The sequence below is a fragment of the Martes martes genome (assembly GCF_963455335.1).
Source record: "Martes martes genome assembly, chromosome: 2".
NCBI classification, from domain to species: domain Eukaryota; kingdom Metazoa; phylum Chordata; class Mammalia; order Carnivora; family Mustelidae; genus Martes; species Martes martes.
The window spans coordinates 60850765-60922853 of record NC_137889.1 but is presented as its reverse complement, the minus strand read 5'-3'; the positions used below and the strand labels follow the sequence as shown (position 1 = coordinate 60922853).

At 36.1% G+C, this 72089-nt stretch overlaps 1 protein-coding gene across 1 annotated transcript; it reads right to left on the bottom strand.

Moving 5' to 3' along the window:
- Nucleotides 1-23530: 23530 nt before the first annotated feature.
- On the bottom strand, nt 23531-56902 carry USP38 (ubiquitin specific peptidase 38). Its single transcript, XM_080796603.1, has 10 exons — nt 55694-56902; nt 53955-54090; nt 47157-47286; nt 45344-45445; nt 41566-41724; nt 38924-39117; nt 36072-36165; nt 33459-33565; nt 30697-32059; nt 23531-25605 (listed from the first exon to the last, which is right to left on the bottom strand). Exons 1-10 carry the CDS (start codon nt 56373-56375, stop codon nt 25444-25446), a joined length of 3129 nt encoding a protein of 1042 aa, XP_080652729.1. The 5' UTR covers nt 56376-56902; the 3' UTR covers nt 23531-25443.
- Nucleotides 56903-72089: the final 15187 nt, after the last annotated feature.

The following is a 72089-nucleotide window of genomic DNA, read 5'->3' as shown; positions in this document are numbered from 1 at the left end:
ATTGACTTTATAATTTTTCTAGGCTTTACAATTTTACCTAGACTTTTGGGATGGAGAATTTGTACAGAGAACACCAAACAGATAAAGAATACTTTTCATTTACATTTTTTATTTTGAGCCTAATTCTTACTCAAAACAATCCAATACATAAAGAATATCCAATGCATAGCCATCAAAAGAAATGAAATCTTGCCATTTGCAATGACATGGATGGAACTAGAGGGTATTAGGCTGAGCGAAATAAGTCAATCAGAGAATGATAATTATCATATAATCTCCCTGATATGAGGAGTTTGAGAGGCAAAGTGGGGGGTTTGGGGGATAGGGAAGGAAAAAATGAAACAAGATGGGATCAGGAGGGAGACAAACCATAAGAGATTCTTAATCTCACAAAACAAACTTAGGGTTGCCGGGGGGAAGGGGGTAGGGAGAGGGTGGTTGGGTTATGGACATTGGGGAGGGTATGTGCTATGGTGAGAGCTATGAAGTGTGTAAGCCTGATGATTCACAGACCTGTACCCCTGGGGCAAACAGTGCATTATATGTTAATTAAAGAAAATGTTAGGGGCACCTGGGTGGCTCAGTGGGTTAAAGCCTCTGCCTTCGGCTCAGGTTATGGTCTCAGGATCCTGGGATCGAGCCCCGCATCGGGTTCTCTGCTCAGCGGGGACCCTGCTTCCTCCTCTCTCTCTGCCTGCCTCTCTGACTACTTGTAATCTCTATCAAAAAAATAAATAAAATCTTAAAAAAAAGAAAATGTTAAAAAAAAAAGAATATCCAATGCATAAAGAGGTGATATATACACACAATGGAAGATTATACAGCCACGAAAAAGAATGAAATCTTGCCATTGTGATAACATGGATGGACCTAGAAGGTATTATGCTAGATGAAGTAAGTCAGACAGAGAAAGACAAATATGGTAGGATTTCACTTACATGTGGAATCTAAAGAAACAAACAAATGAACCAACAAAACAGAAACAGACTAATAGATACAGAGACCAATTTGGTGGTTTCCAAAGGAGAGGACCACCTTGGGATGGGTGAAATAAAGGAATGGGATTAAAAGGTACAAACCTGGGATGCCTGGGTGGCTCAGTGGGTTAAAGCCTCTGCCTTCGGCTCAGGTCATGATCTCAGGGTCCTGGGATCAGGCCCCATGTCGGGCTCTCTGCTCCACGGGGAGCCTGCTTCCTCCTCTCTCTCTCTCTCTGCCTGCCTCTCTGCCTACTTGTGATCTCTGTCTGTCAAATAAATAAATAAAATCTTTTTTTAAAAAGGTGCAAATTCGTAGTTATAAATAAATAAGTCACAGGGATATAGTGTACAGTATAGGGAATATAGTTAATAATATTTTTAGAACTTAGGTAATAGATGGTAGTCAAATTTATCTTAGTGATCATTTCCAAATGTATATAAATGCTCATTATGTGGACATTTATACCTATGTTGTACACCTGAAATTAGTATAATATTGTATGTTGATTATACTTCAGAAAAAAGTCTAATAGTCTTTTGGCCTCACATTCTTTTTTTGTCCAATTTGGGGATAGTTGGGTTGTACTAATGTGTTTATCCATGCAGCATGATAGACTTTTAATTAAAACTATTCTCAGTAATGAACTTACTGAGCATAAGGATGTCTCCATAACACATATTCTTCATTTGTTAGCTTCATGCAAAGGCATTCTGGCAACCATAGAGCTGCAGCTCTGTGTTCAACCTGTAGTTTTAGGGTTTGACTAAGCCTTTTAATTTTAATCTTCTTTTCCCTATGACTGATTATTCTTTATTACAGAGGATTAATATAAGGGAAGGATTAGTCTAGTAATGACCATTCCCTAATTGCATTTTATACTATAAATAAGGAAGAAAACCATAATTGAAGTACACCACCCATCAAATTAAGGGCAAGTAAACACACTGAAAAGAGATATATTATCAACTTTTGTTCAGTCTTTTCCAGATGCTACTAATGTATTTGAAAGTATTTGCAACTTGGGAGGTGGGTGTGGGATGGGCAAGATGGTGATGGGCATTAAAGAGGGCACTTGTTCTGATGAGCACTGGGTGTTGTAGGTTAGTGATGAACCACTGAATTCTATTCCTGAAACCGATATTGCACTGTATGTTAACTAAATAGAATTTAAATTAAAAAAAAGAAGTATTTGTAATCCTAAATCTAGGTTTCCTCATAGAAGAGACTTTAGTTTCCCTTAAAGAAAAATTAAAATCTTTCACTCACTCACTTTCACTCTGTCCCTTCCTTTTTCCCTCCTTCTTTTATGAAGAGGATTCTAGTGCTTTGACTACTTCTCAATGTATTTTTGTTCTCCAAGTGCTTTATTTTTACCCATCTTGAATAATGGAACCCAGTGAAGAAGTACCTTTAAAATCTTATCACCCCTTCTCACCCCCTTCATCGCTCTCCTTGTACAACTCCTGCCATGTTGCTTTTGGCTAAGTCCTCTAGTACATTCACTGCTGGGTCTTCTGGAGAAAAGGGGTATGGGTCTTGAGTTGGCTATGGGTCGGCTTCCTAGGTGGATTTTTGGAGCCTGAACTTCTGCTGACAGGAGAAAAACTCTCTAGAGATTGGAGAGAAAAGATAAAAGACTGTTTTTTTTTAGTTTATAGGTCAAAATAGGAACCTGATACTTGAGCTTGGTTTTTCAGTGCTCCCTAACCCAAAGAAGCCGGTCAGAAGAGGGAGGGCAGGGAGTTTCTCTCCACTTAGGAGGTCATAACTCCATTCCCAGAGGCATTCTCTCCAGAGCAAAATATTGCTCACAGCCTGGGTGGCCCTGAAGTTCCCTCCTGGAGAGATGAACTGAGAGTAAGGGAGTGGCCCGAGCAGTGGGTAGGTGAGCTGTTTGTGCTAATAATTCTTCCCTACACTGCCCAGGGGGCTTCTGTTGGGAGCTCAAGTTGGGAGGGCTGATGGAAACAATTTCTGTTTTGAGTTGTTTTAAGTGAGAGAAATATGACTGTATCATTCCATTCTGTATCTTCTCTTCAGCCCTACTTCTAGAGTATACATTTTTTTTTTCTCTTCAGTTGATAGCACTAACTTTAAAACAGTTTGTAGTGATGGTTCCTTGAGTGTATATAAGACAACACACAAGGTAGTCCAGAGAGACACATTTCCCTCCTGATAAATTCTGGTAGAGGCAGAGCACCTGGATGGCTCAGTCAGTTAAGCGTCTGACTCTTAGTTTTGGTTCAGGTCGTGATCTCAATGCTGTGAGATCAAATCCCTCCTTGGGCTCCACGCTCAGCAGGGAGTCTGCTTGAGTTCTCTTTCTTTCCCTCTGCACTCTCCCCCCGACACTGCACATGTGTGTGCATGCTCTCTCTCTCAAATAAGTAAATTTCTTTAAAACTCAAAAAAGTAATTTCTTTAAAGAGAAATTCTTGCAGAGGCTTATGCTGTTTCTGTTGCTTTGATTGTCCACTGCATTTTCGTCTGCTTGGAGAACCACTACTAATCCTCCTTGGCAAGACCTTCCCTGAGAGCATTTCCTTCCCATCTTGTTATGACTTTCCAGTGCCTTACCCTGGTGGAAATAGCGCTTTATTAAAACAGCATTCTCGGGGCACCTGGGTGGCTCAGTGGGTTAAAGCCTCTGGCTTCAGCTCAGGTCATGGTCTCAGGGTCCTGGGATCAAGCCCCGCATGAGGCTCTCTGCTTAGCGGGGAGCCTGCTTCCCCCTGCCTCTCTGCCTGCCTCTCTGCCTACTTGTGATCTCTCTCTCTGTGTCAAATAGATAAATAAAATCTTAAAAAAACAAAAAACAAAGCAGCATTCTCTAAGCAGCCCACAGGCAAGCTTCTTACTAGGATTTTGTTCCCTCTAGGACAACAGATCAAGTAGTCAGTTGGGCCCAACCAGTCCCCATAGCTTTCTGGGATGGCACCTATAGAGGGGGTCTTGAACTTGAGATTTTCAGAAAGGCAGCAGCAACAAATCTACAGAAGAAAGATGACTGAATCTACAGGATGAATGAAAACAATTTACATCTGACTATAGTATTACCTTAAATCATTGTGTTGGATTTTCTGTTGGGATCTAAGCAATATTCCAATTCCACAATATTAATCTCCCCTCCAATCCAGCCCCGTATTTCATATTGTAGGGTTTGGAGGCCTGGAAACTACTTTTCCCAAACTGCTTTGCCATCAGGCTTATAGTAAAGGTTCCAGAAATGCGAAGCACTCCATGAGATTTAGGACATAACAGGAAGAAAAAAGATAAGTAGAAGTTATCACTGACTCAGCTGCTGTGGATAAGCATGTAAATTCTAGCAACAGGCAGACATAAGGTTTTGCCTGAAGTTTCTAAATATTCTTCTGGAAATCACTCACTCTGGTGCTGTGGAAAGTTGAGATCATTGGCAGAGGTTTCTTCTGAACCCTGAACTTCCTGATTTCTAAATGCTGTGAGGAACTTCCCTGACCTTTATTCTCTTCATCCTTCCAGTGGTTTTGTGTAAGAGCTCTGACTCTCTGTGTTAAATTCCTCACTGCTTGAAACGCCTAGAGTGGTTTCTGTTTTCTTGACCAGATTCTGACCGACACAATCTATATAATCACATAGGGGGCGCCTGGGTGGCTCAGTGGGTTAAGCCTCTGCCTTCAGCTCAGGTCATGATCCCAGAGTCCTGGGATTGAGCCCCACATGGAGCACTCTGCTCAGCAGGGAGCCTGCTTCCTCCTCTCTTTCTCTGCCTGCCTCTCTGCCTACTTGTGATCTCTTCCTCTAGTCAAATAAATAAAATCTTAAAAAAAAAAAAAAAAGAAGAGACATTAAGGGTGAAAGGTTGGATTTCTTGATACAAGATTTTGGTTACTGCTCATTAAGGCTCAAATGATTAAAGCAAGAGTCATGCTTTTTCTGATGCTGTCAACTCTGCTCATCCTCTTTCGTGTGTTCCACTCCTGTTTTGTTTCATACTTGCATTGTGATTCGCTTTTCATGTAACAGCTCTTACTCTTATATAGTACAATGCTCTGCACATAGTAGGACCACAATATTTATTTGCTGAATTAAAAAATTTGCTTATGTTCTTGCTTTAAATTCATTACAGCTTTAATATTTAGTAACTGATTAGCGAGTAAAGGAGGCTGCTCTAATTCCAAAATGTTTTGCAAAATGTCTCATGGTAATACACACCAAGAAATAGTTTGTAATTCGATGTAAATGGAGTTGAATCATTGCTTATTTGTTTGTTCTCCCATATTTTACTCTCTCAGTAAATATTTATCGATCACCTACTAGGTGTCAGGAACCACTATAAATACTTGGGATGTATCAGGGAACAAAACTCACTGCTCTAGTCATCCCACTGCTTTGAACTGATTTTGGAACCTGAGACTGAATGCTATTTTCTTTGGTTCTTTGTTAAGTGCCTCATTGTGACTAAGGCAATCACTCTTGGTGGGATAGCCAAGCGTTCTGATGGCCAATACAAATGGAAAACAGAGTCTCCTTATTTAGAAGCAGAGTCCAAAGCCCTGTCTGTGAACCTCATATTCCTGGGATGCTTAATACAGGGGTGGCACTCTCTATCTTCCTTGCTACTCAATGTCACATACATATAAGGACAAATTTTTTCTCCTGTGTGAAAATCCAAACTTCTTCCTCTTTATTTGTAGAAGAGCAAGGGATAGTTTCTCCCCAAGTCTTAGCAAGTTGTTCTACAGAGATGGATAATATGCAATAGCACTCATTCAAGTTTTTTCTTGTCTATGGTTTATAATATAGCTCTTATTGTTTATATTTAGACATAAAATAGTCTGGAGTGGTTTCTTATTCTGTATCTTGTTTTTGGCATATTTCCATGAAAACGTCCTCCTTATCTTTGCTCGTATACAACTTCTGAGTGATTTCTGGGATGAGACTGACTCATTGCTTAGGACTATGTTTGGTAGATTTTCTTTGGAAAGGATTACAGTTAGCCTTAATACATAAGAATTCTGAAATACTGAGTAATTTAATTATGGGTAAATGATGGAAAGGTACTGACTTCATGTATATATGTGGTCCTTTTTAGTAGGAAGACATGAGGAAGAGAATTCACCCAAGCATAATTTAGGTTAATTTTACTTCTTTTTTTTTTTTTTAAGATTTATTTGTTTATTTATTTGACAGACAGAGATCACAAGTAGGCAGAGAGGCAGGCAGAGAGAGAGGAGGAAGCAGGCTCCCTGCTGAGCAGAGAGTCCGATGTGGGGCTCGATCCCAGGACCCTGGGATCATGACCTGAGCCGTAGGCAGAGGATTTAACCCACTGAGCCACCCAGGCGCCCGGTTAATTTTACTTCTATTCATGAATAAAGTAGTCACTGTACTCCTGGTGGTCTCAAAGAGTGGCCAGAAGGAACAGGGACTGTTAATGTTTCTGGCTGATAGAATCCCAGAGATAATGTCTTCACCTTTATTTCCTTCTTCAGCCTGTAGCTCCTGCCTTGCACCAAGGGGGTGATCCTCTGAACAGGGCTGAGAAGGGCAGGGCGAGGTGAGATCTGCTGATCTGGGCCAGAAGAGCAATGGGGAGTTCAGGCAATAGCATTACTTATTTCCAGCCTTTAAGATGTTTGGTTTGGGCAGCTGGGATTTGGCTCTATTCAAAGGAACCTGTGATTAAAGTTGTAACATAGGCCAACTGAATTTGGATTTTAACAATTTAGGCAAATTAGTACAGCATGGATTCCCCCCCCCCCCCCAGAAGATGGGAAACACACACTTCCAGATTTTTACTCTCTGTCCAGATATAAAGGTAGAAAGCAGCAAGTCAGGACAACTGTATTTTACAATGTGTATATCATGTTGCCTGGTTGCATATTGAAACACACTGACCTAGGTGGAAGATAGACCAAAAAATTGTGAAGGAGGCAGAGAAAAAAAGAGCAAGGTAGTGGGGAAGACTTATAAATCAGTTATCGAAAACAAAAAATACAAGGGTGGGGCGCCTGGGTGGCTTAGTTGGTTAAGTATCCAACTCTTGATTTTGGCTCAGGTCATGACCTCAGGCTCCTGAGATCTAGCCAGAGTAGGGCGCTGTGCTTAGCAAGGAATCTGCCTGAGAGTCAGTCTCTCCCCTGCCCTCCCCTCTGCTCTCCGTCAAATAAATAAATAAATCCTTAAAAAATGACAAGGAAAGGAAATACTAGAGGCTTACTTTTAAAAACACTTATGAATTGTCTTAAAGCAACAAAGGAACCCGAGCCCAAAACAAATGAGCAAAACACCTCAAACAAACTTTGTAGGGCAGTATACCAACTGAGAAATTAATTTTACTCTGTCATATAAATAAAATCATAATAAAGGGTTTTAACTCTCAGGAAAAAAAGTGCTCTAAGCCTGAGGCAGAGACGGAAGGAGAAAGATGAGGCTTAATGATTGCTCTCCCTTTTGTAGTGTAGTTCCACTTTAATCCAGTCTATTAACATTCTGCATGTTATTTATCCAAACCGAGGAAGGTATATAAATACACTAAATATAGGAAGGCATAGCTGGAGATATTCCAGCTTTGAAAACGTGGGTAGGTAAAATGGCAGTGGAGCTCTCCTGGCCAGCACATTCCAGTTCCCTTGGCTAACCTAAGGGCGGTAGTGCAAAGAAATCCCAAGAAAATATTTTTTCAGTTAATGGGAACAATTATTGAAATTTCACAGAACACTTCCATCTTGCTCTGCAGTTCAATTTCCCTTCCATACTTAATATCCAACCTTTAAAAATAAACATTTACAGAGCTAAATTTACTTTAGTAAGTTTCAAAAAGTCCTATGAAATGGGTGGGAACATGCTTTGGCTTGTTTTAGGCTGTGAATTTCTTCTCTTTCCCACCTCTTTTTTTCTCCAGATTTTCTTGTCCTGATTTAGAGGATGTGTTAAAGCAGGGAAGCAGGTGGGGTCTGGAGGCAAGAATAGGGAAGGGAGATTCCTGTATACTAGCTGGGGTATCTTTTCTTAGGATGAAATCTCCTTAGTCAGCATCCACAACTTTTTACATACCAATCAACATATCTTTATTATCTTCTTTATTTCTACCAAGATTATTTCTACAAAGAAAAATGTGAGATTATGATTAAAACCATATACAATGAATGGAATAATAAGAAAGTAAGTTTAAAGGTCATATAGTGCAGGAAATGAAAATATAATGGACTACTGATTATATTTAGATCTTTAGAGTAACCAAAACAAGGAAAGAAATATATGCATGTATTTATTGAGATTTTTGCAATGTGCCCAGCTTTGTATTTGAACACAGAAAAGCACTCATAATAATACATAATAATGTCCAATTATATCATCTTTGGTATCTTCACCGTGAAGAAAATTTGGTGATAATTAGCTTTATTCTGACTATAGTTAACTGTGATAATCAAAATACACATTAAGCAGTAGTCATACCTAGGGAGTTAGAGACCTTTTGTAAACACGTCTAAGGACATGAAAAGGTGCTGTTAGCATAGGTAATTGAGGAGTCTGGCTCCAGACCAAAATTCTATATGTGATCTTTCAAGCCCAATTATAGGCAATTAGAAAGGTTTTATCTGGTAGACCTCTTGGGAGAAAGCTGCCTTTGCCACTGTTGATGCTGTCTGGAGGGTGTTTCAGACACTTGGTTCCCCCACAGGCCAGCTGGGCTGTTGCACATATCTATATTCCTATTCCAAATGCCTTCATTCAGTGGCCTTCTTCTCAAGCCGACTTCAAGACCCTTTTCTACACTCTGCCTCAGTGTTTAGTACTTTTCCATTCTTGTCCTCCTCCCCATCCAGAGCTTCCCAAAGAGTGAGACAATCTCCTCATCTGTGCTAATACATCTAAATCTCACCTGCAGCTGACCTATGAGACAAAAATAGAACACTGAGGGAGCCAATGTTTTTTATTATTTTGCCTCTTTATTATACTATTGTGACAAGTCAATGTAGGCAAATATACCCTGCTCTGTAATTTGAGCATAAAATATCAGCCAAATTCTTTGGGTTCCAGTTTACTCAACTATAAAATGGAGACTTTGGACAAGTGGATACCTAAGATGACTTTCACTCTATGATTTTATGAAGAGAGTGATTGCCTGGCTCATCACCTCGTCATTCTTGGATGTAGGTCATGTTATCTATAAATAACTTTACTAGGATGTGATAGAGGTGGAGAAAGTAGATTGGGGGAGAGGGCATAGTCTTTGGTGTCTTCAAGAACAACTGTCTGATCCTAGATCATTCAAGGGGGAGCTCTAGGATTTCTAGGATATATCTAGGATATCTAGATATATAAATCTCTAGGATTTCTAGGATTTCTAGGATATAGAATTTGTGTTTCTCCAAGGACAAGAGTAATTTGGCTTGGGAATTTCACAACTTTATATATATTTTCCAGAGCAGACAAGCCCATGGTTTCATTTTAGGGCATCCCCAGGTTAGTTTCTAGACATCTGGTAAATAATACTTTTCTCTATTTATGGACATAGGGAATTACTTATTCTAGTATTTACTAAATGTGTAGATTTTGAAAAAACATGGCTGTTTTGGATTGGATTATATCCTTCCAAAATTCATACACTGAAACTCTAATCGCCAAGGTAACTCTGCTTAGAAATGGAACCTTTGGGGAGGCAATGAATGTTAAATGAGGTCATAAAAGTGGGGCTGTATATATGTAAGGCTAGTGCCTGCATAAGAAGAAAAAGATCTCCCGTAATAAGGCCAAATGAGTACACAGTGAGAAACTGGCCATCTACAAGCCAGGAAGAGAGATCTCATCAGAAACCAACTCTGTTAACACCCTGGTCTTAAGCTTCCAGCATCCAGAACTATAAGAAAATAAATATGTTATTTAAGTCACCTAGTCTGTGGTGTTTTGTTGTGGAAGCCTGAGCTGATTAACACAGTGGGAGAAAACAATCATCTGTATAAAACTCATTGTCTGAATATGAAGCAAACAAAAAATGTGGCTTGATAATGATTGATGGAATATATGAAAAGAATATTCATTGCATCTCAACATTGGAAAATTTCCTTCAAGTAGCACATGTTTATTGACATAAGCTTCTGTTTCACTCTTTCATTTGTTCTGCTGAGAATAGCATTTCCTTAATCATATTTTAAATATTTGTGATTGTTTTTTAGTTTTCATAATTTGGCTTTTAGACAAAGTTTAGAACACTGAATTATAATTGCATGTATGTAAATACACATAAAGTAAAAATACCATAAACTTCAATGATGTACACATTAAATGTAGAGCTGATAAGCTGGAAGATGACATAGAAGGAAAGTTGGAGCAAGAATGTAGGGAACAAATTCTTCATTTTATAAATTTTCATTTTATAAATTTGGTAGTTGAGAAATACTATCTGAAGTGGGGGGATAGAGAAATAGGAGATACAGTTCTTTAACATTACAAAGATTACAAAGATTATGAATAGTAGAGTCATATGTAAGTCATGTTGGAGCCTCTGAAGAGAACTAGTCAATGGAACTCCTCTTTCCCAACCAGTTTCTGAACAAATTGGTGGGTAAGGCAAGGGTAGGGTTGATGGGAGATTCCAGTGTAACTCTATTATTTATAAAAGCTAAGCTGGAGTATATGATGGTTGTGAGAGCTAACAGGCTCATTCACTGCCTGTCAGTCAGAGGAACTTGATCCACACAGTCATAAAAGTGCTGGACCTGGGTAACCCTTCCTGAAGTGCAGGCAGAGCCCACATCTGGATGAGCAGCAGAGCACAGCTTCCCCCTGAAGGTCAAGCCCCCAATTTCTCTTTCTCAAATTCTCAGATTAAGCCATTTATTTATTTTCATTTTTATTTATTTATTTGTTTTTTAAAGATTTTATTTATTTATTTGAGAGAGAGAGTGAGAGAGAGACAGAGAGCATGAGAGGGGAGAAGGTCAGAGGGAAAAGCAGACTCCTCGTGGAGCTGGGAGCCAATGCTGGACTCCATCCTGGGACTCCAGGATCATGACCTGAGCCACAGGCAGTTGCTTAACCAACTGAGCCAACCAGGCACCCAGATTAAGCCATTTAAAAAACAAATTCCATGGTGGAATGGAGAGAGGCCAGGACTGACACATCCCCATGTGGAAGGAAAAATCAGGAATAGGAAATATTTCCCTTAATAATGTCTCTGGGGAGTTGAACCTGTGTAGGGTGTGGGGTGAGGGCAGGAGAAGAATTTTACTTTTCACTATATACTCCTTTGTACTCTTTATAGTGACTCATAATAATATAATGACATAAAAATAATGTCGGAAGACTAGCAATAGAGGGAAAGAGGTGAGTGAGGGCCTGGTCTGTGCCTCACCTTCACTATGGCCTATTTTTGTTCTTATTTTACCACTTCTTAATCCCCCTGGATTTAGGTTGAGCCAAATGAGAGGAGGAGATGATGAAAGATTAAAGTAAGAAGAGAGGAACAAGTGCCAGCTCAATACTGTAAGTCATTCTCCTCAATATTTATCTTCAACCCACATCACCTCTAATGCAGAAGCCACACCTCCATCTCCTTCTATAGACTTACCTTTATTTTGTTCGTTAAGACATGGGCCTAAGGTACTACCTCAGCCACAGTGACCTGTTTTGGGGATTCTCAACAGCCTTGCTTTCTTTTCTTGCATGTGAATAAATTCTAACAAAGAATGAGAATCAAGGGAAGACCCTCAGGCCCTGTGAACAGACTGAGATGGGCTACTCCCAACAATACAGATCTCTCTTGACTTAAGATGGGGTTGTGTCCTGCTAAAACCATCGAAAGTTGAGAATCTCATAAGGTAAAAATGCATTCAATACACCCAACCTACCAAACATTATAGCTTAGCCTAGCCTACCTTAAGCGTGCTCAGAACACTTACATTAGTCTACAGTTGGGCAAAATCCTCTAACATACAGCCCATTTTATAATAGTGTTGAATATCTCATGTAATTTATTAAAATACTGTACTAGAGTGAAAAACAGAATGGGTTGCATGCGCAGAATGATTGTATCTGTTGTTCACCCCTGGGAGCGTGTGGCTGACTGGGAGCGGCAGGCAGTTCGCTGTTCCTGCTCAGCATCGTGAGAGAAGATCACACTGCATAGCGTGTTGGGCAGCTGTGGCTAGAAATGTTTGACATGAGGATGTTTAATGGTTTATATTCTTGGAAACCAGGAAGTGCTGGACATGAGAGTTTAATTTTTTGAGGAGTGTTTCTTTCTAGTGATGCCGCCCACAATCCACTTATTTTATCAAAATAACAAGATTTCTGAAGGAAAATAAAGACCTCCTTCAACTTTCCACCAAGAAAGAAAAGAGAAGAAAAGATGAGATTCTTGAGAATGTTGCAGAGTACAGTTGTGTCCCCTCTCCCCCTGCCCACCAAGTAGAGGTGAAGATGTTGCGGGAAAATAGGAAAGGGTAGTTGAGAAAAGAGACCACGTAAAAGCCTCTCCTAAACAGAGTAAGGAGAAAGATGAGAAATGGAGGGCATCTAAGAGGGAAAGACAGGAGACAAAAGAACGGGCATTTGTTCTTTGTGGTAAGGTGGTGGGGCCCTGAACCTTCCGCAGTCATTATAAGCACAAGGAGTTAACACTTCAAAAAGAGGATAGCAGGCAAACAACCCAAAGTCCATCAATGAGGACTAGTCTAATGAACCATTGTCTATCCACCTGAGGGGATGATTCTAGTTCCGAAAGGGAGGGAACACTATGTCTCTCTACTATTATAGAGTGATCTCTGGGATATGCTTCTTAAAAAGTGAGGAGGATAAAATCATGGATAGTGAACTACCATTTATTTAAGTGTATAGCTATCTATCTATCTATCATCTATCATCTATCTATCTACCTTTATCTAATGTATACACAGATTTGCTTTTAAAAAGCAGGAGGATAAACTATAAAATTAAACTGGATAAACAAATTAAAAATGGATTACTAATGGGGGAGGGAGTGGAATGGGGAAAGGGGTAGAAGTTAATCTTTGAATATACTTTGTTTTATAGTTTTGATTTTGGAATAATGTATGTTTTACATAATTTACATAATTTACATAATTTACAAAATAAGAGAACAAATTAATAATCAATTCCCCAAAATATAAATTAAGAAAAAGAGTGAAATCTAAGTCTGAATCAAGTTAGAGGCATAACCATTTAGTAAGTAGCTATTCTAAATGACTCTTTATAGCAGCAATTTGTAATCCTAGAGGGATATTTTCTATGGGAAACTATAAAACAGAGAAACTGTTTCATTCAACAACGACAACAAAAAAAATTTCCAAGGAAAGTAAAACGAAGAGAGATGGAGAGGGAAACCTATAGACTTAAGAAGTCTGAGGGGGCATATCCAAATCCATTGCAATGTATGGATCACATGCAGATTCTGATTCAAATGAAAACAAACATTCTAAGACAAAACATTTCTAAATAATGTATAAAACAAAACATTCTAAGACAATAGGGAAAATGATATTGACTGGAAATTTCGTGATGTTAAGAAACAATTGTTAATTTTTAAGATAGGAAAACTTTATTGGTTAAATTTTATTTTGAAAAGAATTCTTAGGACTTAGTGATATAAATAGAAATAGTTAAAGACAAAATGAAGGCTGGGATGGCTTCAAAATAATCCTGTGAGAGGGGAAGTAGTGATAAGTACATGGAGGCTCATTATACATCTTTTTATATCTTTGAAATTTTCCAGTCTAAAAAATAAGTTATATATAGGCCAGTAGGAGAGAAAATTCTCATTGAATGGTACATTTGCAAGTTTTATGAGTAAAGTTTTCTTCACACAATTGAGGTCTTTAGTTAGATTTGGGTACATGTATTCCCTCCTGTGAGATTCAAACCCCTAGAGATAATGTACTTTTTCAGACCACAAGAGAATACTGAAGGCTTTAGGAAGTCAGAATTCAGAGGTTCACAAGGTCTGCCAATTTTCAAATGGCCCTGCAATTTGTTTCACTCATTCATCTTTTTTTTTTCTGTTGCCACCAGCCTAATTCCAACCTTTTACTAATTCATGCTTACACTATTATAGTCACTACCTTATTAATTTCTATTAGCAAAAGGCTAATAGAGTAGTATCATCTCTATAATAAACACACTTGAGATCTCCCTAAACTTTAGTTTAAAAAGGGTTTAACCAAAAAATCATATATTGAAGAGACACCATTGACTAAAGACATTTTGCACCAATGATTGGAATTTATTTAGGCTTATTGTCTAGTCAGGTAAATGGTGATTTTTAAAGAACAAATTGAAAAAATGGAATTACATACACATGATAGAAAATTCAAAAAGTACAAAAAAATATACTGTAAAAACAAGTATCCTTTCTACATCTAGTCGCCCAGTTCTCTCCTTGGAAGCACTAATACTAGCAGTTTATTTTGTATTTCTCCAGAGATATTCTAAATATATTTGCAGAAAATATAATTATATATCATAAATGGTAGAAAATTAAATTATTGAATAGTTTTTAACTTTTCCCAGTCTGTGATTTTTTTTTTTTAGTGCTTCTTTTTATTCTGGACTATCATTTACACAGCCAGCTCAGAAAAAAACAATTCTAAAAAAATATTTACCTCACATTTATATTTTTCTTTGGTTTTGAAAAACCCACTAAATGTCAGGTATATTGTAGACATTGGGATGCAAAAATGAAGAGGGCATTCCTTCAGAGGGAATTCAATGTAGTTATAGACGGTCATATTTTCAAATAGAGTTAACATTTGACTGTCTTCATGTATTCATCACTTTAATGGGGATTGCATTATATATATTAAAATATAATATTAAATAATATATTAATTTAATATATATTTAAACCTGTAAGGCAAAAAAATTCACATTAATCAATTTATTTGAAGTCTGAAAATTAAAAACAAACTCTCCACTTAAAAAATCGGAGGAGAATGTTTACAAATAACTTAATACATTAATGATTGATGTTTAAAATTATTTGAAAACCATAAAAACACTCCTCCATTTGTTACAGATTTTCCTAGTGATGAAGAAAACCAACTCACTCTTCTAAGTGCCTGGTTATTGCACTTACAGATGATTCAGATCTTTAATTTTTCCACTTTTCTGTTGCCTATTTTTGGGGGACTTTATTTTTTAATTAAAATCTCCCCTTAAGATGAGTAGAAGGAGATGGGGAATGAAGGTGAGAGCAATACTCAGGTATATTTAGGCTAGTAATTTAACTCCTTGCTAGCGCCTCTGTTCAATTTCCGTGGTGAGAGTAAGCCAAGTCATTAACTACTGTGAGTCTTCAGGGTTATCACTGAAGTCTTGCCAGTTGTGATCATATGTATTTTTTACGAAGATCCTTTTTATTAAAAAATGCTATTAACTCCCTTGGTGGTTCTTCTTTCAAACCAAGTCTTCAATATACTAGGTGCTGTTAATTGACACTGGGTTTGCCTAGAAAATGGAGAAATGGTTTGTTTAAAGCACTTTTTCTGAGTCAGTAATAGATCTGGAAAGACAATTTATTTGCCAGATGGCAACCAATCTATTATTCTATCTCTGGTATTTAATACATACTTCGCCTTTACATATTTTATATACTTACAAGTGTCTAACCATGATATTCCAAGAAGGGATAGGGAGTATTCTGAACCATTTCAGACAATTGCTGATGTTTATACTGGCAGCCAGTGTCCTTGCTGAAGACAAAATAGAATATTCTGGGTAGTCACTTCCCAAAGCAAGATTCTTAGTTTAGACAGGAATGTCTTCTTTATTATTATTTTGGCAGGATTTAAGGGAGGCCAATGAAGATTGAGGGGCAAGTTTTGTATTATTATCATTATTAATTAGTTTTGTGCTCATCTTAGTTAGCCATGGGTGAGGAAAGAAATAAACCTGTTTCTGATCATTGGCTAATTTGATCAGCTGGTGCTTCTGCTATTACTGAAAACCAAGAGGGTGAGCATTATCCAATGCAAGAAATTATTCAGCAGAGACATACAGAGGTGTACCATCAATTACCATAGCAAATTATGTTTCCATGTTTTGAACCTAGATTTCAATATTTTCCTCATTAACTCTGGACAGTGTTTGAAAACTGTTTCAGATGGAACCAAATGAAGGTCAAGCTTGCCTTTCACACCTGAAAATGATGAAGTTCTCTGGAAACATAAGCCGTCAAAAATACAGCATGAATAGTATTTATAAACATGTGCCTTGGACTTGGCCAAGTGTATATAGATCACCCTAGAAAATTTGAATGGCAGCAGTGCTCTCTACTGGAATGTTGTAATTTTAATATCAAAAGCACATACCACATTGGTTTTTGTCCGCTTAAAGAAACTAGGATCAGTGCTAGCAAGTGGAAGACAGAATATAACCCCAAGCTTAAGAAATGAAAATAAAATTAAAAAGAGGACAAGATGTTCTAATAGGCAAGCAAGCATTATGAGCTATTTCCTTTCTTATAGCCATGGGCAGAAAGGTTGGTTACTAAGTGGTAAACAGAAGCAGCATTAAAATAAATCTGTTGCGGGGCACCTGCGTGGCTCAGTGGGTTGGGCCTCTGCCTTCGGCTCAGGTCATGATCTCAGGGTCCTGGGATAGAGCCCCGCATCGGGCTCTCTGCTCAGCAGGGAACCTGCTTCCCCCTCTCTCTCTGCCTACTTGTGATCTCTCTCTGTCAAATAAATAAATAAAATCTTTAAAAAAATAAGTCTGTTGCTCTGTAGCCTTAAAAATTGGCAAGTCATTAATATTGTCATAAGTTCCTCTTTTAGAAGTCATATATGGTTCATTCTCTAAGAAGGACTGAGTCTGAAATGTCCAGGAAGATGGGTACCTGGAGTTATTTTCTTAAGTATTTTCATTTATTTCATAATTAGAGAATAGATAGATATTTAATTTTTTTAAAAGGGTACTCAGATAATGGGTATCCAGGTTGGGAATGAAGCATAAAATTACAAAATGTAGTTTATCACCACTAAATCATGTCCACGATGGTAGCCATGGGCATACGGGGCCAATGACCACTTAAAATGTGGTTAATGCACCTGAGAAACTGCCATTTCAATTTAAATTTTAAAATACTCAGTTTGGATATGTGGAAAAAATCTCAATTTCATCCTCTCCAATATTCTGCAACTCTCTTAGTCTGGACCCATCATTCATCACTGGGGCTCTTGCAGTAGCTTCTTAACTACTTTCTGACCTCGAGTCTTAAACTCTGCTAGGGCACTCTTAAAAAAAACTTCCTGTTATAATGAAAATTTCAAACTTTTCACAAGGTATATGAGACATACAGAAAAGTACACAATTACAAGTATACAGTTTGATATATCATAAAATGAACATGACTGATAAATGAACAACCAGGTTGAAAAATAGAACATTAATTAACATTAATTAATCACACTGCAGAAGTTCCCCTTTCCTGGTCTTTTCCTTTTCTCCAAAGGTAATATCCTTACTTCCTACATCCACAAATGACTTGTTTCATATAAATGGAATTGTAAGATTATGCATTACTTTGTGTCTTGTTTGTTTTCCTCAATATCATGCTTGTGGAATTCATCCATATTATGATGTGTATCTGGATTTCACTCATTTTCACTGTTGTCTAGGAATTTAATATGTGAATTTGCCACAATTTATTTACCTCTTCTACTCTTCATAGACCCTTTGGTTATTTCAAGTTTTAGGCTATTATGAAAAAGACTGCTTAGAACATTTAAAATTTGGTTTTGTGCACACATTTCTGTATGATCTTTTCCTAAAAGTGAGTTACTGGGTGACAGGTTATGCTTATATCCAGGTTTGGAAAATACTGCCCAACAGTGTTCCAAAGTAGTTTTTATCAGTTCACTCCTATTAATAGTATATGAGAGCTTACATCCTACATCTTCATCAATGTTTGATTTGCCAACCTTTTTTACATTTATTCTGTGAGGATTTAAACTCTGTGAGGATTACCATTGTGTTTTATTTAATTTCTTGATGATTAATAAAGTTCAGCATCTTTTTGTATTAGAAATTAGAAATTTGTCTTTTAAAGTGTCTGCTCATCATTTTCTCATTTTTCTATGAATTTTTATTTTTTTAAATTTTTTCTATGAACTTTTTTATTTGCAGCAGTTATTTATATATTCACTTATGAGTTGCAAATATCTTCCATTCTATGGTTTTCTTTTTCATTCTTAATTCTTTTTCATTCTGTATTTGATGAATGTGTTTTTCATTTTATGTTACCCATTTTATCATTGTTTTCCTTCATCGACAAAGGCTTTTTGGGTTCTATTTAAGAAATCTTTCCATATTCCTAGGTTTTGAAGATATTCTAAGTAACCTTTTAGAAGTGTTATCTCATCTACTAGTTTAGATTTATAATCCACCTGAAGTGCATTTTGTATATAGTGTGAGGTGAGGGCTGTTTAATTTAACATGATTATCCACTATAATTTATTGTAAAGACCATCTTTTTCTTACAGCTCTAAAGTGCCAATTTTGCTTAGGGTAATCAACTCATCCCAATTTGCCTGGAACTTTCCTAATTTTAGCTCTGAAAGTTCTGTGACCTGGGAACAGCCTGTCTTAGGCAAACTAGGATGTATGGTCATCTTACTTTTGTCATAAATCATATGTGCATATACTTTTGCGTCTATTTCTGGATTCTTTCTTCTGAACAGAATAATTAGCTCACTCTGTGTTTATTTTAGCTTTATAATAAGCCTTGTTATCTTGTAAAGAAAGTCATCCTAACTTGTTCTTCATTTTCAAGAATCTGGCTAGTTTTGATAAATTTTCCATTTCTGTTTTAGAATCAGCTTCTCAATAAATAAAAAAAGAAAAAAAATACTCCCAAGATTGGGAATATCTTGATTCTATATGTCGGTTTAAGAAAAATTAGACATTTATAATATCGAGCCTTCTAAGCCATGATTTATTTGGGTCTTCTTCTTTTTTTTTTTTTTAAGATTTTTATTTATTTATTTGACAGAGAGATCACAAGTAGGCAGAGAGGCAGGCAGAGAGAGGGGGGAAGCAGACTCCCCGCTGAGCAGAGAGCCCGATGGATGTGGGGCTCCATCCCATGACCCTGAGATCATGACCTGAGCCAAAGGCAGAGGCTTAACCCACTGAACCACCCAGGCACCTCCTATTTGGGTCTTCTTTAATTTCCTAAATGTTTTGTAGTATTCTGTGTGGAGGTCTTATACATCTATTACTAGGTTCTAAAAAAATGGATTTTTTAAATATTACTGTATATGGTATCACTATTGAATTTTATATCCTAATACTTGTCCTGATGTATAGATATACACTTAAATTTTATATAGTGGCTTTGTATTCAGAGAACTTGTTAAACTTCTTAATTCTAAAAGTTTATGTTATATGTAACATTCTTACATTATTTTGGATTTTCTGTGTAAATAAGTGGCTGGCTCTCACAGGGTATAGTTTGCTAAATCCTACTTTAATCCGTGTTTATACTTCTTTTCCTGGAAGGTAGTCTCTTGTCTTTATGGTATGTGCTAGATGCATGGTGGATGCAGCAGGATATCTAAATTGCTGCTCATGGGCACAGTGTGAGTCTTGAGCTTTTCCAAAGCCGTTCCTCCATTCCTGGATATTCTATAGAGTCAGTGGTGCCAAATCTATTCCCAGTATTCTTCATTCATTTATGTAGATCCAAGTTTCCATCTGGTATCATTTTCCCTCAGCCCAAATAATTTTTTTAACGTATCATGTAGTGCAAATCTTCAAGGAAAAATTCTTGCTTTTGTCTATAAATACCTATTTCATCTTCATTTTGAATGACATTTTCACTGATGCAGTGATTATTCACAGGTTCACGATTTTTTTTTTCCTTTTGCACTTTTTATATCTAAGTCATTCCATTGTCTTTTAGCTTGCATATTTTCTTTTAAGACTGTTTTTCTTTGTTTTTATCAGGGGTCACTTTTTTTTTTTTTTTAAATGAAGTGTTCTAGTAAATATTTTTGGCTTTGTGGGCCATATAGGCTGTCACAACTACTCAATTCTGCCTTTGTAGTATGAAAACAGCCACAGACAATAGGTAAACAAGTAGCTGTGGCAGTTTTCCTATAAAACTTTGTGGAAAAACCTGGAGGCAGGATAGATTTGGCTTGAGGGTTGTATATAGTTTGCTGACTTTTTGTGTGTAATGTGTTCTTTTTCTTTGGCTGTTTTAAAGAGTTTCTTTGTCCTTGTTTTTAAGTAATTTGATTATGATGTCATCATGAGATTTCATGTTATTCTGCTAGGGTTGAACTTCTTGAATTTTCCACTCCTTTCTTCATTGTGTTCATGTTTTTCTTTACATTCTTTTAAACTCCTAGTTTGTCAATTCCCTTTCATAATTTCTGAATCTGTATTCTCTCCATCCCCTCCCCCCCTCCCCCGGATATACTTTTTTTCCCTTTGAATGCCTGGTAAGTTTTTAAAAGATGCTGGAATTTTATATTCTTAAATGCTAGGCTTATTGTACGCCTTTAAAAAGTGTTGGAGTTTGTACTACAATTAAATTACTCACAGATGAGTTTGATCATTTCAAGGCCTGCTTTTAATCTTTATTGTGCATACATAATCAGCCTTTACTTTAGGACTAATTTCATTCCACTACTAAGCCATGGCCTTTTCAAGCAGAAGCAGTAAGATGCAATCCAGGATAAAATGGGAGACTAATCAGTTTGGGAGTATAGTATGAGAACACTTGAGCATAGTAAAAGGTGAGCAGGAATTAGTGAACAGAATGCAGGGAGGGGAAAGTAGATTAAGGAGAATGGTATGTTCTGAGACTTGTATGTACAAAAGCCTAGAGATGGCAAGAACACAATGTCTGAATAAGAACTATGGAAGATCTGGTAGGACTGAGGGAGGACAGAAAAGGAAAAATGTTAGAAATTAGGCAAGTAAGCAGAATTAAACTGGCCTAGCAAACGAGTTTGCTAAGAATCATGTTTCTTAACCATTTAGATAATTACCAACAGGTTTTAACAAAGCAGATCTCACTTTATTTATTTATTTATTTTTGGAGTCATATTTAAGGGCACAAGGAGAATTGAAACATTATAGAAATTTTGTTTCAAAAACTTATTGCCAAGCCTTTAATATGTAATTTGCATAGTTTTTAGCTCACATTTTTCTTCTACTTGTTACTATCTTTCCACTAGAATACTGACTCTGGAGTTCTTAAGACTTAGGTTAAAATTTCAATTTTGATTTTTAAAAAATCTCAATTTTTAATTTTTTAGCTGCATGATTTTGAGCAAGTTCCTTAATAAGAATTTATTTATTGATCTGTAATGGGGTTAGGGAAAGCAAAGTTATGAGCAAAAAATACATATAAATATCAACCAGTCTCCTGCACATGGTAGACAGTCAGTATGCTAGTTCGCTTGGATAAAAGCCCGAGGAAAAAACTCCTTTTCTAGTCCAGAAGTTCTCAACCAGTGCTGCACATCATAATCACATGAGGAACTTCAAAAAATATTAACGCCTAGTCCCCACATAATTTAACTGGTCTGGGGTGAGGCCTGGGTATGCTATTATTTTTTATAAACTCTCTGAGTGATTTTAACATGAACGCAAAGTTGAATACTGCTGATTTAGCTAGAGAAGGCTTTTTCATCTCTCTGAAATCAAGGTGTATGTGTACGTGTTTATGTGTATGTGTGTGTGTGTCTAGCACACAAAGTAAAATGTGAAAACATGAGATCTATCAAGAGAAAAACAACTGCAGGCCATAACTGACACTGATGAGTGCTGGCAATACACTTGGCTGACTTCTTAGATTCTATTTTTAATGCCAAATCCACACTGGTTATATAACATTGGGGCTAAAAGTTTTACATAACAAGTCCCTTTGAATCTGTAAAACTCAGGTTGTTGATTTTATAAAAATCTTTATTTCATTTCTTTAAAAATTAGTTCTATAGAGATTTCTTTTTATAAAGGGAAGCTGCAGTTTCTTTACAAGATTTTTTTTTTAAAGCCCTGTTTATTTTAAATCCTCCATTCATTCTGAGATTCACTCACTCCTATAAAGAACTCTGTAAGAAAATTAACTTAGTAATATCAAAAAAAGGCTAATACTATAATGGTACGTAATAGTTTGGTAAAAGCTTAAGATTGTATATATGGAGCAACATATATTTTAGATTTTTTTTTAAGCTTGAGATAATTTTTAATTTAAATTTGCTAGCTGTTGCACTTTAAGCTCTCAGATTACATTATCCAAGGTTTAGCCCTACTCCCTCAGATGACGACATTACTGAGTTGTTAATAGAAGTCAGTTAACGCTTCTTCGTATGCTTTTATAAAATGTGAATGATTTATCCTTCTTTACTTCAGCAATAGTTTTAGAAATCTAAACTCATTAGAAAAAAGCCAAGGATGAAAGGATATAGAAAGCATAGCATTCATACGAGAAAAGATACTATACATAAAGGTATGGTATTATTTTCTCTGAACAGTCACTTAAAAAGTTCTCCTTGTATAGTGTGTATTATGTGAAATGCACAATCACAGGAAAAAGATATACTGAGAATTAAGAACTGGAACATAGTATACAACATTAAAATGGTGATTTCCATTAACATCCGTGTACTGAACAGACTATGACAATTTTGTTTTTCTTCAACTGTGGTGCACACACAAGAAGCATTCAACCCCTTCTTTTAAGAAGGTAGCAGAAGTTTTTAAAGAGGTAGTATATGAAAAGACAACTGTTTTTGTAAATAACATTACCATAAAGGGAATAGAACTAACTGAGAAGAAATATTACAGATTTCAGCTTAAAACTTTAGTTTTGGAATATTTTTGTTCTTTCTAGATTTCAGCTAATACTAGGCTTTTTTGAACCTGTTATAAGGATCCCCAATACCTCTAGACATCATGAGGAATCTTTATTTTTATATCCAAAGGATTCTTCTGGAGTCTTAAGATATGGAGACAAAAGTCAGGGATCTCAAGACCAATGCTGCTCTTTCTCTGATTATTCAGCTGGAAGAGAGGTGGTGGGAAGAAGCTTGAACAAAGAATGAATTAGATTCCGTTCTTCAACTTGAGCTATGTAAATGTCATGAGGCAGAGCTGCATAGGTACCTGCTTAGTGAATGGATTACAAGGGCTTGCATGACTGACCACATTACATACATTTTCTTCTTTGCCTATCTCTCTGAAGAAAAAAAATCTATTTTTCTCAATGTGTTAATAAAGATCTTTGAAAGGAACAGACTTAGATTTCCGGTTTTTCATTTTTGTTGGTGGTGTGGCCTAATGCGCTCTTTTAAGCAGCATTGAGCAGCTTCATTTGAACTGATTACCTTGGAATGAACTAAAGAGAAACAGCAATAATATTCTGGCCGAGTCAGACCTTATAAAATTTGCAAGAGGCAGAGGAAAGCACAAGGGTTAGGAATGTAAGAAATGGAGCCTCTGGTTATTCTGGTTTCAATTTCAAGTTTCAGGTTCATTTACGTAGATATAAATACTTTAAATTCAGCAAATGATTAATGTTATTACAGTTTTAATCTGAAAAGGAAATCTTTAATTTTAAGTTTTTGCTACGGGTATGAAATTATCATCTGAATAGTCCCAGTATTATTCCATCTTTTTATCATTTTGAAAACTCAGTAGGTATCACCTTGACAGACAAAATCCTTGAATGATTTGGTGTTCATAGATAAAAACACATGTAGGTCTGTCTTTAAGAAAGTTCCCAGGAGCAGCTGAGCCCAATATGAATGTACCAAGTATTAAATAACTTTACCAATTTCAGTAAATGCTAACACTGATATAACCTGATAATAAATCATTAATTAACCAGTGGATAACTGAACACATAGAGTATCTCAGGAATACACTATTAAGACAAGAGGAAGCGCACAGGAAAAGACAGTGTGATAAAAATTTGTGTTTCATTCATTTATAGAAAAGACAAATCTCAATCAATTCTGCAAAGAATTTCCAGTTCTAATCCAATCAGTTTTCCTAATTTTCCTGGAGACTGGAAACAAGTTAGGAGTGGGATACAGTGGAATGAAGATGAGGAATTCTGTTTTTAACTACCCGTTAAAAGGTTGGGAAAAAGATAAACTCCAAATCACCAAAGAACACCCTTTCCTTAAAGTGTTTTCAAAATAAATATGAGACAGATTTTAGAACAATGTACAACCATGGATAAGTTAAAAGTTTTAGGGAAAGGGAAAACCGGGATAACTATAGAATACATATAATCAAGACCCAGGAGAACTGACTTGTTTCTCACTCTCTGGTAAAAGAAAATGCAGGATGGTAGGGTCTTACATTTCAACATTTTATATGAAACTATGAAATAGAAACAACTGTGCAAAGCACAAGATTCAAATGAAAAAAAATCCCAAACGTCCAACTCTAAGAATACGCAATTGATGTTTAATAATAAGAGGATTAAGTAACAAAATCAAAAGATTTTTTACTTGCCTAGGTTCATTCCCTCTGAATTCTTCTATGATTTAAAAATAATCTATCATACTTATTGATTTAGAACCATCAGATTTACTTCAGGAATATCTAATATCTTTCAAAAAGTTATAATTTTAATGTTAGCACAAAAAATTACTTTCTAACATTTCATTTTTAAAAACTTTTCTGCAGCCAGAGATTCCTATTTTTTAATTACAGTACTGCAAGGCACATACAGAACTCACCTTCTTCAAAACACACAGAAGATATACTCCCTGAAATAGAATTTAAAAATCCTTAAACAATTAGAAATACTACAAAGTTAGCAATTTTTAGGTAAAAATGTTGTTCCTACAGGATCATGCACCTTTCTTAAAATCAGTTCAGCATATATGTATAAATAATCCTTTTTGAAAACATTTATACTTGAAATGCAGATACAGTGATGCTGAAGACAGCACTAAACAAAAACCTGAAAAGTACTACAGCTTGATAAATTTTATGTTATTGCCTTCATTAGAGACTGTACTATCTTTAGCATTTTAAAAGATTTGAATTTAATAATGGGGTACTATGCACGAAATAAAGGATTTTTTCTTTCTTTTTAAACAATATTTCCATCATTTGTAGCATCAATTCTTTTATAAAAGATGCTAAATGAATCCTATTTTTTTAAGTACAACTGAGAATGAGACCATTTAAATGCCTCTGCTAAATTTAATGCAGCTTAATTAGGGACCGGGTACATATTTTCCTCTGAAAATTTTTGGTCAAGCATGTCTAACCATGAAAGCAAAATGGAATTTTAAGAGGTAGATTTTTTTTCCCATGATGCATTTGTTAATAAAGGTATTGTCAAGAAAATCAAAACAAGCACTGAGTGTGTTTTCTTAAAGTATAAGGGTCTAATGAAGAGAAAAATAAAAGATAGGTATGATATTTGTTAACAGTCATAGTATTAGATGTTTTGTGACCAGTGCATTTTGGATTCTCTCAGGATCAAAATACGAGTCTGCCAACTGTATTAAATCCTCCTCCACCCCCTCCACCAGTTGGTCCACAGCTTCCTGGTGGGTCATTGTCATCAAATCCATTGGGCCGAAATGAACAGGAGGCAGATGCAGCTTGTAGGGCCCGGGCTCGAGCATTCAACTCTTGTTCCTAAAATTAAAAAGGATTTTTATAAAATTAAAACCCTAAATACAATGGATGTATAAACATTTTAAAACTGACTTAATTCTTAATAAGCATCCATCAATCTCAGTAATTTAAAAAATACTGACTATACTAATCCTTACCAAATATTACTAAGTAAAGTACATAATCACAGATGGAACAAGTAAGACAGAGAACAAAATCCTGGTGTAACTCTACAGAATGACAAACCCTATGGCCTGTTCTGTTTCAATAGTTCAGTCTGCAGAAGAGAAAACTGAAGCCCCACATCCTAAAATTCCTCTACAGGAATACTCATCAATACACATAATAGATTTCCTTTCTAAAACACAGAATGTAGATATTTAAAGGTTATGACTAATGGATTATCTACTCTTTATCAAGTGGGGCTATTTTGTATGTGGGTGATACAGTAAAAGGTATAAATGATGAAAAAAGGCTGAATGTTAGCTACCCTTTCCTTAGAATATTTCTCAGTAAATAAAGGTAGAATTTCAGTAACATTGCTAAGGAAAATGGAACCTTACAGTATTACTTATAACATTTTCCCTACTAGATTATCAGAACTTTTATGAGGAACCAGTCGTACTGGTTTATGTGCCAGACACATATTAGGTGTTTTCAGAAGCTTAATGGACTGAAGTAGGGAAAACTGCTTCTCATTTTACTTCTTTTAGTACAGTGAGAGCATTGTGTAGAATGCTAAAAATTATGATTCTCATAGTGTTTATTTTATATTCCAATTTTATATCAAGTATTAAAATTAATTCTTAGTTCAGTAATGGACTATAGGCCTGGAGTTACTGTTCCTTTGGGACAAATAACTTGCAGAATATTTAGATATCTCATTTAAGTAAATATGTTAACATTAAATTAATCCATCTTTTATTTTTCTTCAAACTACGCAGATATATTATGTATACTCTTCTGTATGTATGATAAAGAAAAATATTAAGACACTAAACTACCACCTCCTCCAAAGAAACAAAGGAAAGAAACCAAAAATAAAGGACAGAGGTCTGTCTGTAGTCGACGCGGGACACGTGGAGATAGGTGGTGATCTTCACAGTGCGATGCTGGTGCTACTCACACAACATTTTTCTCACTGGATCCTAACTAAAAGCATAATTTTTGGAGTGCAGACACTAAAACAATAGAGACACTCTTTGTGCAAGTTGGATCGAAGGGAAAGAAATAAATGAAGAAAAAGCCCTTCCCAAAACTTACTTCGAGATCCACAATCTGCACTGCTACGTCTAAGGCTATGATACACAGTTATGATACTGCTATCCTATGTGTCAAGTATGATACACAGCAGAAAGTGGCTTGGTCACATAGGATTTTTTGCCCACTTTTCAAAATCACTAATCTCATCAGCACCAGAAAGAGCAAGAGTTCCTCTCCAACACATGTCAATTTAGATGTGATTTTAGTAAAATTTAAAAATGGAATCCCCCCAAATTATACAAGATGAATTTCCAATGTAATTATGAAGAATTAAAAAAGAAAGTAACTACCCTGATATGTACTATGATGGTAAATTCATTTGCTGTACTACTCAAGAGCAAAGGAACTCAAAATATTCATTCTGCATTCTACTTTTACTAAGACTTAGTTAAGTTTTTGCAATTGTTTTATAAATAGGTATAAAGCTATATCTTAAGACCAAAGTTGTATTCTTGACATAGCAATCTATTTTAAAGCATTATTACTATGAAATGAGCAAATATTTTGAACTATGCCTCAAAAATATAAAAAAATGAAAATAAGAAAAAATATATGCTCTGTATTAAAAAAAAATGTCTCTTAATACTAACTTAAAATACCAGAATGATTCAGTTAACTAGTATGAGAACCATCACAATTCAAATTTCAACATAAATCAGTTACATTATTGTATTTAAAAGTAAATAATACAAAGTATAAATGTATTTAAATTTTTAAGAGTTGAGTATTTATTATCATAATTTGCTTTAAAAACGTAGTTTGATAATAAGCTTAGGAGCCTGTCTTAATACAGGATCATAAATATCTTAATGTAAACAGACACAGAGACCAGAGGAACAAAGTAGAGAGCCCGGATATGGACCCGCAACTCTATGGTCAACTAATCTTTGACAAAGGCAGTCTCCTCAATAAATGGTGCTGGGAAAATTGGACAGCTATGTATAGAAGAATGAAATTCGACCATTCTCTTACACCATATACAAAGATAAACTCGAAATGGATAAAAGACCTCAAAGTGAGGCAGGAATCTATCAAAATCCTAGAGGAGAACATAGGCAGTAACCTCTTCAACATTGGCCACAGCAACTTCTTTTAAGACATGTCCCCAAAAGCAAAGGAAACAAAAGCAAAAATGAACTTTTGGGACTTCACCAAGATCAAAAGCTTCCGCACAGCAAAGAGAGAGTCAACAAAACAAAGAGGCAACCCATGGAATAGGAGAAGATATTCACAAATGACACTACAGACAAAGGGCTGATATCCAAGATCTATAAAGAACTCCTCAAACTCAATACATAACAAAACAGATAATCACGTCAAAAAATGGGCAGAAGACATGAACGGACACTTCTCCAAAGAAGACATACAAATGGCTAACACACACATGAAAAAATGTTCATCATCATTAGCCATCAGGGAGAGTCAAATCAAAACCACATTGAGATACCACCTTACACCAGTTAGAATGGCCAAAATCAACAAGACAGTAAACAACAAGTGCTGGAGAGGATGTAGAGAAAGGGGGACCCTCTTACACTGTTGGTGGGAATGCAAATTGGTACAGTCACTTTGGAAACCAGTGTGGAGATTCCTTAAGAAATTAAAAATAGAGCTACCCTATGACCTTGCAATTGCACTACTGGGTATTTACCCCAAAGATACGGATGTAGTGAAAAGAAGGGCCATCTGTACCCCAATGTTCACAGTAGCAATTGCCAGAGTCACCAAACTGTGTAAAGAACTAAGATGCACTTCAATGAATGAATGGATAAGGAAGATGTGGTCCATATACACTATGGAGTATTATGCCTCCATCAGAAAGAATGAATACCCAACTTCTGTATCAACATGGACGGGACTGGAGGAGATTATGCTGAATGAAATAAGTCAAGCAGAGAGAGTCAAGTATATGGTTTCACTTACTCATGGAGCATAAGGAATAACACGGAGGACATTGGGAGGAGAGGAGAAGTGAGTTGGGGGAAATCGGAGGGGCAGACAAACCATGAGAGACTGTGGACTCTGAGAAACAAACTGAGGATTTTGGAGGGGAGGGGGATGGGGGGTTGGGTGAGCCTGGTGGTAGGTATTAAGGAGGGCACTTATTGCATGGAGCACTGGGTGTGGTGCATAAACAATGAATCTTGGAACACTGAAAAATAAAATAAAATAAAATAAATCAGTTGAAAAAAATAAAGCATAAACAGAAAAAGAAATTAAAAAAATAAAATTTGGCATTATCTTTTAAATTACATTAAATAACTTGCCAATCTGAGACTTCAGACAGAATTTAGAACAACCGCAGACACTGAAAAACTGAATTAACAAAGTACATAATGCTTTCCTTTATAGTGACAATGGGCCTTAAAACAATAATGAAAAGAATGGCTTATCACACCCAGATATTGTAAATATTGTAATGGGGGAAATAGTTAAGACAGAGAAAATCATTTGGAGGTAGGCTATAATGAAATAGTTATGGTTACAAGAGCTTTTGGCAATCCAATCACAGAAAGAGAGTAGTAGGTCCCTCATCTTTTTAAAATCTATGTCTCTATCCTTGGATAAAAATACAATTTTACCCAATCATGGATATATAATCTGCATACTTTCACAAATCAAGATTATACTGGGCCTTATTTTCTGTATCTTACTTATATCACAGAAAATTTCTATTTCAACCTAACCCTCTTGCCCTTACTCCTCCTTTTAATCTTCAAGAATCATGACGATTAATATCTGGTGCTTATGTAATATCTAGCAAGAAGGATATGATTGAATACATCCTGTTAACTTGATCATAAGCCTTCTGACTGGATGTTAGAATTTTTGGTGGTGAATCAGGCTTAATATTGTTTCTAATTTTTTTTTCTGTAAAATATAAAATTTTTCTGCTACTCCAGGACATTGCCAAACTAATAATGTATCATGTATCATTATTTGAGTATTTTATAACATGGTAAATTTGAAAAATTTTGAGAAAAATCAGTACTAAAAATCAGTACTCTAATGACCCATTTCTTCTCTTTATCTGTATCTTTCAGCTTTGTGATTTTCAAACACCAAATTTTTAGAACTTACATAAACTCATAAAATCACTTGGACTATGCAGTTAATACACCTACAATTTCACTGATAATTTAGTGTTAGTCCTTATGCTATTAGCAAGTTTCAGAGAAAAATACTTGCAGCCAAGATCTTTATTAACTTTTAAATAATAAAATCACTAACTCCTTGCAAAAAATGTAGTTGTGAGTAAATTCAGGTCATATGAAACCTTTGTTCCATGGCTTTTATTTAGTAATTGTTCTATTAGCTCTCTGGTTTTATTGCTCAGGTCCTTAAAGAACACAATTATGTGTTTTTGTTTTTGTTTTTTTTTACATATTCCATCTTTTCAGTGTGCTTTATCTTATCCCCCTGAATGTTAATAAGTGCCCTTAAAATACCTGTCAAATAGTGTAGAATGAAATAAACACCAGATTCAGCAGCTGTTTCCCCTGGTAGGTGGGATTAAAGAGGAGAGGGAAGATACTTCCATTTTACTAAGCTTCCTGTATTTCTGTACTGAATGACTGTATAATGATCACATCTTTTGTAGTCAAAAACAAGTGAGGTCTTTTAAACTGCATCTAACTGCAACGTTTCATAGCTAATTCATAACATTAGAAAGTAAGATAATTTATATAGGCTGATTTCTATATAAACCCAGACCCAAATTTCAGAATTGCCACTGTAAATTCCTTGAAAATGCAGAAGTTGGATTTCAAAATTAGGGTACTCATTTAACCACTGTTAAACCAATTGTTTAAATATTTTCCACAGATTAAGTTTCTATATCCAACTTACCTGTAAATATAGTTTATTGTCTTTTGTTATAGCATCCATAAGTTCTTTCTGTAGAGGTGGGTCTCCATTTACCCAGAGTCCACTGGTTGAACTGTTACTACTTAAACCATTAGTGCTATTCTGTTTTTTATACAAAAGCACATAAGCTGTGTCCTTTGGAAACCTACTCGTAATTTTCTGGACTGACTGAAATGAAGTAAATGTCACTCTGCTGTCATTAAATAAAAACCATTCTTTTGACATTTCCTTATTCTCTAAATCCTGTTCAATAACTGCACTGGGACTATTTCTCTCTAGGAAATGACTCTGGGAGGATGCTAACGCCAGAGTTTCAGACTGATGGCACATCTGGTATGAAGACTCTGTACCTGTGATGTTTCTGGCATAAGAATAGTAATGCCCACTTTCAGAGGATATACCAGAGTGAACAACAACAGAACTTAATAGATACGGCACCAATCTGGAGCAGCAAGTTTCTTCAGTTCCAGAAGGCTTTAATTTTTTAGCTAGGTTCTCACTAATATCAGTGAAGTCAACATCTATAGACCAACTTTCTGACAATGAAGAGAAAGAAGTAGTTCTTTTAACTGGCAACTCCAAAACCAGTGGCAGTGACACGTTGTCTAAAATCTTTCTTCTCACATGATACTTTTGATCATATGAAAATCTCAGGAGAGTAAGAATAAGGTACTCAGGCTCCTCCGTGATTTGCATAGTTTTCTCAGCATTCTGCAAAGAGGCACAGTTTTCACAATAATACTGGTTGTCGCCAGTAAGAATCTCTGGAGCCAAAAAATAATTTAGTAAGTCAGTTACTGAAGGTGTGCTTCCACCTCCTGGTTTCTGAGGTACATCTTTATTAACAAGAATCGTGCTAGATTCACTGGGGACACAAGTGTTTTCAGTACAGCAAAACTCATCAGAAGGACTGCCTAACATTCTTTCACTCATAGCTGAGTCACAAACAAAGGCAGCTGTTGCTGGATTATAAACTCCTGGTTCTTCTGAAGGACCAGGTACACTGGCTTGCGTTAGGCCACCATCTTGTGTACTGGGTGATGATGCTGGATCTTGAAAAGACAAGTTTTCGACAGAAGAGGAAGGACAAAAGGCCAGTGAAAGATCGGTAAAGGCTTCCACTTTTTGTGAGGTACTCCTGCAGTTCAAACAACATATGTGAGTTCGTAGTTTTCCTCCAAACATTTTTTCTATTAAAGTCTTCTCACCATCGCTTGTGCAAGGGCTCTCTGCTAGTACAGCTGCCTTACTGGATACTTCCTGTAAAGAAGTTTCATTGCACCCCAGACTTTCAGAAGGCTTGTGTGAGGACTGAACTTTCAAGATCTTTTCTTCTTCATGTAGCCTGCAGGAGAGTATATATCATTATATTGCTGCTTCACTCATGTTTCAATGTCATTGCTATTTAAAAATATTGGTGGCTTAGGGGTGCCTGGGTGGCTCAGTGGGTTAAGCCTCTGCCTCAGTTCAGGTCATGGTCTCAGGATCCTGGGATTGAACCCCGCACCGGGCTCTCTGCTTGGTGTGGAGCCTGCTTCCACCCCCCCACCCCCCGCCTGCCTCTCTACCTTCTTGTGATCTCTGTCTGTCAAATAAATAAATAAATAAATAAATCAAATAAATAAAATCTTTAAAATAATTGGTGGCTTATATAAACAGCCAAATTATTTTTTATCAAATATAATGCTTAACTTAAAAAATCAAGTTTTTCCTCTTTTAATCAAGAGGAATATTGAATAATTTGAGAATGTAGATTAGAAGTTAGGGGCTATCACTACCCTATAGTCTCATTCTTTCGTCATACTGCTATTTTATAGCACTTATTACATGATAGTAAATTATATATGTCCACTAATTATCTTCTATATCTTTGTCTGCCTGACATCTCATAGAAAGCCTGGTACAAAGAAACCACTCAACATGTCCTTAGCTGATTGCACATGTTAAGTTCAACTAACTTTACTAGTCATTCATGTGATAGAAGGGAGATAAAGATCTGGAGAAGAAGATAGAGGTTTTATTAACTAAGTGGTAAGGATACAACAAAATACACCAAACTCATCTAATTATGCACTGATCTAAAGGAGCAACTATTAAATTTTTGGTCTCCAGATCCCTTTATACTCTTAAAAGTAATTAAGGAAAACTGAGGAACCCAACAGCTTTCATTCATGTGGTTATACACATCAATATTTACTGTATTCAAAAACTGAGAATAAAAGTAATAAAATAATACATTTGAAAATAATAAACCCATTATGTGTTAATATTCATTATGAAAAAGTTATATTTTCTAAAACCACAAAATTTAGTGAGAAGAATGGCATTGTTTTACATTTTGCAAATATTTCAAGTATCTGGCTTAATAGAAGACAGCTCCATCCTCATAGCTGCTCTGCATTTAATCTATTGTGGTATGTTATTCTGGATGAAACATATGAAGAAAATCTGGCTCAATTACATATACACAGATATATAGTTAGAAAAGGGAAGACCCCTGAGAATGTTTTTGGAACCCGTAGGCGGTCTTTATACCACACTCTAAGAACAGCTGGTCCAAAGTAAGAAAATCAAAAAAAGAAACCAAATTAAAAACAAAAGAACACTTAAATATATACAGTAAATGCAAGGTATTTTAAAGATTAACATCTGAAATATGTTTTTAAAGGCAAAAACAATATGCCACAGAAATAATCTGTTATGAAAGAAAACAATTCAAATCATAACTTTCAAATACTTTTTACCTGTCTAGCAGAAACCTGAGGTATTCAGAACAGTCTTGTTGTGATCTGGGGGTAAACCATGGAGGTCTAGAAGCCTCAAAGAATACCCGAGGTGCATATGCTTCTCTCTTGATATCAGTAGAGAAAATACAAGGAAGTGATTCTCATACCATGAATCAAATAACTAAAATCTTAATATAACAATGTTTAATAAAGATCAATTAAAATTACATTGCACTTAACCCTACTAGAAAGACCCAGAAATGGGGACAGATAAAATTAGAAATAAATTTAGGTAATCTTCAGTCATAACTTCTCATTCTGCAGGTAAGAATTAACATCTAGAGAAACATGTGACTTGAACGAGGTTTTACAGTTAAAATAGTGCCAGAGGGAACCCAGGTCTCTCAAACACTTAATATAATGCTACTGGCATTATCTCTCTATGACAGTCATATGCTTGCATCCAAATTTTTTGTAAAACCAAATCTGAAAAAGACATGTTAATGAATACATATTTTGGATAAAATAGTAAGGGGAGTACTATATAGGGCCACACATATCTACTTTAGGTGAAAATTTCTTTGACTAGGTACACATTCATAAATGCACAGAATGTAAGTATATTGTTTAGGGTCCTTACTGATCTTTTTTGGTGTGGGGGAGGTTTAGTGAAGTGGCTGCTCATTGATTTTGAAGCAATCTTGGTTCAAATCCCAGATTTTGCAACAACAAAAAGTAACTGAAAAGGCATCTGAAAAGATGTGATTTAAACCCGAAAACTTAGAATTCTGACATTTTGAATATTTGTGGAATGTAACAGAGTCCTTAGTTGAAAAAATTTTTTATCAAAATGGGGTGTTGATAGCATTCTGAAGGAAGGAACTTTAACATACTAGCTGAGCATGAGTTCTAGAGTCATTTGGTTCATGTCATACCCCAATTTGCCACTTGTCTGCATGACCCTGAAAAGCAGGTAATGTAAACCCAGTTTTTTCATCTGTAAAATGGGGATACTATCTTATTACTTCATAGATTGTTTCTGAGGATTAAGAAATAATACATGTAAACTACTTCGGATAGAAGCTAGGCAAATTTAAATGCTTAATGAATGTTAGCTTTCTCAGTTATAAGAAAAAAAGGCTTTTCAATTATATAGGGAAATCTATCAGTCCAAAAAAATCCTTGTTGCCTTGCTATCAGACACGGTTTCAACTATGACAGAACTTTCATTAGGTTCTCTGGTGAATTCCTGTCTTCTTTTCCTTGGGAGCATGGAACCCTCCTATAGTTTTTTTTCTAACAGCTCTGATTCAGAAAGGTAATATAGTATATATAATGTATTTATAGCTACCTATACACACATAGATATATATACATTTTATATAATATATGGTAAATACAGACTAGTGATAAAGCAAGTACAGAAATCAATTTACTAGGAAAATAATGTTTGGCAATTGGAGGAAAGAGATTTTATCTCCCTTGGTCCTGAGACATTAAATTTAATTTGTGAACAGATTTTCCTCAGAAAGAGAACAATAAAATTATTTCTTCGAGTATATTACTACTTATAGGCCATCACTCATATGTTAATTTTTTCCATTTAAGAAGTTATACTTGAGCTATTTCACAGCTTATAGATAGGAAAGAAGGCATTCTTATCAACTCAATCCCACTAAAGCTATCTTCTCTTCTGATTCTCCCACCTACTCCTTTTACAGGAGTAAGACAGAGTAAAAGTAAGACAATCAGAGTAAAACCAGAAAAAAATAGTATACATTATTTATAAATGATATATATATTGTTCATATGTAGTGCTCAAAACTTAAGAGTTCCTTGAGCGTAAGGATTGCCTTCCCCTTTGAATGCTTACCAGACTCCATATTGTCTCTCAATAAATGTCTTTTATTTACTTATTTAAGTAATTAATTAACATATAATGTATTATTTGTTTCAGAGGTACAGGTCTGTGATTCATCAGTCTTACACAATTCACAGTGTTCGTCACAGCACATATCCTCCCCCAATGTCCATCAATAAATGTCTTTCGAATGAATGTTTACTATATGTGACTTTCTTGCCAGTAGCATAAATTCATTTCCTTGGATTAATGTGGACATAAAAGATCATCTTAAATCTTAAGCCTTAGAACTTAATGGATAAAGTTGTTTACCCATTAGGCTCTAGAGCTTGAAATTTTGGTCATAATGAGAATGAGAGGGTACATATATTAGAAATAGGAGAAAAAAGAAGACAATGTGCCACAAAATTATTTATTATTATGAAAAATCTATTGATTTAGTATCTATAAACTATTAGAGATGCATTTAAAAAGACTTCTTCATGAAGAGGCTTATTTATTAGAGAAGAAATCAGATTTTATCTATAATAATTAGAAGAAAGGGTCAGCATAATATTCATCTACAAGAATGGAAAACAGGAGGAAGAAATAAAAACTCAAAGCATATCCTGATTTTAGGCAGGATGTCTAGTAGTACATCTAAGTGGATTTGTTATGCTGTGTCAAATACATATTACTTAAACAAGATTTATCAAGTTTGGTATAATGTGAAGTTTAAAGAATATTATCAATGAAGTTAATATATACATACTACACACACTTATACTCACCTGTGTATGAGCCAAAAAGGCAAAGAGATGCTGTAATTTTTTCATTAATGAATTGCACCCATTTAGATTTAAAGATAATACTTGTCTCCTGAAACTGACAGAGAATAAAACAGTGATTCTTGTATACATGTATATGCATATACACACACATTTTTTAAAAGCTAAAAGGAAATTAGTTCAAGAACTTACTATCTTCAACGTAAAACATCACTCATCTGATGGCCCTTTACCTAGCAGAGTTATTACTTACAATGTCGTGAAGAAGGAAGGGAAGAATGGCGATAAAACAGTTACTATGGGACCAGACAATGGCCTATGTGCTGTCACATATTACTATTTTCTGGATTAGCAAACAGAAATGGATTAAGCTATTAATTAATAACTTAAATAAGCAACTTTTAAATTCTTTCATACACCTGCATGAAATAAAATATATTGCCAACAAAACATACTATAACTTTAGAGTGGTTTATAGACTGTGGTACAAATACAGGATGGGAAAAGGATAAATTATTCAAACAAGAGAATAGGAACGATTCGATATCCATTTGGGAAAAAATGGAATTAAATAAAATTTTAAATTATTACAAATGCCACACAGGAGTAATGAGCTAATGTAAAATAAGAAAACTATTGAAGTATTTAAAAGAAAAAAGATGGGGGAAATGTCGAGGGGGAAGCCTTCCTACAATTCAGACACTATAAATGAGAAATAGCAGATTTCACCACATAAAATAAAAAATTATGGGGTGCCTGAGTGGCTTAGTGGGTTAAGCCTCTGCCTTCAGTTCAGGTCATGTTCTCAGGGTCCTGAGATTGAGCCCCGCATCGGGCTCTCTGCTCAGCAGGGAGCCTGCTTCCCCCTCTCTCTCGGCCTCTCTGCCTACTTGTGATCTCTCTGTCAAATAAATAAATAAATAAAATCTTTAAAAAAAAAAAATAAATAAAAAATTACAAATGAAACACTCTATAAATCTGAATCACACCGACAGAAAGGGAGCATGTGATAAAGGATTATCATCCAGAGTATATATAAATCAGTATGAAAAAGAAAAAGACCCAATAGGAAGGTGCACAAAAGAAAGAACGGGTTATTCAGAAAACAAACACAAATGAACAAAGAAAAATATAGACAGAAAACTCTGTAATGGTCAGTAATATTACAAATTAAAGCAAAAAGACATTTTTCCCCCAATTAGGAAAAAATCTCAAAGACTAACTATATCAAGTACCACTAAAGGAATGGGGTCACAGGTATAATTATATATTAATATGTAAGTTCAAATGCTACAGTCTTTCTGGAAAGCAATTGGCATACCTATTCAAAGCAAATCCTCTACATTTGCATATGGGCAGAGAGATGTTAATTATGAGCAAAACAACCTAATGTTCATCACTGGAGTATGGTTACATAAAATATAGTACATCTATTTATTCAGAATGACAGTTCTGTCATTACCCTATCATGGGAATACTGCCAACATGAATCATTAAAAGATAAAAGTGCTAGAAAAAACCATATAAATAAGACTTTAAATATTTTTTAAAAGCAATGCATTTGTTCTTGTTCTAAATAAAATCTTACAACTGTAAAAAAAATGATCTGAAACAGTGCACACAAAACTGTTAACCAATTACTTTTGTGAATGGGGATGTCCGATTAAAAAAATTTTTTATACCTGATTTTTATTTTATATACTTCTAAATTTATTTTTTTAAAACACAAAGAATTCACATACTACCAAAGAAATAAAATATGTTATATGCCTATTTTTAGATAGTATAATTGGCTTATTCAATAAGATGGCTCTTTGAATTACTGTTGCCAGTTACACTTGCTTTGGGTCTCTCCTTTCACCATCATCTGGCTGGACTAGATGACATCTGGTGGTGAGATACAGATTTGAATTTAGTTTTATGCTTAGTATCACTTGTGTCTGAGTGTACACATTTAAAAAAAATTAAAAATCTCAAATACAAACAAATAAAAAAAATAAAACACTGAGCCAAACAAAAAAACAGCTTAGTGTTATAGCAGATTCTGGGGCCAGAAAATAAACTAAACCTAAGAGTTCATCTTTTAGTTTATGATTCCTCTAGGCAGGATAAAAACTTACAAAGGCATGGAACTCAATTTGTAAAGACCATTGGTCAAGTTCTATAAATACTCTACTGGCAATGAAGAGAAAAATCCAACCATATTTTTGTCTTTAGGAAAAGTTTATCATTATTTTGTACTTTTACATATAGCACTCAAGTAGCTAACAACCTCTGATTTCGTATTTGCTTGGCTGCAAAAAAAAAATTAATTTGAAAGCAAATCTGTGAGAGGACAAAGGAACATATATGTTTACATATTTGTTCAGTATCTATAACTTGTGGAGGGAAACAGAGCTTATGCTTCTTTCACAGTAACAGAGAAGTTATCAATCTGATAAACAGCAAAATATCTACAAGCAGAAAAAACTAAACGTAACTCCCTTAAAAGATATATAGGCTAAAAAAATACACTGTCTTATAGGATAATAATAAATTAGTACTTGAGGACACTTAAACTCTTTGGAATAAGCCCACTTAATCCTTCTGTTATACCAATAAATAACCAGCCAGAATAATCAAAAGAGTCTCAATGCAATACACAAAATAAATATAGAGCAGAATTTATATAAATTAACATTTTAATAGCTCCTGAGCACTGACAGCAATTACATTTCTAAATAAGGCAATTATATACAAATATTAATATTTCTGCCATTTATAAGAAATAATGTCAAGACAATCCCATCATCTTACATTTCATCAGTACGCATCAATTTCTCCAGTTAACAAAAAAGGTTCAAATTTAAACTTACTCTGTAGCCATAAACAATGCTTGTATAACACTGTTCATATAACATGTATTTCCTAGATTAATGAGACCAGTTTTCCCAGTTTCAGATTTTCCAGAAAGTCTAGACAAGCAAGAGGCCAAAGAATTGGATTGAGAAGTCCAGGCACTTTGATTGAGAATCAATTTGATCTTCTCTTCACTGGGCTTAGGAAAATCCTGTAGACCATCAAGAAGAGAAAAGCTTAAAAATATAAACTATTTTTGTTATTAAATTAACACCATAAAGGAGATTCTTGCACTGACATTTAACTTTTCTTTTCCTCCACTTAGTTTTGAAATCACCCCTAATACTGGACCAAAATACTTGGCAAAAATAATTGTCTCCTAAAATAAATAACTACATCCTAAAAGTAGTTTATCAAGTGAAGAAATACTCAAGAACCAGGAATTCAAGTCACATTTGAACTATTTATGTTCCAATGTGCCAGCAAAATGTTTCAGAATAAAACTCTTGAGACCAGAGAGTATACTGCAGTGCTACTCAAAGATACCAATGAGGACTTAAATTAGCACACAACTGAAAAGCCTAGACAATTTGCTTTCAAATTTTCTAGTGAAAGTAAAAAATATCTCCTTTTCATCCACTACTACTATTTACTCAGTATTAACCCTTAGAAATAAAAGCTCAAAGTAATCAGGATATGAAAAATGAAAGCACCTAAGCACAATGACTTCTGACTTCAAAAAATTAAACTCAATCTCGTGTTTAACAATAATTATTATAAGATATAGATTCTTTAATTTGCTCTACGATATTTGAGATACAATTATTTATTTATTAAAAAAATTTTTTTTATTTGAGAGAGAGAAAGAGAAGGCAAAAACGGGGAACGGCAGAGGGAGAGGGAGAAGCAATGAGCAGGGACCCCAATACGGGGCTCGATCTCAGGACTTTGGGATCATGACCTGAGCAGAAGGCAGATGCTTAACAGACTGAGCCACCCAGGTGCCCCACAATACAATTTTAAATCTAAGTGATTTCAAGCATGAATGGAGCAATGCAGAATTATGAAAGTTGGTAACATCATTAAGCCTATTTTTGGACTGATAGTATCGTTTGGTACTTAGACCTCAGAAAACATTTTCTGAAGGAATTTTAATCTCTTTAATTCTCTTGTTGTTGACAGCTAATAGAACAGTGTTGCCCTTGGATTGAGAGTGAGAATCCTGCTTCTTCTGAGCCTATTTCAGTTATCAGAATTCTCAACACATAAAGCACTGAAAAATGGAAATTAACAGCAAGAGGTTTCATCTATAGACACAGAGCGACATTGTAGAAAGAGATTAACATTACTATTAAATCCATGATAAAATGCTCCTGTACATAAAAACATTTACTTTTTTTTTTTTTTTTTAAGATTTTATTTATTTATTTGACAGAGATCACAAGTAGGCAGAGAGACAGGCAGAGGGGGAAGAGGAAGCAGGCTCCCTGCTGAGCAGAGAGCCTGGCGCGGGCCTCAATCCCAGGACCCTGAGATCATGACCGGAGCCGAAGGCCGAGGCTTAACCCACTGAGCCACCCAGGAGCCCCAAAACATTTACTTTTGAAGTGTCAAGTGTAACACCAGTGGAATACCTAGTGGAATACCTTGCTCAACAGTCTTGTTTTACATTCAACCAAATCAGTTTGATTTAGCTAGAGCTATATAGTAAAAAAATGTATTCATTTCAGATACAGAAGAGGTAATAAAGATAATGAGGCTTATCTTGTATTTCAGCATAAAAAGGAACATTATTAATAGAACTGATTTCTAATAACTTCTCATTAGGTCTGCCTGAGGCACATTTTCCAATTCTTTTGCAATACCCTGATTAAGAGTGAAGTTTGTCTATGTGTGACCGATTCTTTAAGAAAAATAGAATCAGTGCCTTTTTAGGTCTACTATTTATGCAAAATTGAAAAACAGGGTGAATTCACAAAGAACTCAAGTAAAGATTCTATAAAATATGGATATCCATGAATAGTCCACAACAAAAATGGAATAAAAGTAAGTAAGGAAACAAAGTCAAATATTTTGTTAAACTGTCTTTTCTTGATTCTAAGATGTTCTTAAATATTTTAACACTACTACAGGAGCCTGGGTGGCTCAGTCCATTAGTTAAGTGTCTGCCTTTGTCTCAGGTCATGATCCAGGAGTCCTGGGATCAAGCCCCATGTGGGGCTTCCTGCTCAGCAGGGAGTCTGCTTCTCCCTCTCTTTCTGCTTGTCCCCCTGCTCATGCTTTCTCTCTCTCCAAATAAAATCTTTAAAAAAATATTTTAACAATTCTGATATTAGATATTGTATGGATTCACTTAATGTAGCATTTAATTTTAAACAAATTTCCCCAACAGCTGTTATAAATTTAAAGATATGCCTTTTAACTGATGGCATTGTTGAACTGAAGAAATATGGTTATTAATTTAGATTAGTTATAGCAAATAAGAAAGAGATTACTCCCTAAATATTAATAAACCCTCATTCTAATTATATTTTTCAAATAAAAAGCACATTACCATAGAATAATAAATTGAGTATCTAGTTATAGAAATGTTTTACTACATTCATCTAGCACATCATGGTTTGCAGCTGAACAAATATTGGTGCAACTACCATCATACCTTTATTGCTTCCAAAATAGGTTCGTAGAGATCTGGAAATCCAGAATAATGATACATCATACAGTGTATCAGTTCTGTTAACTGCACTAAGAAGGCTGTACTGGAAGGCAGACCATCACTTTTGAAGGAGTGAACCAAACTAACTACGTGAGGAACAATCTGAAGAGAAAAAAGACAAACATTCCTCTAATAACAAATGGGCAACAAATTCTCTAGCCTACACATGGAATGCAAATGTTACATGATCAGCAAGTACTTTTCTGTATGTTCAGTCACAGTCTTTTTCTAAAAAAGTTATGAATTTAAAATTTCTAGAGTATCAAGGTAAATCGAATTTTCAAAGTCACATATAATTTTAATTCCATATAAGACCCGTCTCCTTATCCTTATACTCCATCTAAAACACAAACTAAGGTACAAAATAGAAGCCATAGTCACTTCTGCCATTCTGAAAAATGCTAGGTTGAAAAATGTTAGGACTATTTTATTTACCAGATTGTACAATAGGAACAAACTTTTTAAAAATATAAACCTAGAATTAGCTTAAGAGCTCCATCTAGTGTTAAGGTTAGATTTTTCACTTGAAAGAATTAAACACAGTACATTGCACATTAAAGTCTACTTCAAGAAAGTAACTAACTTAACTGAAATTACAGCTCGGCTCTTCTTTCAGGTAAGTATGGAGAAGATACAGAGATGTCTTATGTTAGCATGGTTATTCTTTTTAACAACTCCACTTCCCCACCTCCAAAAAGAGGAGATGGTTCTAAAGAATAAATGGAATCAAAAATTTCTATTACTTTTAAGAAACTGGAGTTAAAATGGAAATCTAAAATGCTCATTGTTCAAAAATATGCAGAAAACTTAGTACTGATAATAAGCACAACAGTGTCCTTTCATTACAAAATTAAAGTCAATACAGGGTCATCACATATTCAAGAGGTTATTAACAACACGAACTCGGTTTTGCAGAAATGGCTCATTCCATTAGTGCAGTGCTATCTTGTTCCAATTAATTATTAATCATAATCTAATAATACACATTTATACTTCACATGTAAAAGGTCTCTAACAATATTACATTCTATTTGTAGAACATTTTTCTATCTGTAGAACATTTGTAGAATTTGTGATAAAAGTGAAGTTATGGCTCTATCGTCTTATCATTAAATAGCAATAACAACAATTATAGTAGCATCATAATCAACTCCCTTTCCTTCCTCCTAAAAGGAACAATCATATTCTCTTTTTTTTTTTTTAGAGATTTTATTTATTTATTTGACAGACAGAGATCACAAGTAGGCAGAGAAGCAGGCAGAGAGAGAGGAGGAAGCAGGCTCCCTGCTGAGCAGAGAGCCCAATGCACGGCTCAATCCCAGGACCACCTGAGCCGAAGGCAAAGGCTTTAACTCAACTGAGCCACCCAGGCGCCCCAGGAACAATCACATTCTTAAATTAACAGTGCTACTCTCATTTTGCTCTGATTCTATGCCTGAGGTCTCAAAATCGCTTTTTAACTTTTGCACAACCTTCTTTGATCTTACCTCCATCACCATGAAACCATCAGTTCCTAATGAGTTCACTGTATTGCTCTCATCTCTCATTTCTAAACAAAGCTGAATTATAATTTTGCTTCATATAGCTATATCTATCAGATAGTCTCTTGTTAAAATAGCAGAAATCCAAAATTATTTTGCTCCCTCACAGGTGAAAAGAGAGAGAGAAGTGGAAGAGAAGAGAAAATAATTTTTAAAAAATGATTATTTAATTTACAACTCTAAATCTTCCAAAAGTGTAGATTTGGTCTTTGCAATCAGGTAATATAGTTGTCTACTATTATATTCCGTATGGTCAAAATTATCACCGACATAGAAATGTGACTAAGTTCTTCACAGGTATATAGATACATGTCCAAGCAGGCTATTACATTCTAACTGCTTGAAAGTTGCTTTTATCTGAGTGAGTAAATCTAAATATTTGTGGACATTACTGTAATACTCACTAAACTTAAGTTACCGTTTGAGAAAATGTGTATGACTTATTAGAAACTTCGATATTTTTCTTTGGTTTAAAATAAATTTCTTTCCACTTATAAAAAGCATATGAAAAGCAATTTGGTCTATAATAATATACATTATAACATCAATCTTAGTTTTCTCTAAAATGCTATGAATAATGATGTTGGTGATTCCAAGTTATTGCTCACATTTAACAACTTCTAAGCCTGCATCCTTTACTGAGTTAGAGTAATACCGATTTAACTACTACATGACCATTAGATGCCCAAGTTCATTTCAGTTGAGTAGCCAGTCAGGCTACATATAGTATATAGGCAATAATTAGATCTTAGTTTTTAGAATTTACTAAGCCATATGACAATTTTCAACTTCAGATCTAACTAAACCTTAAATAAATGATTTCATATCAATAGTTCAATAAGCCAAATATTTCAAAGTCAACCATTTTTATTTCGACTATGTTTTTCAGAAAAAGAAGTAATACAACATATGGAGATATCTTCCATCTTTTAAAAAAACTGGGAGCCAAAAAATAGGTTTTGAGTATGGCATAAGTGACAAATCAGATTAAGAAATGTCGTCAGTGGGAAGAGCAGTAAACATTAGAATGGATGAGTAAGTTTTATTAAAGAATCTCCTTCTCAGAAAATCTGAAAATAAACCTTTTCTCAACTGGCCTACACATGATTATGCCTGAAGACAGACACAAATAATTGATGTTCTTCACCTTGTTAGACTTAGTTTGTACACATGCTATCTTAGCTTGAGTTCTGAGTTTTGTTTATGTAACAAACCAATATCAGGTTATTGGTTGATGCATCAATGATGCAATTAATTGTAGAAATTCTCAGAAAAACCATTTGAAGTGACAATGGATAATATAATTACTTGTTGATAAGGATTACTTTCTATAAAGTCTGCAGATTTTCCTTCAGTGGCAGTGAGGCACTAAGCAGCCTAAGTATGTACATGGTGCTTTGAGGCTAGTTTTATTTCTAGCTAATAATCAACAACTGGAATTCAGCACTTCTTCATCAGTCTCCCTTGAATTTGCTTGTATTGGGTCAGCATTCCTAAGATATTTATATTGTGGGTGTACTAGTAATAAGATTCTAGTCCTGTAAAACTGGGGACCAGACCCTAAAAGAAGCAAATAACTATATAAAGCACTGCTTTCTGCGATGCACTAGACAGATAAATGGACAGATTCTCAAAATAACATTTTGTCATTTCCACCTGTAATGACTGATAATCAAAGAACTGAAATCAAATCAAATCAAAACCAGTGATATAGCTCATTAAAAGTGATAGGGTTCTGGATATATTTTAAAGGTGGAGTTAACTGGATTTATAGGTTATGGGTTGGGAGAGAATGACTTCTCAATTCTGGGGCTATAAAACAACATCTAATGTTTTCACATTTCTGAAATTCTAAAGCATTTTTCTTCTACATTGTTCCTATGTGCAAGAGACAACCATCAGTGATGCTGACATGTAACATCTCTCATGTAGAGCAATAATATTCAACTGCTGGTAGTGGTTCCAAGAGCAGCAGTTTTCGTGAGACTCAAAACATTTTGAAAATATATTTTTTGGAGGGAAAACCCACAACCTCAATTTTCTAAGAAATCATAAAGCTACAAGGAAATAGATTCAGGACTAACTTACAATCTTTTTCACTATATACAAATGTGATTCCATATTAAACTAAAATTTTAACACAAAGTTCTTCAGTGCAGAAAGCTTGTGTCCTAACTTACCAGATGAAACGCCTCTGGAGAATGCTGAAAACTGAGCAGCATGTGAGAAAGAACTGCAAGAGCACCAGGTCTCACAAGAGGAAACCAAAGTCGATTAAAAACCTTCAAAAAAGAGAAGACATCCACCTTAGGAGTTTGTAGGGAAATCATTAACCCAATCAGTAGCTATTTTCCTTGGACCAAAAATATTTAAGTGACTATCTCCCTTCCTGGAAAGTTCTATCATAACATATCACTTTGGGAGAGAAAGTTGGGAAATAACAACATAACAGAGATCAAGAGAATATAGTGGTCTAAAAAACTCTTAAAACCCCTTGATCAAATACAAATCTGTCAAGCTTTACCTACAAAGTGATCGTTCCTTGGCTCACACTTCTTCAATTTCATTCAACAAACATTGATTGAGTATCTACTATTGCTTGGCATTGTTCTAGGCACTGAGGATACAACAGTGGATTAAAAAAATCCCCAATTTGATAGGGCTTACTGTCTTTAGGGTAGGTAGACAATAAAAAGTAACATGGAGATAAGTACTGAAAATAGGGTATGAAGAATAGGGACTGCTGAGTAGCAAAGGGACCCGTCATTTTATTAGAGTATTCAAAAAATGTGTCATTTGAAAGGTGATATCGGTCTATAAAAAAGCTGAAGGAAATGAAAGTAAGCCTGCAGACACCTGAGAGAAGAGCATAATAAGCAAAGCAAAGGCCAAGTACTGCAAAGGCCCTGATGTCTTCAGCCTGGTGTACTAGAGATAGAGCAAAAAGGGCAGTGTAAGCAAAGTACAGAGACTGAGGCAATAATAGTGGAAGACTTGAGGAGAGAAGGAGCAGTGGGCCGGATCATGTAGGTCTGTGTGACACCTGTCGGTGCCAAAGGGGAGGAGCAGGGAGACTACTGCAATCTGTACAGCAAGGGATGATGAGAGCTTTGGACCAAGGTGGTAGTGATGTAGCTGGTTAAAAGTGGTAGGATTCTGGACATTTAAAAGGTGGAGTCAATAGGATTTGTAGGATAAGGGCTAAGAGAGAATGAAAAGCAAAAAGGATAGCTTTCAGGTTTTGTTCTGAGCAAGTAGAAGGATGGAGTCACTATTTAAGATGGGGAAGAGCGGGTCTGGGAGGGAAAAATCAGAAATTAGATCGTGGATAAGCTGGATTTGATATTCAAGTATAGACACTTGGATACATGACTGTGGAGTTCATGGGACTATAATGAACAAGAAATATATACCTGACAGTCATTAACTTAGAAACATTATTTTAAAGTGACGGGACCCATATGCTGTGAGAATGGACTGAGTAGAAAATGGCTGAAAAATGAAACTCTAGAGCACTCTAAAGTTAGAAAGATCCATTATGGGATACTGAGGTGCCAGTAATAAACTAGGACAAAAGCCAAGAGAACTAGGACAAAAACTAAGTGAGGCAAGTATTTCAAGAGGGAGTGATCAACTGTGTCAAATGCTGCTGATAGGTCAAATGAGAGGAGGCCTGAGAAACAATTCCTGAGTTTAGCAATACTGGCAAGCACTGGTGTCAAAGATGGTTTTGGTAGAATAAGGGGGTAAAAGCTTGATTAGCTGGATTTAAGAGATAATGGGAGGAATGTTTTCATATTAGATACTTGAAAACAGCAAAATTATTTTAATTATCTATACTAAAATACCATTCTTAATTTCTATTTCAAAATTATGATTCAAAACCAAACCAAAAACAAGAACATATTCAACTTTAGATGCTTTACAGGGGACTACCCAAAGATTAAAAGATTGAGACCATTCATTCAATGAGATTTATATACTCCCACTTACCAGTTCTATTTTCAGTAAAGTAACATCTATCAAAATAGTAAACTTCTGGACAGCTGCCAGTCCTTTTAGGAGTGCAATCACCCATGTATCCACGTGCTGAGCCAATGGCCAGGATAGCCAGTCAATCATTCTGAAAATTGAAAAAGAAAACTATCAGTCTTGAAATGTTTTCAACATCTTTTAGTTGGGAATAATAAGAGTTACAGTAGACAGCCTCTCCCTTTGTGACTCAATATTTACTGCGCTGGCTTGTGAAAAGCACTGTTCAAGATGCAGAAATAAGTATAAAGGTGCTTGTACTGAAGGAGTTCCCGAACTTGTAAGAAACTGACAGTTTCTCACATATTTCAATAAAAAGAAATTCTGATAAAGTGTCATTTCACATAAATGCAGTTTTAAGTTGACTCTACACAGTGCTAGCTAGAATTTATTAGGCAAATTTACCTGAAGAAGAAGAGTTCAAATGAAGCTATTGACTAAGATATATGGGAACAAAATTTTTCCTTTCTGGTGATCACAGTCTAAAAATGAAAGGCACTATTAAAAATGACTATTTTGAGTTGAGAAATAGGTCTTTTTATCCCTTTCATTATCCTACTATACCAAGACAAAGAAGGAAGCTTTACATAGATAAAAGGGCACCGAATCTGTAAATACACTAAATGGCCTCATACTGAATTAATCAGTGTTCTTCTTAAATATCAACCCAGTTTAATGGAAATAAAGACAAAGTAATATGGGGTGTGATGGAGACTGTCCTTAATGTTAAATATCAATCACATTAAAGAGCAGTACAACTGTTTTGATCCAATAATCCAGTTTTGGGGATTACATAATAAGAAAATAGTAGTAGAAAAAAAAGGTTTTTAAAATCAGAGTGATCTGGTTTCAAAATCTTAACTTACCATTTATTAGTTGGGGGGGCCCTAATATCTATGTCTCAATTTCCTTATCTATGGATTATAGATAAACATGTTTATTTTACAGGGCTGATTTGAAGACTATATGAGTTAATATAGGACACTGGAAATACTCATTGTGAATGCCTCTCTTCTACCAAATATCAACACATATGGCAATAAATAAATAACTGAATAAAATGTCAAACATAAATACTAAGTACAAAAGCACATGACCAAAAAGAGCAACTAATATCTTAAAAAAACTGACTTCAAAATTGATACGGTTATTTTCACAACAGCTAATGTTATAGCCAACTGTATTAACAATGGAGTGTTATCTTCTTTTTTAAAGTTTTTGCTCTTAAGAATAAAATGCTCCATCAGATGTTAAGAGTAGCCCAAAGTCCAAATGCATGTTAGTTACCTATATGTTCCTTATGTTTCCTATTTTATTTTTTTAAATCCATATTTTATTTCCTTTCTTGTTTTTCTGGCCATCTTCTTTAAACAATGATGGTTACAAATCGTTAAAATAGCCTCTGACAGCTGTTCCACATATTCTAACTGTTGTTAAGTTGATTTTCATAAAAGTTTGTAGCCACTCTACATATAGGGAGTAGAGAGACACTTGTACTGGTGTATAAAGAGTAAGTTCACTGTTGCACTGTATTTAGGATATGGAAAAATGCAAATAATCTAAATGTCCATCAATGAGGGAATGGCTAAATATACTATGGAACATTATGTAGAATTTTATTCCTTTTCTTTTTTAAACTTTTTTTTTTTTAAAGATTTCATTTATTTATTTATTTGACACACAGAGAGAGATCACAAGTAGGCAGAGAGGTAGGCGAAGAGAGAGGGAAGCAGGCTCCCCGCTGAGCAGAGAGCCCGATGTGGGGATCGATCCCAGTACCCTGAGACCATGACCCGAGCTGAAGGCAGAGACTTAACCCACTGAGCCACTCAGGAGCCCCTAATTTTAAAGAATGAGATGGATCTATATGAATCTATCCGTGGGGATCTAACATGGAAAGATCTGAGATATTGTTCAATTAAAGAAAAAAAGAAGTGCCAATAGCTCTTCTAAAAACTGTTCTTGTTTAAAAAAATCATGCTAGGGACGCCTGGGTGGCTCAGTTGGTTAAGCGGCTGCTTTCGGCTCAGGTCATGATCGCGGCATCCTGGGATCGAGTCCCACATCCGGCTCCTTGCCCGGCAGGGAGCCTGCTTCTCCCTCTGCCTCCGTCTGCCAGTGCTCTCTCTCTCTCTCTCTCTGACAAATAAATAAATAAAATCTTTAAAAAAAAAATCATGTTGGACACATTTCATATTTTTTTAGTACAAATATGCACACATACAAAAATGTGATTCAGAGAAGTATATGTGAGCACATCTCCTTGGCTTTGTGGACTCTGTCCCGTGTGGGGAATGGTACCACCAGAGTAGAAAGAAACTGGGCTCTCCAGAACAGGGGGCCCTGGGCCAGAACTCCCTTTAGCTCAGGTCTAAGAGTAGAGTAGAAAATTCCATTTGGCCATGATTCTGCATTATACCTAATCACCCAATCAGCTTTTTCCTCTCCTCCCCATTTCTAGCTTCCCATCTCAAAAGCCTTCACTCTTTACCTTATCCCATATGTCCACAATGTCCTCCAGCATACTAAAGAAACTTCCAGTCAAAAGTAAATGAATAAGAAGCCATTCACTCAACAAATATTTGAGTGACTATTCCATAACAGTTACTCTGTTAAGTGCTGAAAACAAAGTAATTACAATTTCTGCTTTCAAACTGGTAAGAAAAGTTAGGAAATTTGTCAACAGTTATACAATTAATAAACAGCAGTACTGGTGTTTGAACTAAGCTCCGCTGGTATATAAGTGCAATGCTTTGAGCTAGACATTAATTATATTCCAGCTCTGCTCCAATTTGGTTGGACTTGCATATGCCCAAATCCTTTCAGGCACTGGTATTGTAGGATGAGTTATTTTTATGGTTAACTACACTAATTTTGTCCAACATATATTCATTTCTACATGAATTTTAAGGATACTTAACCCTGATATATTGAGTTAATTTCTTACTATTTAAAGAACATTAATTATAGTTGTAATTTATGTACTTTGAAATCTTCTTTCCTCCATTAGACCATGAGCTTAAGAGCAGTTATCTTGTTTTGTTTTGTTTTTTTTTAACCTTTAATTTATGGATCTCCAGTACTTAGCATAGTGTTTGGAGCTGAGAAGGAATTAAAATTTGATGAATAAATGAAACCATTCAAGTTGCAAAAAAATACAACTTGAAAATCTTAACATTAAAACTGGCATATTACAAAAGACAAAAAATAGATTTATTCTTTATTTGTAGAGAATAAAACCAATTTTCACTTTTAGATGGCACCTTCATGGCTAGAGCCAGCCTCAGTTTACCTTGTTCCACTGTTTTAAAAACTGGGAAATTTCACATAAAAAACTGGATTACAGGCTTTTGAAATATCAGATCAGCAATACTGAATTCAAATTTCCTTATGGCAATAAGAAAACTGGAGTTGAGGATCAGCATTCTCTTTTAGAACGTGCTTATGTACCCCATTCCTTATTATTTCACTTACATCCGGCTAATCTCAGACTTTAATGTTATTTATCTGTTTCTGGTATGGTATTTGCATTTCTTTGGATTACAGAAAATAACAATTCAAGCATAGTAAGTGCTACGTGTGGGGAAATACAGACTATGAGGAAGGAGAAGGTGGGAGTATGATAAAAATAAACACTGCTATCCTGTTGAGTTACATCTGTAATATAAGAATAACTACTTCAGATAGACTACGGGTTAAATAGGATCATACAGGATAAATTAAAAATGCAATACTTTTAAAAAGTGGATCATAGCTTCCCATAGAAACAAATAGGCAAAAATTAACTACCAAATATATTTTAAAAACAAGACAAATTCAGAAGTTGGATATCATGGCTATTTTGAAAAGGTTGAAAAATTAAGATGAAAAGTGCCAACTGCCAAGAAATGGAATTTGCACTTGATTTAGTAATGGGTGGAAGTCACTGCAGTTTGTTAATCAGAAGGGAGAATTGAATGGATCAGGATGACTTAGAGAAGAGAGAGAAGTATAAGTCACTGTTGGCAAAAAGACCAATTAGAAGACTCTGCTGCAATGACTTATGGCATGTAATAAAAAATGTTAGATATTATTACCTAGGCAATGAAGGTGACAGACAAACAGATTTCTAATTTCACTTTCAGCTATGAAATACGTAAGTCTCTGAATCTTCCTATTTTATTTAAGGACAACATAATTTATGATATCTTCATCTCAAAGAGAAAGAAATTTTAGTGCTATTGAGGTCACACTTACAGTGGAGTGTTACTGCTAAATAGGACATATACAGAATTTCATTTTGGAGAGATGGATGAGATAGGAGTCTTTCTTTTCTTTTTTTTTTTTAAGTAGGCTCCACGTCTAGCGTGGAGCCTAATGTGGGGCTTGAACACACAACCCTGAGATCAAAACCTTAGCTGAAATCAAGAGTCAGAGGCTCAAATGACTAAGCCACCAGCTGCCTTGATAAGAGTGTTTCTTAAAATTAAAAGTAAACAAACAATGAGAACTTTACATAAAGACTTGGAAACAACCACATATAGAAGAGAAATGATAAAGTGATAAAAATAAAGGGAAAAGGAAAAATAAGAAGAACAATATGAAGAAAATCCTAACAGCATGGTGTCACAGGATTTCTATAATATTAAAGACTATGAATACAAAGATATCAAGATGATGAAAACAAAAATGCAGACCATTAAATATGGCAAGGAGATCACCATAAATTGAATGTAGTAGAGATAGAGGCCATACAGCAGGAATAGTATTTATATAGATCTATGGAAGTTTGAAAGAATGAGCAACAAGAAACTGAAAGTAATAGTTACAGCTGAATTGATTCAGTTAAATTTAAGAGCGCAAGGAAAAAAGAAGGAAAGCTGGAAGAGAAGGGTTTTTTCGAACACTAGACAAAAAGGGGGAAAAAGTGGAAAAAAAAATCCATGTCCCCAAAGTTTGTGTTACAGATAGTGAGATTTGTATACATGTAGCTTTCTGAATATCCAACATAAATACTTAAGTTTCTATGTCATGACTACAACTTTATAACAGGTACATAGAAACCATTTTGTTCCAAATCCTTATATTTTATTTAGATGTGCCACATACACACGCACAAGTGTGTACACTGTAGAAAAAAATTACAAAAAAACTCAGGCAGATGTGAAACAAAAATAGGTAGAGGAGAAAAGCTCGATTAGAAAAATAATCACTGAGGGGCACCTGGGAGGCTCAGTTGTTAAGCATCTCCCTTCGGCTTAGGTCATGATCTGGGAGTCCTTGGATGGAGACTCACATTGGGCTCCCTGCTCAGCCAGAAGCCTGCTTCTCCCTCTCCTACTCCCCCTGTGTTCCCTCTTTCGCTGCGTCTCTGTGCCAAATAAATAAATACATTTTTTTAAAAAAAGAGCAGAGGTTGAGGTTTTTTTTTTTTTTTTTTTTTTTTTTTTTAGAGGTTGAGGTTTTAAAGAAAAATAGAGTCACTGAAATAAAGAAACTCAATAGCTGGAATAAGCCCTATAAATGGGTACCTCTGAAGAAAAAATCAGTAAGTTGTAAGACAATATTGATGTTCTTCCCCTTCGATCTCCACAGGCTTTGCTCCCTCTTTTATGTCTTCACTTCATCTTCATGCTCTCAACTTCATGTTCTCATCTTCCTAACCCATCTAATTTGAAATTGCAAACCAACCTCTCATACTTTATGTCCTTCCTATCTACTTTTTTTCCTGAAACAGTTATCACTATTCAAATACTAAATTATAATTTTAATTATCATATTTAACAAAATCTAAAACAAAATTAATTTTAGGATGTATAATTAGTTTATGTACCACTAAGGCAGGAAAAGTCATGCCAATTAGCCTAGAATACCAAGTGACTGTATATTTCCACATTTTAACATCTCTGAAATTAGAATGCATACTAATTTACTGTCTTCTTCTTCATCTAGAAACTAAATCCATGAAGACAGATTTTTTTTATCTATTTGTTCAAAAAGGTTTTGAAACACTGCCTAGCACTCAGGGTAAGTTAAGTGTCTATAAATATGGTTTGAATAAATGAACAAATGAATTAATAAAAGCATGAAAATGCTGAGGATAAATATATTAAGTTTACACCTAGAAATATAAGAATAAACTGAAAAACATCAAGAGACATAAACATTACCAGAAAAGCCTAACTACTCACAAAGGAATGACAACTGGATTGACAGCAGACTCCATATCAGCAACAATAAATGCCAGAAGACCATGCAGTATTATTTTCAAAATGCTGAGAAAATGACTACCAAATTAGAATTCTGCATTTTACCCAATCATCTATTTAAGAATAAGGAAGAAAAAACACATTTTAAACAGACTAATGTAGAGTGTATTATCCAGAGATTCTGATTGAAAGATAAAGTAAAAGTATGTACTTAGCTTAAAAAAAACAAAAGACAAAAACCCAGGGAAAACAGGTTGCAGGAAACCACAATGAGTAAGTAAATTAGTAAAATATACTGATAATCCAACCAACTCCTTACTGTACAGTAAGTCTACTCATGTGTATATTTTTGGAATTAAAAAAGCTGAACTGAAAATGTACTTTGAATTACTGGGAGACCTGTCAAACCTAGATAGTAAGGTAAATAATTCATTCCAATTAATTTGGAGAATATGTATTTCATTCTATGATTTCAGTTTAAACATCTAAGTTTTTCATTACCCACAAAATACAATAAAGTATTTCCTCCTCCCAAATCTACCACACCATCTACAGTGTCATGAAGAAGTACCTGCAAAGAGCTTGGGTCATACTTGCATCTTTTACATTTGGATCCGTAGTTAGGCTCCTGATGAGAACTGTAATCATCTGAAGAGGAATATGCTGCACAAGGCTTGCCAATGCTACAGAAGGTTCAAATGATGTATCTATTTTTTTAATTAAAAAGAAAAAGGGATATGGCAAGAAGGTTCAAGTGAAGTATTTAGAGAGAAACAACAATTTACAACAACAAAAAAAATGTATTTGCAGCAAAGGTGTTACTCAGGACAAGCTGTTATGCTCTACCTCATGGGCAGGCTAACATCCAAGGAACGTTAAATTACAGAAATCAGAAATGAGGGATGAAATGTGAGCAGCAATGATTGTTCATTATACACAGAACTACTGCAATATAAAAACTACTGTTCACTATCACCATATTCAGCTCATAAGTTACTTTATTCTTCTGCATTAGTTAATATTAAGTCATATTAATATTAAGTTGTGTTAAAATCCTCATTTGTAAGTCAGTAGTCAGAAAAGAAATTCTAGATATTATTCAAATTCCCACTTTAGATCTTCCAAAGTAACTTATAACTATTAATTACAGTAGCCATTACATTGTTCTAAGGAAAACTTAAGAGAAATCTCTTAAAGAAGTAAAAATTAAGGTGAATTTTGAAGGGGACTTTGTTTAAACTATATAATGATTAAGCAAATTCAAGACAAGTTCCTTTACTGCTACTGTTGAAAAAGTTCTGGGGAAATCTAACAGTTCCAGCAACACAGGTAATAAAAGAAAAATTACAATGAAAAAATAAGACAACTCAGATACTGCAAATATATAGTTGATTATTCTTTCCTAAACATATTTAATTCATCAGAATATACAGAGCTTGTTAAAACTCTACTCTTATTTCTGGTTCCCAAGATAAAAGACACCTCCTTCACAAGTTCAATTTCAAATAGCCAAGGAGAATGGCTGTACCAAGTAGAGAGGAAAGGAACACAGTTTCGGGTCTATTGTCTCACAACTTACAGAGCTGAAAGCTCCAAGGCCAAAAAAGGAATGTAAATACAAGGTAAAATTCCTGGTGAGAAAGCATTTTCTTGCCAATCATCACTTGACTCCTTCCCACTTTCTAAGGATGTAGTTCATGGGCTATATACACTGAGCACAAAAACATCTATTTAAATCCTCATAGTCTTTCCCTCCTTCTACCTATACCCTCTCTCTTATACACTACTGTAGAGAAAAAAAAGTCAATATGCAAAAACTACATAGTTAAACCGTGATAATCCAGTAATAAAAGAAACCACACAGCCCATGAATAAAAAAGTGGGAAAATTAAAAAACAGGAAAAAAACTTGTAACGACAAGATGACAGAGTCACAGTACAATAATAATATGGTAAACATTATTATGCTATCATTAGTCACTAATGAATAGAAGCTTTATTTAGTCGCTGTCATCCTCAAAGCATTCCATAACTTCAGCAGAGGCTAGGTAATTAAGCAACTTACTCAGTGCCAAAGGTCTTAGACCTCAATGTTTTCAACATTTAAAATAGGAACACTGCTTCCCCCCCCCACCCAGGTACAAAGGGACACCCTAAATACGGAAGTGGATGAGAATAAAACTTTGGATGAGGGTATTAAGATTTGTTCTCCATTAAGAATGTTTTCAGGGCAGAGAAGCAAACATGGTGTGTGTCTAAGAGACATACTGAATTTCCAAGAGAGATTTTTCTGGAATATAATGACACTTACCTGTGGAAGAAATGCTTGCAAAAACTTCCTGCAGGGAAGGCAGGAGTGTGGAGGGCTCGGCCTTCCAGATGTTCTGCAGCAAGTTACTCACTTTTGTCACCTGAGAGACATATTCCCGCAGCTCCTTCTCCTGGGTGGACACGCACTGGAAATGGCCTATCGTTCGAACAAGCTGTTGACAGAAGGTGATGGACAATTTTCCCTTGGGGATGCACTGCACGAAGTCGGTCAGGAGGTCGCTCAATCGGGCACACAGTTGCGGCTCCGGCCTCTCACACACCATACGTAACACCTCTACTTGCAGCAGGCTGAAGAGGTCCAGCACCGATGGGCAGCTCATGATCAGCTTCAGGCCGTTGTGAATGTAGTCCAGAATGGCTACGTCCTTCCTGTCCAGCGAGTGGTAGCCCTGCTGAAGGAGGCCCAGCACGAACGTCTTGTTGAAGAAGGACTCGAATTCTGGCCGGTGGTATCGTGCATAGGCCTCCAGCACTTGGTGCCCCACCTGCCGCTGAAAGGGGTCTTGGCCCTCCAGGATGAGCCGGGTGGTCAGGTCAAACATGGCTTCACACTGCGCCTCGTCTAGCCAATGTTCCGCCGATTCCACCACCTTCCGCACAATCACCCGCTTTAGAGGCAGTGGGTGCGAAGAACTCACCAGGCCCTCCAGGATCTTGTCCATTGTCGCCAAACTGCAAGGCCGGGGCCGGGAGATTAGGAGCGGGGGGCGACAGTCCCGACGTGGGGCAGGAGAGTCCCGCGGCACAGGTGAACTTGGAGCGCCGCAGCAGCAGCGGGACCGACCACCGCCACCGCAGTCTCAGCAGCCACATTTATCGGGCAGAGGGGTCCATCCAAGCCCGGGCGGGAGGTGGCAAGCCTGAGGAACGCAAGAACCGGCAGCGCCCGCGGCAGGCCTAGGGAGCCAGAGGCTCGCACTCAGCCGCCGCCCCGGGCCCACGCTCCCTCTCAGCATCAGCGCCGAGCGGTTGGCGAGGACCCCCGGCGGCGGCGGTCACTTAAGGCCCATGGCTGTCCCCCAATAGGTGGAGGAAGCGCGACTTAGCGTCCCGAGGCAGGTGTGGACGTCCGGGCTCAGCAGGTCGTAAGATGAAACCAGCCTTAGGTTGAGTCAGAAGCCGCTGTCACTGAAAGTGCCGGGTCAGCCCCGGAGAAGATAAGGAGGCGAACCCTCCTTGACCCGGATTCAGAAGTTCCCGCAAACAGGAAGTGAAAGACCTTTCCCTCGGGAAAGGCCCGCCCTCCGGCCCTACAGCCCTAGGGCCCCCCGCCCCCCAGCCCCCACCTCTCTATCCTCTTCTCCCATTCCAAACCCTCCCCAACTCGTGGCCACCCTCCAGGCTGCGCTCCCGCCGCCTCCCCGCCCCTCCTCGCCTTGCCCCGCCCCGCTCCTTCGCAGCTGCGCAGGTGCGGCCGCCTCCAGTGGAGTCGCACGGCGACGCTCGCGTCATTGGGGAGCGTGTGTCGAGTCACAGGCGGTTTTCTGGGAGGTGCGGCCGGGAGCGGACGCTGAGGAGGTGGCCACGATTTTAGTATTCCCACCTTCCGACCTCTGTAGGTTCTGTGCCGGTCAGGTGACTCGTGAAAGCCTGAGGAAGTGCTATTTGTGTAAAATTTTGGGAAAACGTTTTGGAAACGAGAGAAAAACATTTGGGGAGAAAGTAAGGAAGAGAACTCAAAACTGTGATTGAGGAGAAATGGTTTAGGTCTTGGCTCCTTCATCGAGAAAGGAGCTAAGGCTCCTAAATGTGAGTGTCTTCAGTGTTGTGGTTATTAAAGTAAGAACTGTACTGGCAGTTGCGTGCATTTAGTGAGGGCCAGTATGGGTAGGGATTTGTTTTGTCAAGCCTCTAAGTATCTTTTTAGTGAGCTTTTGGGTCATATTGAAAAACTAAAAGGTGGGAACCTGGGTGGCTCAGTGGGTTAAAGCCTCTGCTTTCGGCTCAGGTCATGATCCCAGAGTCCTGGGATCGAGTCCCGCATCGGGCTCTCTGCTCAGCAGGGAGCCTGCTTCCTCCTCTCTCTCTGCCTGCCTCTCTGCCTGCCTCTCTGCCTGCTTGTGATCTCTGTCTGTCAAATAAATAAATAAATAAAATATTAAAAAAAAAAAAAAAAAGAAAAACTAAAAGGTGTCCAAACAATGGAAGAGTAAGGAAAATGTGGCAGGTGAGAAAGAATGAAAGGTATATATTTGCCCATGTCATCTCGAAGAGTACTTTGAAACTAGAAAACCAGGAGAAAATTTCACAGTGTTTAATACCTCATTTTGTTGCACTTCACGCGCTAGAGTAAATAGTGGTTTGCGGATATTGGTTTATAAATTGAAGGCTTGTGGTAACCTTGTGTCAAGCCAGTCTGTTGGTGCTGTTTTTTGAACTGTATTTGCTAATTTTGTGGCTTTGTCACATTTTGGTTTTTGTAATATTTCAGACTTTTTAATAATTACTTGTTAGGGTAATCTGTGAGCAGTGATTATGATTCACTGGAAGCTCAGATGATGGTTAGCATCTTTTAGCAGTACAATATTTTTAAATTAAGGTATGTAGTTTTTTAGACATAAAGCCATTGCACATTTAATAGACAACAATATTGTGTAAACGTAGCTTTTAGATGCCCTGGGAAACCCCAGAATTCATTTGACTCTTGTGATACTTACTTCATACATACTGAACCTACATTATCTCTGAGGTATGCCTTTATGCGAGCATGCTGACATTGAAGATGGTTTACGATAAACAGCTACAGTTATGCTTGTACTTTTTCAAGTTAAAGTCCAAAGATTTCCAATAAGAATATAGTCTTTAATCAGAGGCCTTTAAATTGTAAAGAAAAATAGCATAATTATAGCCCTGTTCAGCTTTAGCTAATATAGTTGTGAAATTAGGCATAAATGGCCTCCAATAATGACAAAACTTAAATGGCTTAAGATAGAATAGAAATAAAATAGAAATATTTTCCAATAGAAAAATGAATAAAGTATGTTTTTCTTTTACCAATTTACAAAATGATTACGCCAACATATTTAACATGCCAATTGTGGTAATCATAAGAATAGCAGTTTAGATGAGAAAGGAACCAGGTAGAGTAAACTTTTGGACTGAGTTTGTAGGAAGAAATTGAAGATAAAAGAGAAATAAGGCAGTTGATGAGTCTAAAAGACAACCATGCTAGAGCGCAGGAATAACTTTGGAACGTTTCCTTTTCAAATAGATAGAGGGTAAAACTACAGAGGAAAGTTGTACTTTACTGGGAATGGTGCCGTATTGGAAGACAAAAATAATATGAAAAGTGAAACATTAAGAGGAATGAATGGTAGGCCTGTGAATTGGGAGTAGCAGAGATTTGGAATTAGCCTTAGTTAAGGATTTGCTAGGGAGCCAACTGAAGATGATTGAAGATTGCTGATTAACAGGAGTGAAGTAATTACTCCAAAATAGGCAGGAAAAAAAATACTGGTTAGTTAAAAACTTAACAGATCATTAATAACATTTCTTTTTTCTGTTAATATTCTCTCTTGAGAAATTGAATGTTGTAAAATAAGATGTCTGAGAGAACATAGTGCAAGTTGTTCTCAGTCTGCATAACACAGATAACATAGTTTCATACTATCAGGCTTCCAAAAGCACCATGACTCAGTGTTTTGTTTTTTTTTCCCAAAAGATTTTGTTTATTTATTTGACAGAGAGAGAGAGATCACAAGTAGACAGAGAGGCAGGCAGAGAGAGAGGGGGACGCAGACTCCCCGGCCGAGCAGAGAGCCCGATGCAGGGCTCTATCCCAGGACCCTGAGATCACGACCTGAGCCGAAGGCAGAGGCTTAACCCACGGAGCCACCCAGGCGCCCCATGACTCAGTGTTTTTAAAGTACTTCTTGAGTGATAGATGCATGAAGTAAAATAGTAAGTTTTTATGCTCAAATAGTCAAAGCATGTTTTCCTATATTGCCATTGGTAAAAAAAAAAAAATGTACACAATATGCTGTTCTGTTGTTTTAAGATTTCATTTGAAAGTGATTTTACATAATTGATTTTATCCCACAACTAAAAGTTATATACAGTACCATGTTCTTGTTCAACATCTTAAAATATTTTCAAAAGTCTGTGGAAAGGTTTTGCTGAAGTGTGTTATGCCCCTAAGCATTGAATTAATAGGTGCTATTGCTACAGGCTTTAAAATTTTGTATAAAATTTTACTCTAAGACTCCAGGTATGAATTAAATGGTTTTAGAAATATCTTAGATCTGAAAGTAGGAGCTGTGATGGGGGTGAACGAGAAAAAGCTCAGGATAGGGAAATATCATTTATTAAACACCCTCTGTTTTCCTGGGACTCAATATAGTATACTTTATTCTTAGTCTTCAAAACAGACTTTGGAAGTAGACATCAGTGGATACATTTTACAGACAAGGTAATGAAAGCACCACAGGTTAAATAAATAGCTATTAGTTGAGAAGTGTGTGGTGCATTTATATATTTGTGATAGGCAAAGAGGAAAGACATTTTCAAAGGCAGTGGTTAGAGTTGGCCAACTGCAACACCACTACTATGAGGTTATGAGGTTATTTATATTTCTCTATAGAATCAAAAGCAAACTCATTGTGTAGATTAGAAAGAACTGTGATTAATAAATCATCTTGTGAATAATTACTAATAATCACTTTATGCATTTTATGTTCATGTACATTTTTTAAATTAAAAAGATGGAAAGAAATATACCAATCACTGGTATAGTGGGGTGATATGTTTTATGATTTCAATAACGCACACCAACTTAACCTAACAACTTTTATACTTGATCTTAGCCGAAAGGCCGAAAAGCAATTCCCTAACAACTTTTAAAACTGTCAGTGCTTCCTATCGTATTTAGAATAAAATTCAAGTGATTCAGGTGCCTACTATTAACTGCAAGACTTTACATGAAGTAACTCTTGAGTCTTTTCCTACTACTCTCCTCCTTACAATGTGAGCCGTACTGGCCTTCTTATGGTTTCTTCCTTGGGTCATCCTCTTTCAGGTCTTTGGGCTTTTGTACTTACTGAAATTTTCTTCTCTGGCTACTATAATTTAAGTCTGCTCAGAAGTCATCTCCTCATAGGGTCAGTTCTAGATTATCTACCACTCTATTATGTTACTCTGTTTATTTCTTTATAGTACGTAACCATCATGTGAAATTAACTTGTTATTTAATTGATTGCAGTCCTTTTCTTTCCTCTAAAATCTAAGCTCCATGAGGTCAAGAAACCCTAATTTTCTCAGTAACCTCCATATCTAGTAGTTAGAACAGTATCGGGCACAAAGTAAACAATTTAATAATTTATTGAACAAATGAACTTATTATTTTTTAACAAAATGAAGGAATTATTTTAAAAATTCCAAGAAATCAGCAAAATAACTTAAAGTAAGTTCAGCAAGTTCTCAGAATACAAGATAATAGACAAAAATCAATTATACTTTTATATACTAGCAATGAACACATGGGAACCAAAATAAAAAATGTAATACTATTTACAGTCCCAACAAAACAATTTAGGTGTAAGTTTTGTAAAACATGGGCAGGACTTACACTGAAATTGACAAAACACTTATGAAAGAAATAAAGGAAAATATAAATATATAGAGATGTGTATTGTGTTCATGGATTGGGAAACTCATAGTAAAGATGCTAATTGTTCCCCAGCTGACATACAGGTTTAACATAATTCCTATTATATCCCAGCAAGATTTTTTTTTTTTGAGATACAAGAGTATTCGAAAATTTATATGGAAAGGCAAACTGAAATTGTAACAATAATTTTGAAAGAAGAGTTAAGTGGGAAGAATCACTTAACCCAAATCTAATACTGTATATTACACTAATGAACAAAATGTGGTGCTGGTAGAGGGATAAACACATAGATCAATATAACAGGTTAGACTACTCAGAAATAGACAGACACGAATATGGTCAACTGAGTTTTGGCAAAGATGCAAAAGCCATTCAATGGGGAAAGAGTAGCTTTTTCAACAAATGATGCTGGAGAAATTGGATATTTATAGGCAAAGAAAAAACCTTGACCTAAACTTCACACCTTATACAAAAATTAATTCGAAATGGATCATAGATTTAAATGTAAAACATCAAATCATAACACTTTTAGAAGACATAGGAAAAAATATTTGGGACCTAGGGCTTGGTAAGAGTACTTTGACGTAATACTAAAAGCAATCAATAAATTGGACTTCATCAAAAAATTAAAAACCTTCCCCAGTGAAAGACCCTGTTAAGAGAATGAACAAACAAGTTATAGACTGGGAGAAAGTATTTGTAAACCAGATATCTGACAAAGACTTATATCTAGAATAAAGAACTCAGGGAGTTCAACAATAAAAGGTTTTAGTGTATCTGATGATGCTATCAAGAGAGTGAAAAGACTAAACATGAAATGGGAGAAAATATTTGCAATAAATTGGACTTCACCAAAATTAAAAGCTTTTAAGAAAGGATGTAAATATTCATTAATAGATGAGTAGATAAACAAAATAAGTTATATCTACACAATATCCAGCCATAAAAAGGAGTGAAATACTACAACATGGATCAAGTTTGAAAACATGCTAAGTGAAATAAGCCAGACATAAAAGAACAAAAATTACATGATTTCATTTAGATGAGGTACCTAGAAAAGTCAAATTCAGAGACAGCTGAATAGAAGTTACCAGAGGTTAGCGGAAAGAGGAACTTGGGAGTTACTGCTTAATGGGTACAGAATTTCTGTTTCGGAGGATAAAAGTGTTTAGGATAGTGGTGATGATTTCACAACATGTACTTAATATTGAACTGTACACATAAAAATGGTTAAAATAAGTTTTATGTATTACTATAGTAAAGAGTTTTTAGAAAATGGGCAGTAAAAAAATTAAGCAATCCATAAAAAGCAAAAAACATGAAGACATTGCACTGAAGAGTATACACAGATGGCAAATAAGCACAGGAAAAGATGTTCAATATCAGTAGTCACTAGGGACATACAAATTAAGACCATGAGGTATCATTACTCACCTCTTAGAACAGCTCAAGTAAAAAATAGTGTCTATGCTAATGCTGGCAAGGATGCAGAGAAACTGGATCTCTCATACATGTTGGTAGAATGCAAAATCATTCAGCTACTCTGGGAAATTATTTGGCAGTTTCTTAGAAATTAAATACCCAACTACCATAGACTGAGTCATCAAAGTGGGTTTTTATTCCAGAGAAATGAGAACTATGTTTGTACAAAAACATACAAATATTCATAGCAGCTTTATTTGTAATAAGCAGTAACTAGAAACAACCCTAATGTTTGTCAGTAGGTGAATGACTAATCAACTTGTGCTACATCTGTACCATGGCATACTAATCAAAATAGGAACAAACTCTTGATAGACACACCACTTGGATGGGTCTCAAGGACATTACGTTAAGTGAAAAAAGACAATCTCATAGGTTATGTAATGAGATTCCATTTATGTAACATTCTCAAAATGAAAAAAATAGGGATGAAGAATGGATTAGTGATTGCCAGAAGTTAGGGATGGTGGGGTTGGGGAAGAGGAAGGGTGGGTATGACTGTAAAGAGATAGCATGAGGATGATTTTTGTGGTGATGAAATAGTTTAGTGTATTAGCATGGGCTCTCCAGAGAAACAATGAATAGAAACAGAACTGTATGAGATTTATTATAAGGAATTAGCTCACACAGTTATGGAAACAGAAGTATTGGGATCTAAAGTTGATAAGCTAGAGTTCCAGAAGAGTCAATGCTGTAGTTCTAGTCTGTCTGAAGGCAGGCAGAGAAAATCAATTTTCTCTTATTCTGCCTTTTTCTTCTATTCAGGCCTTTATTGGATTGGATGAGGCTCATCCACATTGGATAGAGCAATTTGCTTTACACAGTCTAGTGAATCATATGTTAATCTCACTCAGAAATGTCTTTACACACACACCAGAGAATACTATTTGACCAAATATCTGGGCATTCTGTGGCTCAGTCAAGGTGACACAAAATTACACAGTTGTCAGTTTGGCACTCACACACATCTCCTTAACCATATTTAATCTCCAAATGAAACAATGACAAGATCATAATTTTACCAAATATCCTAAAATACTGTTTTCTTGCTTCCCTAGAAGAGGAGGTAAAATTTTTGAATGATACTTTCTCTTCTTTATATCCTATAATTTAAATACCAAATGATATAAAATCAATAATACTTGCACACTATATGTTCCATGTTACTTAAGGAAATAAGAGGAAAGACAAAATATTTGCTGCATATATATATATACATATATATACACACTAAGCAAATACTTCTGTTGTGCGTATCATGCATAGCATGCATATTACACACACAAACATATAACAAAAATCAGGAAAAATAATTAGGATAATTATGGTCCTCATTTCTGTAACTGGTCATGTAGTTAGAGCTGGCATTTGTAAGAACCTTTTTCTCACTATTCCTTTTACCTTCAGCAAGCACTTTAGCTGGTTATGGTTCTTTGCCTAGTAGAGTGATTCAAACCTTTATTCATGAAGAGTCTGGTCCATTAGTGGTCCTATTTTGATTGGATTCTTACAGACTGACTGTAATCACTTAGGGAGTACAGTAAGAGATGCCTTAAAGTATCTCTCATATTCTGAACAGAGTACATTCCTTATGTCTAGTGTAGACTAGCAGCCTGATTTCCCCTTGATGGTCAGGTTCAATCAAGCACAACATCTCTTCTCCTTGCCTATTGAATCATTGGTTTGAGTTGTCCAGTGTGGTCCAGTGACATTCTCAACTCTTAGTTCATTGGAATCATTGTTGTGTTTCCTGGTGGAAGCATTCCTCCATTTGGATCCAAGACTTCTGAACTAGCAGAGCATAATGTCTCAGTAAGAGGGAACAAAAATTTTGCTAGTAAGTCAAGTAATAGTGAGTGGTGTCACTCCTACTTCCACCCCTTGGTTTCTGGATCTGTGAATCCTGTCTGTAGGAGAAGCAGCATCATATATCAGATGTTGATTTAGAGAATACACAGACTTCTGGAGAACTTTGCTTTAGCCCTGCAAGTTGTCACCTAGTTGGCACTGTAATTGAGTCTTCAAAATCTTACACTGTTCTGTCAAGCCAGCTGCTTCAGGAAGGAGGTGGGGAACAAGAGAAGACCAGTGAATTCCATGAGTATGGGTCCATTGCTACACTTTGTTTTGCTGTGAAGTGAATTCCTTGATCAGATGTAATGCTATGTAGAATACCATGGATGTGGGTAAGGTATTCTGTAAATTCATGGATGATAGTTTGGGCAGAAGCATTGCATGCAGAGAAGGAAAACCCATATCCAGAGACAATGTCTGTTCCAGTAAGAACAAAATACTGCCCCTTCCATGATGGAAGCAGTCCAGAGTAATCAGTCTGCCACCTGGTAACAGGCTACCACCTCAGGGAATGGTGCCATATCAGGGATTAATGTTGTCTTTTCAATTGACAGGTTGGACACTCAACAGTGGCCATAACTAGGTCAGTCTTGGTAAGTGGGAATCTATATGCTAAACCCATGATAACCTCCATCCTTGTCACCATAGTCATTTGTTCATGAGCCCATTGGACAATGCCAGGGGTGGCTGGGGCGAAAGTGATTGGCCACAGTCTGTGAATCAGTATGTAATCATGTCTGGCCATTTCTCCTTCCAAGCAAAGTGAATAATCAGGTGCACCGTTCAAAGTTCTGTGCACTGGGAGGGTTTCCCTTTACCATTGCCCTTCAGGGATGTCCCAGAAAAAGGGAACGTAGTGCTCCAGCTGTCCACTTTTGGGTGGTGTCTGCGTATTGTCCAAAACCATCTGTACACCAGGCCAGAATCTTCCTCTGTCAACTGATTGGAGGGAAATCCCCATGAGGCCTTGGTGCAGGCTGGGAGAGAGAAGGTAGCGTGGCAGGAGTGAGGACCATGAGCATTTGGACCACTTTTACAGGTAGCTTTTGCCTTCAGGGCCTGCTTGAGCCTAATCACATACATACCATTTTCACTTGATAATGGAGTACTGCTATATGTGCCACATTTGTGCCTTGGTGGGTCAGTTAACACCCAGTTCACGATTAGAAACTCAGGTCACACGGTATCCTGGTGGCTCATGGTTGTGCATTTTGTTTCTATGAAGTCCCAGTTGCAGGCCAGGAGCTGTTTTTCAGAGTAACTATCTGCAGAAGATGGCAGAATTTTGCTTTAAAATCCTAGGGGCTTGTGTTGTTCATTTCTAGGGACTTGCAAAAGGCTCCAAATAGCATCTCTATCTACCACTGACCTTTCAGGCTCACTGGATGTGGTGGATTATATGATGCAAGTAGCAGAGCTGCTTGTACAGCCACCTGGACCTTTTGCAGAGCCTTCTGTTCTAGACCCCAATCAAAACTAGAAGCTTTTCAGGTCACTCAGTAAATGGGGTAGATTAAAATGCCCAAATGAGACAAACCATGAGAGACTGTGGACTCTGAGAAACAAACTGAGGGTTTTAAAGGGGAGGGTGGTGGGAGGTTGGATGAGCCTGGTGGTGGATATTAAGGAGGGCATGTATTGCATGGAGCACTGGGTATGGTACATAAACAATGAATTTTGGAAAACACACACACAAAATTAAATTAAAATTAATTAATTTTTTAAAGAACCCTCCCAAATGAAGAATATGTTGCCTTCCAAATCCAGAGGCCCACCAAGGGTTCTGCCTCTTTTTTGGTTGCACAAGTCAATTTATTTATTTGTTTCCTCCAGCCATGTTTACATGCACAGGTGCAAATATGGAGTAGGCAGAGAATTGGACTTAAACATGGTTGTGGTTTAGCCAAATACAAAAAGATAAGAGAAGGGAAGGAGAGTTAAGGGTATATGTGGTATATGCAAGGAAGTGATTATGATTGACCATGCAATTTAAGGTGGATAGAATCAATGAACCGTAGATTTTTGTAGGGTCAGAGACTTGTTGGAATTCTTCAAATATAGGTAGTTAAGCTAGAAAGATAGGAGATGGTGGTCAGAAAGTGGGATGCCTCAAATTGAGATGATTGAGAAGCTGTAGTTATTAGGGATGACAAAGGTGGAGGTATGGTCATGTAAGTAAATAACAGGAGTAAGTTGGAGGATAAAATTGGAAGAGAGAAGGTCAAGGCACTGAATGACAATGCATTGGGTGGATCATGTATGTGGGCATAGAAAAGTGAAATTTATGACAGGAATAGGGTCTGAGACAGTATTGGGGAGTTAGGAAGTAAAATCTTCAAGGAATAGGGTGGAGGAAGACAAGATTGTTCCAGCACTGCAGCAAGGGAATGAGAATTAGTGCTGTAGTTTGATGTCATGAAATTTAAATGGAACATGTTTATGGTGGAGGGAAGAAGAATGGTATGGGAGGAGCAACAAAAAATGAGAATGTCATCTCTACCTCCAGGCCTTCTAGTAGTAGAGTTAGGACTTTGAGCTGCAGAGAAAAGGGCTGAAGGCTTGATCAGGTTTTAAAGCAAAAAGTGAAGAGAATGTTCCAAGAAGGCCATTCTGCTGATGACTGAGTCTCAAAAGGCCCAGGTATTATTTCAGGTATTGGATGGGGATAAGAAATGGGGCCAGTGGGGCACCTGGGTGGCTCAGTGGGTTAAAGCCTCTGCCCTCGGCTCAGGTCATGATCTCAGGGTCCTGGGATCAAGCCCCGCATCAGGCTCTCTGCTCAGCAGGGAGCCTGCTTCCTCCTCTCTCTCTGCCTACCTCTCTGCCTACTTGTGATCTCTTTCTCTATCAAATAAATAAATAAAATCTTTAAAAAAAATGGGGCCAAAAAAGGGGATATTCAGAGCCTTATGGGAATTAGAGTCTTGAAGATGAGAGTTTACTCAGGCTTTTTTTGTGACAACTGAAATCAACATGCATAAAAGGCATTCTGAAATTAATCTTGATGAAAGTCTTTGATAAAAACTTTAAGTTCAGAATTGAAGCTGTAATGAACAAATGTCCCCCCCTTTAGTGCCTATTCAAGGACAAACTTGGGCTCAGATTACTCATGAGTGAAATACCTGTTGGCAAAGTATCTACCTTGAAGGGTACAGGGTGGTATATGAGGTTATGAAGGAATCTGAAGACCTTGAAGATAACCAAGGCTTATTATTCATTGTCTTCATTTTACATCATATGGCAACTATTGCTGCTATATCAAAGACTTTCATTATCATAAGGGGATTTTTCTCAAAAGCTAAGCAATAACTTTTTCCCTCTTACCTGAGAAGAGTTTATATAATAGTAGCATCTTGATTTGTAGACATTTTACCTATTGTTACATTCAAAACAAAATTTTAAACCTTGAAATTTAATTTTTAAAAGTCACCAAAGATTAAAGCAGTCAGAACTGGCTGAACATGAATTTGGAATAAAGAAACAGTAGGGGAACTCCAAAAATGGCCCTAAAAAATGGGCAGAAATGTTTATAGGTACATAAAAAACTATTATGGCTCTCCCTCTGCTGCCTAGAATCATCCACAAATAATACAAGTAAAAACAGTGGGTGAGAATATTCTTGTTTTGGTCAACACAGTTATTTTCCCTAAGACTAGACCCGTGTGTCTCCTCTTCACTTATTTTTATCAGGAGCTCAGAAATACCATTGCTACTGTTATATGTTGAGAGAGGAGCAATTTGCTGGTTGGGGACAACTGAGGTATTGCCTTGCTCAGAGAAGGACATGTAACCACAGGATGGTGTGAATAGTAATGAAGTGGAGAGCAAGAAAGCAGGGAGCTGTGCAATGGTAGTAGTTTTATTTTGTGATTGGGGTCTTTGCATAATCTGAAAATTCATGTTTGCTAAGACAAGAAGAGGGCTGGAATGGATAATCGTGCAATGCTTGTGTACAGGTTTTGAAGACTTAGATGGATAACAGTGCTGAGAAATTTTTCATGTACTGTTTAGGTAATTTTTTAAGGTTCTGTCATGATAGTTAGTGTGTAAGATGCACTTGGAACACCAAATTGGAGAATAAAACCAGGGTCTGTCAATAGGTACCTTGTGGTTTTGTTATAAAAGTAAATTAAATAAAATATGCAAGGTACATAGCCAGGTGCTTAGCTTAGGTTGAACTTTCTTTCTAAAGAATTTTCTGAGAAATTAGCCTATTCATTTTTTAATGTGTTACAGAAATAATGACTTCTGGTTGCAACAAAGTTCTCTATTATTTAGATAAGATCTTTAATGTTGTCCTATAAAATATTCTCAGAGCATTCTGTATCTTTCTCTAGCACTCATCACGATTATAATTATTTTTTCTGTAATTCTTGAATGTCTTTTTTTCTACACTGGGAGCTAAGTTCCATAAGAACAGAGATCATATTTATCTTGATTCCTGTTTCTAACCCAGCACCCAGCACAATTATCTCCCAGGACTCAATAATATTAAATAATTAATCTTGGTTTTAGTTAAGATGTTTTTGGGGATATGCTCATTTGGCAAAAATAAACATTTTTAAAGAGAGATTTGACAGGAAATAAGTTCTTCAGTGGTATTATGTCTCTTTAGGAATTCTGTAACTTAGCTTCCTTTGCTATAACTGCTATAACACACGTATGTGTGTATATATGTGTATATATATACATATATATGTGTATGTGTGTACATACATATGTGTGTGTACATATATGTGTGTGTATGTATGTATATGTGTTTTCTTGAGATGATGTGGACATTGCCAGTCTGTAGGTTGTTAAATATTTTTAATAATGTTTTAATGCCTAAATATTTTTAATAATGTTTTAATGCCTTATTTCTGAGGCCTTGTACATACTTTTTCTCAAAGATGTGTCACCAGGTAGCTTAGATTTCTTGGATAAAACAAGATGTGATAGTGTAGAAAAAAATATTTGTATTTTAGGAAGATGGTACTTGAGGCAGATTTAGCTATAAAGCACTTTCATGTGAAGAACAATCCAGAGTGTTTATTTGAAGTATCCCTTCTAACTCTAAGTGGTGGCAAACAAAGAACCAGAGAATTGGGAACAAAGCAGGGCAAGTTATCTTTCTGTTTTTTAATATGTTACATGTTTTTTTCACCTTCAATTATAGATTAGTGAAGAAAAAATATTTTTTCAAATGTTTTTCAAAACAGAGTGAAACGGATTGACCCTACTCTTTTATGGTGTGGCCTTGGGTTTCATGCTTGGACCTCAGTAAGTTTCCTCATCTGCAAAATGCACCCTAGTCCTTACTCCCAGGAATGTTCTATGGATTAAATAATCCAGTGTACATAAAGAGTTTGACACATAATAGCACACAACAAATATTTCTTTTTCCTCTTTTATTAGTTGGTGATTTGACTGAGAAAAAACAGCAATGTAGGATTTTACCGAACCATATTCTTTGGCACTCAGACCAGGTCTTCCTTCTCTCCTCTCCCCTCCCTTCCAATTTCCTCTCCTCTCCTCCCTCCTTCCCTCCTTTCTTTCCCATTCTTTCCTTCCTCCCTTCATTCCTTGCTTCTATTTTCCCTTCTATCTGAAAAGTAAAGGTTGTGGTTTGGGTTGTCATTTGTTTTTATGAGGAAGCTCACTAGGGTGTGAGGTTAATGAAGCATACATACTTTCTCAAATATCCATGTCTGTATCTTGGATTGGTTTAGAAAGCTCAGAAAACTGGGGGGGGGGGGGTTGTGGTAAGTTTTGGAGAAGAAATTGTTTAGAAAAGCATTGAAGAAAACAGCTAATATGAATTGTTAAATGTATTTATTATTAATGAGTCCATAATGTAGGTGCAAGTGCTAATTACAGAGTTTCTATATTACAAAGGAACCCATGAAAAGAAAGAAGTTGGATTAGTGGGCAGGCTAGAGTTTTCTTGTTTATTTGTTTTGGTTGGTTGTTTGAGATAAAAGGATGGGGAGGCACTTTTTTCTAAGCTGGTAGTAAGAACTTTGTATCTATAAGCATAGTTTTCCAAAGCGAAAGAAAGTCTGTCCCCTTTTAATGTCACTTCTGGAGTAAAGTCAGTGCAACTGTATTTATCTAACAGGACACTTTCCGTCTCATAGTTCCATATTTTGGTTCTGGTGAAATCATCTGGAAGTGATGAATCACAACAATAAGTTAACCAACTTACTCAACTTAGCTTACAACAGTTAAAATTATTCAAATGATTAATTTGTTCTACTCCAAAGTTTTTTTTTTTTTTTAAGATTCTATTCATTTATTTGTCAGAGAGAGAGAGAGAGAGAGAGAGAGCACAGGCAGACAGAGTGGCAGAGGGAGAAGCAGGCTCCCTGCGGAGCAAGGAGCCTGATGGGGGACTCGATCCCAGGACGCCGGGATCACGACCTGAGCCGAAGGCAGCCGCCCAACCAACTGAGCCACCCAGGCATCCCTACTCCAAAGTTTTTTGATTCTTACCAGCGATGGGTACCACAGTCAGTAGCTTTAACTCCCTGTGGATTATTATGGTTAATAACAGATCTTCCTTACAGAAAGGAAAGAAGTTTCAACTAATCGTTAGTCACAGGCTGTAGGTATTATCTAGGTTATTGAAATTTTTATTAATTGGATTCAGATGCTGGGTCAGTCCTGTAATTCAATTCTCTTAACTCCCTGTTTGCTGAAATATTAAGTCAGGAAAATGCACTAACCAATTATATTTCTAGTTCATGTTACCCACTCATGAAATAGGTGTGCTCATTGCTGTTCAACCAGTTTTACATTCCTCTCTAAGTATCTCATATTCCCCAGTACCCAAGGACCCTCCCCCTGCTTTTCTTTGATAATATCCTTCTTTCTTTATTAGAAAGATTGAGGACCATCACATCAATTCTATTGACTTCTCTCCTCTTTGGAAAGAAGTTTTTGAATTTTTATATACTTCCCATCTTCCTTCTAATCTCAGAGAAGAAAACGTCCTCTTTTAATTGTGATGCTTGTGACTTCCGTCTCTTCTCACCTTTTAGTGATACTTTGCTTCATCAATTTTATCCTTGTATCATCAGTCTCTTTCCATCCTCCTCACTTTCTAAGTACACGTTCCTTTCTTTAATCTTGTTATCATCTTATCTATTTACCCTTTAGGAGCTCATGGTATTTTAACAAAACTTTATAAAGTAACATATGCTTTACACCGTCTAAACCGTGTGAAAAAGAGCATACACTTGTGGCTCAGGAGTTATACTTGAGTGAGCCTCAGTGAGAATTACCAGTGAAACTGGCCTTAACCATGTAATTCGCTTTGGCATATGCACTTCTAAATTGTTGAAAAAGATTTCTATTAATTATTTATGTGATTAGAAGTATATCCTCATTTTAGTAATTTAATAACAAAATTATTTTCCTCTGTTCATATTTTACTCAGGAGTGATCTATTAGA

Coding starts and splice junctions, on each gene's coding strand:
- USP38 (XM_080796603.1), bottom strand. CDS start 56,375: ATGGACAAGATCCTGGAGGGCCTGGTGAGTTCTTCGCACCCACTGCCT. Junction 39,118..41,565: donor CTATTTTGGAAGCAATAAAG/GTATGATGGTAG, acceptor GATGGTCTACAG/GATTTTCCTAAGCCCAGTGA. Junction 36,166..38,923: donor GCATTGTTTATGGCTACAGA/GTAAGTTTAAAT, acceptor ATTCTCTGTCAG/TTTCAGGAGACAAGTATTAT.